The sequence below is a fragment of the Cupressus sempervirens genome, chromosome 8, assembly GCF_028749045.1.
Source record: "Cupressus sempervirens isolate cs-2001-9-10 chromosome 8, ASM2874904v1, whole genome shotgun sequence".
In the NCBI taxonomy this organism is placed as follows: domain Eukaryota; kingdom Viridiplantae; phylum Streptophyta; class Pinopsida; order Cupressales; family Cupressaceae; genus Cupressus; species Cupressus sempervirens.
The window spans coordinates 230022279-230094367 of NC_143125.1; the positions used below are offsets into that span (position 1 = coordinate 230022279).

General features: G+C 32.8%; 1 long non-coding RNA gene across 1 annotated transcript; it reads right to left on the reverse strand.

Moving 5' to 3' along the window:
- Positions 1-35324: 35324 nt before the first annotated feature.
- LOC149542337 (uncharacterized) lies at positions 35325-49403 on the reverse strand. Its single transcript, XR_016355188.1, has 3 exons — positions 49142-49403; positions 46722-46826; positions 35325-35628 (listed from the first exon to the last, which is right to left on the reverse strand). It is a non-coding gene; the product is annotated as an uncharacterized LOC149542337 (long non-coding RNA).
- Positions 49404-72089: the final 22686 nt, after the last annotated feature.

The window sequence follows — 72089 nt, forward strand, 5'->3', positions numbered from 1 at the left end:
TAGTCTTACTAAATATTATAATGTCATCCAAAAAAACAATAAAAAAATTACCCAAAAAATCTCTTGAGAACTTCATTCATGAACCTCATGAAAGTATTAGGTGCATTAGTCAAACCAAAAGACATAACCAACCATTCATACAAACCATCTTTTGTCTTGAAATCAATCTTCCATTGATCACCCTCTCTGATTCTAATATGATGATAACCACTCTTCAAATAAATCTTGGTAAAATAATTTTCTCCACTCAAACAATCCCTTATGCCATCCATTATGTTATCTATCCTTGGCATTAGAAATGTATATTTCATTGTGATCTTTTTAATAGCTCTGGAATCAGTACACATTTGTCATTCTCCATTCTTCTTAGGTGCTAATTTAGCGAGTTCATCACATGGACTCAAAATTTCTCTAATCAAACCTTTCTACAACAACTCATGCACTTGTTTGTCAAGTTCGTCATTCTATGTAGGCTTTAATCTATATGGTGCTTTGTTCAAAAAACTAGTTCTAGGAATCAAATCCATGCAATGATTGTACTTCTCACTAGAGGTAACCAATCATCTTTATCATCTACAACAATGTCTATAAACTTACTCAGAAAATTTACAATTTCTTCTTGTACTCAATCTACGCTAGTATTTTTTATTGTCACTAGGTTACTACTATCTGTCACTTGATCAACATTATTTTCTGTTACTCAATTATTACTGGCATAACTCAGTTTATTAGAAATCATAGTAAAATAGATTTGATTCTTTTTCACTTTCTTTTTAAGTTGCTTTCAATTAACCATGCAAATTCTCATAGTAGTTCAATTGACCTCATCTAGTTTTTCAATCAAAGGAAACAATATGTGTTTCCTCCCATTCATCCAAAGAGTATATCAATTTTTTGGTGTAAATACATATTTACTATTTACACTTTACTTAAGTTTACTTAGGTTAATGCATTATTTTATTATTTTTTAGTTAGTCACCTAGGAGTATGTGTACTCTTGTGAGTTCTCATGTTGACAACATAGGAGTTAACACGCTAATTATACACATGGTGTCTACAACATAGGAGTTGACATTTTATTTGAGCACATAGTGTCTACAACATCTCTACATGTGGGATACCTTGTCATGCTTATTCTCTAATTGATACATGTATATTCCTGCACAATGGAGGATGTGTGCTTAGTTTTCATTCTTATCTCCTAGTTCTTTCTAGAACCATTCTAGACGCATCTTAGAGGCCTTTATATATAAGCTCTCCTAGCATGTGTGTACATGCTTTGAGATATTCATTCTCATTTTTATCATACTCTTTGGTCTACTATTGTGCTTGTGTTTAAGTTCCTTGATCTTGGGTGAATTTTTCCCTAAGGCAAATTCTTACACAGTATTAGAGCTTGGAGAATTTCTCTTCACATAGCCATTCGAGACCATCTTGTTGCTTTAGCACCTCGACCTAGATCTAGAGTATCATAGTCATTGGGAGTGTCTAGAGCTAGAATGAACCTCACCATTGCATCTGAAACATCGATTCGATGAAAATTGGATATAAATTCACCCACCCTAGGCTAAAGTCAATTTTGACACAGTTTTTTTTTTGCAAACTGGCACTTGAAGGCTTGATTTACAACTCTAGTGTGATCTTTTATTAGATTTACAACCTTATTTTTATACTGAATCAATTTTTCTCTACATTTTTTGTTTTATTTTTCATGGAATTTTTTTGTCCTTCGAGCCTATAAAGAAATTTTTTTTGTACAGGCACTAGGTAGTGATAGCTAGACCCTATACCCTATGCAAAATATTTCATTATGTACTATAGAGAATATTCTAACAAGCAATGGTCAAATTCTAGTCGTAACACACAAATCTAGTGCACAAATCTATTTATAGTGAAGTGGACTACAAATCTAGCATTTACCTCATCCAAATGTCTGGCTTCACTTTGCCTTCCAACTATAGCATTTGGTTTATAAACAATGCAAGTGCTTTTATTCCCACCAATGTGGGATTAAACCTTTGTCGAGACTCTCATTCCCAATGCCAGATCTTCTAAAACTTGGCCATTTTTTTGTCCCTAGCATCCCTCTATATTCCAACGACTCCTACTATGTTTCAATCACTGTCACTTTCAACATCGATGCTCACAATGAACAATTTTTCTAGTGGTAATTCTACACTTCAAACACATCGTATCCACAAACATAGTCAGACACTATACTCCATCTAAGACACACAGATCCTAGTCACACATCTAGTCAGTGGGTAGATAGATTAAACATGTGTACTACTGAGTCAGTGTAAGAATAGCTAAGCATCCACATGGATCATACCTTTGCCACATCAGACTAACTATACCAATCTGTACCGTACAGTCATGCCACATCACTAGAAGGGTTATTTTTCCCTAATGTCTACCAGATACTGTCTTAAATTTGACAATTGTCTGATCATCATTTCTTGTCATTTTTCCAACTACTACAATGACCATTTCACCTTCAAATGTAATCTCATAGTTTGTTGCCTAGACCCCTCTCTAGATTCAATTTTAATTTGATAGTCTAACTTTGGGAGGTCATAACTTAATCATCTAGACTCCAAATAAGGTGCAATTTTTTTGATTTTTGGTTCCTAAACTCTTCATTGGTGCTATTCTTTTATAATTTTGGTGCATGGATTTGTTAAAAATTTCATCTTTTGGTGACTGTACCTATCTAATCCTACATTTTTCAACTTGAAATGCTCCATACAGGCTCATCTGGACTTGATAACAGGTTCTATTTTTTTTGAAATTGCTTAATTTTTCACTTACTTTCTAGATCTACAATCATATTATAGGGTTTTATGGGAAAAAATATCACTTTCAGACTTAAGGCCTTTTCTTCATTGTATTTCTCTTATTGCTTTTCAAAATTGTTGTACATATAAGCTACAGTGCTTAGTAATAGATTTGAGCCTCAAAAGGTAGTTGTATATAGAAAAATCAAAAGTTCACTTTGTACATTTTGACAAGTGGGCTATTGTACACACACTATATGTAAAGTGCCAAAAGCATCTTCTTTTTTTTCTGGCAAGGGTTCTTTGATTGAGTGAATAGGGGTGTGTGTATTATGTTTTTGTGTCTCTCTTTTGTGCTCTTTTCATTTTATGGATCATGGGTTCACCTAAAGGTCCACTTCTAACTTCACACAATTATTCTACATGGAAAGATATTGTATGGAGTAGATTAATGGAAAAAGGTTTAAATTTTTATGTTGATGGTATAATTCCCCAACCAACTAATGCTACAACACTCTTTGATTAGAAAATTAAAAACAATCACGCTTTAGGAATTATCAGGAGTTGTTTACATACATACCTCTTCTTCCACATTTCTATTTTCAAGGAGGCCAAACCTACTTGGAAAAAACTTGCAACATTGTATGGTAAGGTGGATGAGGAAAAAGGATTCTAGATTGAGGACAACCTACTTTTATTGGATCCAAAGAACTTTGACACAATTCAAGATTATATCAACATAGTCAATGAGTTTAAGGCACTACTTAAAGATTGTGGTAATCCCATGAAGGATGATTGCTTGATTCATCACATCTTGAAGAGGGTACCTTTAGAGTATGCTTCCTTTGTTTCGAGTTATAACACTCAAAGGTTGACCAGGGGAAGTGCTTTCCAAAAGCCTATTTTTGATGCCTTTGAATTTTTTTTTATTTTTTAACAATCCAAGTTGATAGATATGGGACTCCTCACATCATCAAAGGCCAAAGCATTGGTGGCTAGTGATGAGAACCAATCAAGTTAAGGATGAAAAAGTTCTAACAATAGCAAGAAAAAGAAATGGAAGCAAAAATCATAATCTGAGACACAACAATCCTCCTTTCAAAAAGGTGGTTCTTCTTCCAAGAAGAAGGGAAACAATGAAAAGAAGGATAAAATTTTTTGTGCATATTGCAAGAAGTCAAATCATGATGAGCATCATTGCAAGACTAAAAGAATTGATGAGTTAGAAAACCTACTCAAGAATAACAAAATTCAAGTGCCAAATGCTTCCAAGGATTCCACTCCACCCACTTCAAAGGGAAAAGGGCAAGCACTTATGGTAAATTCTAGTTCTTCATCAGACTAGATTCTTGACTCAGGTACCTCATATCATATGGGTTCTTCAAAGGGAGAGTTTCTTTATTGAAGAAATCATAGGTACCACACATCTTTGTAGGAGATGATACCAAAATGGAAGTTGAAGGGAAAGGACATGTGGAAATAGAAAATGGGGAATTCAAAGATGTTCTCTATGTTCCAAACCTTAGCTCTAATCTCCTCTCAATTTACTAAATCACTCACCCTAGAGATGGCAACAAATTTGAGTTCCTTCTAGATTCAATGATGGTGTGCAATCTTAAAGATGATTCATTGGTTGCAGTGGGGAAAGTCAATCATGACAAGAGGCTTTATTCCTTCTCCCACTTTGTGCCTACATCTCCTTCACAAGCCTTGTTGACTCAATCTAATTCACAAATCAAATTATGGAATGAGTGGTATGGACATCTTGCCTTTCGCTATCTTCAGCAACTTTGTTCAAAAAACATGGTCAAATATCTACCTACAATCAACTTTTCTAAGGGTGAATGTTCAACATGTTCAATGGATATGCACCTCGAGGAGAAGTTAGATAAAGGGAAGTCTTCAAGAGCACCAATTTTTCTTTAGTTGGTTCACATGGTTTTAGCAGGGCCTTTTGTAGTGACATTAGTCAACCAAGGCTACTACATTCTTACTTTCGTTGATGAATTTTCATGCTACACATGAGTCTACTTCCTTCATCACAAGAATGAAGTAGTTGATAAGCTTCAAGCCTTCAAGATTAATGTTAAACAAAAATCAAGTAGAGCCATCAAGGTTCTATAGATGGACAATGAAAGTAGATATGTGAACACAAGCCTTAAAGACTTTAGCAAACTTGAGGGTATTAATCTTCAAAATCCACCAGCATTAAATCCACACAAGATAGATGTTATAGTACTAAGGATTAGGAATCTTAAGTCCATGGCAAGTTGTGTGATTAAAGCCAAGTCTCTTGATCGTACACTTGAAGTCGAAGCTATTAGTAGTGCCAATCACATACTTAATAGGTCTCCTCATAATGACTTAGATGGGAAGACTCCTTTTGAGGTATGGAGTGGTAGAAAACCAGTTTTGAAACACTTCAGAGTCTTTGATTGTCCAGCATGGGAAAACATATCTTCTAGGAGATACAAGGCACCACCACCTAGGCCTTGTACTTTCATCAGATATGAAGATAGTGTTAAGGGATACAAACTTATGGATCTTGAGACTCGTGAGATCTTTGTGGAGAAGGATTTTCACTTTGAGGAAAGTTCACCAAGCTTATCCTCTAATCCTCTCCACACTTCATACATTGTGGAAACTAATAGTGACACCAGCAATAGTGATTCAACAGATTCAAAAATTTGGGATCCTATTCAAAGTTGCAGTGAGAGGTCATAGCATCAGCACTCTCCACATGCATATATTAAGACAGTGATAGGTCTAGCATAATAGGGCACACCTTGTCTTCTAGCTCTAGCATCAGTGGATGACTTCTTGGTAGACATTTTAGGTTTGTTCATGCAGTCCCACATAGCATATTTGGGAGACATCATTGATGATCTATCTCTTCTCTTTGATGAAGCATATACTTCTTCAGTTGTTGTGAGGGCTCACTCAGACCCTCATGTCCATTCGCTACATGATCAATCTTCACAGGTTGTTATGATTGTGGATCATTATGAAAAATAGTTGTAGGAGGTTCCTTTATCATTTGAGGAGATAGATAGTTATTTGGGACAAGTTCTACATTCATCCTTGCTAGATCTACACATGTTCTTTTTAGTAGTGTTGGAAAGAGCGACCATCAGCATTGATATAGGGATAGTTGAGTAGGTTTCAAGGCCACCATACATCTTTGGGATTCTTTTCACATAGAGGGGAAGTATCTCACATGTACCTTTGCCATTGTTTCTTCCAAAGGGGAGGCACATCATTTAACACTCATGGACTAGCTTCTACCTTGGAGTAGCTTTCACTGATCAACACTCTTTAATGGGGTTTTGTCCTTCTCATTCTTTACTATTGTATATACTCAATGTGTTTCATAATTGGGGGGTCTTGATTACTCCATCCATCCATGCATCTTTTCTTTTCATCTCTCTTTTTGTGGGAGGGTTTTTCCCATGAGGTTTTCCCTCTTTCTCTTCTTTATGAGAGATTGCATCTCTTTATGTACATGAGTACCTGACATGGCCTCATCATTAGGACCCATTATGCATTTCATCCTAGTTTTTGTGAGCTTAAGTCCATTCCCCTAAGTCACACTTAAGGTGGGGTATTGGTGTAAATACGTGTTTACTATTTACACTTTACTTAAGTTTACTTAGGTTAATGCATTATTTTATTATTTTTTCATCAGTCACCTAGGAGTATGCATACTCTGACAACACAAGAGTTAGGACTCTAATAATGCACATGGTGTCTACAACATAGGATTTAGCACTTTATTTGAGGACATGGTGTCTATAGCATCTCTACACATGGGACACCTTGTCATGCTTATCCTCTCATTGATGCATGTATATTCATGCACAATGGAGGATGTATGCTTAGTTTTCATGCTTATCTCCTAGTTCTTTCTAGAACCATTCTAGAAGCATCTTAGAGGCCTTTATATACAGGCTCTCCTAGTGTGTATGTACATGCTTTGAGATATTCATTCTCATTTTGATCATACTCTTTGGTCTCTTGTTGTGCTTGTGTTTGAGTTCCTTGATCTAGGATGAATTTTTCTCTAAGGAAAATTCTTACACGATTCAATCTTCCATCATGTATTTCATATCTATCATAGTGCCAAGGACCCAAAAAAATATGATAACAATCCATAGATATAATATCATACAAAACTTCATCAAAGTAATGTCCAATCTTGAACTTCATAATACATTGCTCACTTACCAATATTTTATGCTCATCCTTGATCCATGAAATGTGGTAGGGTTTAGGATGCTTTAGCCTTTACAACTAAAATTTTGTAACCAACTCTTCTGATGCCAAATTTGTTAAACTTCCACTATCAATGATCACTTTGCAACATTTTCTAGCCATCTTAAATCTGGTTTTGAAAAGACATCTTAAAATAGGTTCCTTATCAATTCCCTTATTACACACAATTCTTCTCACCATCTAATTTTCTCTAGCCTTAGGACCACTTGATGAACCCTAATTGTCTCCTTGAATAATAGAATTTATGTTAGCTTACCCATTTTTAGAGGATCTACATTCATAGGATCCATGGCCTTCTTTACCACATATGAAATGATTACCATGAAAACTACCTCTAGAATAATAATTACCTCTTCCTTGGTAAGAACTAGTACCTCTTGGGTAAGAATTACCACCTTTCCATTTGGTCTTATTTTTGTTATCACTTTTCCATTTAGATTTGCCCTTATATTGCATAGAACTGTTAGATCTAGTACCTTATCTATAAGATCTACCTCTGTCTCTCTGGTATCTACTAACTCTACCTCTTTGTCTTTATTCATGCTTCTTTGTCAAGATCTCCTCAACCTTCAAATCATATTGGTATGCTTCTTCCACACTTTCCAATTTCATAAAACCTATCTCATCTTGAATTCTAGATCTCAATCTATTTAGATACCTTGCAATTTTCTCAACATCATCATCCATATATCCAAATCTAATGTCCAATCTATAGAATTTATTAGTATACTCCTTCACAGTCATGTCTCTTTGTTTCAAATTTTGCATCTTCCTCAACAAGCTAACTTGCTAATCAATAGGAAGGAATGTAGTGTCTCTCATATTTGTAGTCTAAACCTTGTTATATTTTGATCCATGAGATACTTGATACTCATGGTATGTTACTTTTGAGATGATTTGAGGGTCAGATGTTATATCTTGATTTTAATATCATAGATGTGTCACTACTATGTTGTTTTGTTTATTATATTTTCATGTTGATGTCATTTTGAGATGACAGTAGGTCTACGATGATATTTGGTTATCTAGTATTCTGGAAATATCTTTGATTTGGTTATATGTAGATTTATGTGATGGTGATTTACTTCATTCTTGTTTCATTATGCTTATGCAAATGTGAGTGATGTAAATGGATAATTTTAGTATAATTGAGTAAATGGTTAGCCCAGGTATATAATGAATTCATTGCTTTGGTTATGATATTATATGTAAGTGCACTTGATCATGTGTTTTAGTGTGCAAAATTTAGATCCCTAGTAGTGGTACGTGGAGTTAGTGATTCAGCTATTCATTTTACCAATGTCATCCCTATATGGTTGACATATCTTATTTAAATTTTTAATTAAACCCTCCAATGATTTGTTAAATTCAAAATCATTTGCATTATATGATTAGACTAGTGAGCATGTTTGTGCATTTAGAGTTTCACATTGTCGTGAAGTTGTTAAGGTTTTTCATGATTTTGGTTTTAGGGTTTTTAGGCTTTATTTAATTGATTTGTAATTTTTGGCATCTTTTCTATAGATGAATTTGTATTACTAGGAATAGCCTATTTTCAGTTGGGTCAATTAGGAGTCTAGCTAGTCTAACTGGCTAATTTCCCTAATCGATTATTCACTTGAAAAGTGAATAAGTATTGAAAGAGGAATTTAATTCCTCACTTCTCACTTTTGCAATTTGCAAAATTGAGAGCTTTTTTCTGAAATCCTTTTTTGAAGGATTGTATTTATGTTTTTTGTGAGAGCTACGAGTGTGGGATCTTCACAAGGATGATCTTGTTGGATCCATCTTAGGGAGACCCTTTTTTTTCATCATTTTGGCCACATCTCCAAATTATTTATTTTACCTAGCTATTTTTTGTTTTAGCCCTTTTAGCTATCAAGTATGGCTCTCCCATTTTCATGTTTTAGCTTTGTTTCTAGTTTTGTTTCTAGTAGCTATTTATTTAGAGGCTGAGAACTAGTGTTCCCCTCCATTTATGTTTTTTGGTTCTACCCATTTGGTTGAGTATGAACATTTTCCTAGTTTTTGGGATGAGGGTTTGAGGTTTCACACTGTTATGCTGGTCATTTTTGCATATGGTGCCCAAATCTAAAGTTTATTGGATTTTTGAGGCTTTTGTGCCCAAAGACCAAATTCATTTTAATTTCAAAGTTTTCCATTTTTTGGGTTTTTACCTTATTTTGGTTGTCACCCTATTTTCTCAACTTTTCTTGGCATTATGTTGATTGTCAACTTGGATCATCCATTTGGATGTCAGCTAGACCATTGTTGCACTTGTATTTTGCATTGGTATGTGTGTCACATCCATCCTCTTGAGCTTATTTTTTTTTGAGTGATATTGTGTTTGTGTTCTCATCCAATCCTTGTGTTATGGTCTTTATGATGGTGGTGTGCCACACATGAGTATGTACACATATTTTTTGGGTGACTTGTGATGCCCAATCTTCCCTAGTACTTTTGAGAGTTATGATCATTTGAGGTTGGGTTGGAAATGTGCATGCCTATGGGCACTCATCATTGGATGAGCATGGGTAGGGTAGGGTAGCATATGGAGTGGGCATCCATCTCATAGCCTAGTGATCACTATTCATAGAGGATTGGTAGAGGAAGCTTTAATCAAGATAATTAAAGAAAACATTGGGTGGTAATAAAACTTAAGATAATGAAAAGTTTTTTGCTAGAGCCTTTGGTTCAAGAGTTGAATTTGCATGATCTGAGCTTGGGCCCTACAATGCCAAGTGACCCTCCATGAAGTCAACCCCTATATAGTAGCCCATTGAGTGTCTAACATGAGTGTTAGCCATGGATGCTTGCTTTATGTGTGTTTTTAGTTGGATCATTATCTCCATCAACATGGCAAGAGTGGACCTACAAGTTTTCATGTGGTTGGGAGGCATAGCTACCTATACCACTATTGGGGACCAGTGTACATAGATGGTCCATTGTCCCAGTGTAGCCATTGTTGGATGTTTTCACTTGGTACTTTAGGTTTCAGAGTATGCTTTCTTGTCATTTATACTTTCATTGTAATTCTTGTATATCATCTTAGATAAAGCTTAATAGGATGAGACATATCTATTGGGTAGCCAATATGGTTCAAATTAAGTCATGTCTTGGTGTCTAAATCTTTTGGGCTTAATTTTTACTTAACATTATAAGAGCTCATTTAGATTGTCTACCTTTCAAAGTATCTCCATATTACTTATGAATATCCTGATATGTTTCTCTCACTCTATGATGATATATTTTCAAATTGCTTACAAATTTCCTATGATTAAGTCTTATACATTTTCAATCTCTTTTCTAGTAAAGACATAAGGTCTATCCTCACACTTTTCCTCACGATCAAACCTAAAACCAAATCATAATTCTGAACAAGATCAATTTAAAAACATGAGAATTTGCAAATAAAATGAACTTTTATTACTCCTTCAATAATCGATCCATATAATATGACTTCCAATTCATACTCTTGTTAGCCCTATGCCTTGACTAAACTATATAGGATGGCAAAAAAATTCCTTGACTGGCACTAGCTAGTTTGAAGGTATTAAAAAATGAGTTTAAGGGGTTAAATTAAATTTCACTCCAAAATTAGCATAACTGTTAGAATTCAAAAAATTGAATTTCTAACTCATATTTTCTTTCTTTAATGAATTGAGAACTTATCCAAACTTCTTCCAAATTTATTCTAGGAGTAGCCTATCTTCTTTCTTGTGATTTATACTTTCATTGTAATGCTTGTATATCATGTTAGATAAAGCTTAATAGGATGAGACATATCTATTGGGTAGCCAACATGGCTCAAATTGGGTCTTGTCTTGGTGTCTAAATCTTTTGGGCTTAATTTTTACTCGACATTATAAGAGCTCATTTAGATTGTCTACCTTCCAAAGTATCTCCATATTACTTATGAATATCTTGATATGTTGCTCTCAATCTATGATGATATATCTTCAAATTTTTAACAAATTTCCTAATATGTCACTCACTCTATGATTAAGTCTTATATATTTTCAATCTCTTTTCTAAAAAAGAAAAAAGGTCTATCCTCACACTTTTCCTCAAGATCAAACCTAAAACCAAATCATAACTCTGAACAAGATCAATTAAAAAACATGAGAATTTGCAAATAAAATGAAGTTTTATTACTCCTTCAATAACCAATCCATATAATATGACTTCCAATTCATAATCTTGTTAGCCCTATGCCTTGACTAGACTATATAGGATGGCAAAAAAATTCCTTGACTAGCCCTAGCAAGTTTGAAAGTATAAAAAATGAGTTTAAGGGGTTAAATTAAATTTCACTCCAAAATTAGCCTAACTGTTAGAATTAAAAAAATTGAATTTCTAACTCATATTTTCTTTCTTTAATGAATTGAGAACTTATCCAAACTTCTTCCAAATTTATTCTAGGAGTAGCCTATCTAAGACCCCCACAACTCATTTTAATACCACGAGAACACTATTGGCCTCCCTTATCAAGTTTCATTGCAAATTTTTTCACTCTCCTCATTGTCATCCTTTACTCATAATTTTTCAAAGCAATGAGAAATGACTTATATCTTATCTATTCACTTTAATTACTTTATCTAATAAATAGGTTCATAAAAGCCTCTTTATCTCCATTAGTGTATTCATCACCTAGTAAAGTAAGGTGGTGAAAGTAATAGTTCATCCCTTAAGACTTTAGTTGGTCTCAAATTCAAATCACTCTTCCTTAACCACAACATGCATATATGTAAGCATGCATCCATACATCCATCATACATTCAGATAATATTTCATCAATAGAACCATGTACAAGTGATGCATCTATAGCTTCATACATTCCTATGTTCATACTTGCAATCATTCATTCATATAGATAGATGTCTTCATAAAAAATATAATAGACTTAGACTATTTAACACTACATTTGGGTGGATATGAGCTGCTCCATAGCCACTGGCCACCTTCGTATATCTATGCACATATCAATATATTCATTCCTAAATATATATTTTATTACATACAATCATCCATGGATGTGTACACTTATACACATGTGCATGCATGTAACCATACATACATATACATGCATACCTATATACATTCTTACATTCATTCATTCACACATGCATGCATGTATGTATGTATGCATGGCACACATCATATGTATTTGTGCCAATCCAAAAATGAGCATACATAAATACAAGCATAGATACATCCATTCATACATATGATTACACATACATTTATTAACTAATTCATATAAATGCAATCATGTGTACACCCATGCATACAAACATCTATACACACATACATTCATTAGCAAATGCATTTAAATGCAATCATGTGTACACCCATGCATAAATTCATGTATCCTACAGTCATACATCCATTCCATTAATATATATACACATCCATATATATATATATATATATATATATATATACACATATATATACATAGATACAAGTATATATAGATGCATCCATACATGTGTACATACACACAATACATAGATACAAGCATATATAGATACATCCATACATGTGTACATACATCTATATATGTATCCATACATACATCCATGCTTACACCATCTATCCTACATTCATACATCCATTCCATTAATACATATACACATCCATATATACATACATACATACATACATACAATACATAGATACAAGTATAAATAGATACATCCATACATGTGTACATACATCTATAAATGTATCCATACATACATCCATGCTTACATGCATGCATCTATGTGCATAATACATACATACATACAATGCATAGATACAAGCATATATAGATACATCCATACATGTGTACATACATCTATAAATGTATCCATAGATACATCCATGCTTACACCATCTATATCCATACACGTGCATCCATATGTACATGCATACATTCATTCATAATCTATACATACAATATATACATGCATTGATACATTCATGCATGCATATACATACATACATACATACATGCATACATACATACATATATATATATATATATATAGCATGCACTCATCCATCCATTAATATGTTCATAGATGCACACATCAATACATTATTACCTATGCTCATACACATATATCATAAAAACATTCATGCATAGATTACTATGTATTATGTTCATATGTGGATACATTCATTCATGCATGACATACATACATAGATATATATACACACATTCATACATGCATGTAGTTACATTAATAGGACGTAATTTCACATATTCCACCAAATTTTACACACTATCCATGTCACATATCATTTGAAACATCACACATAAAATTAATGTCAAACAATCATCCCACAAAGAACAAACATGTCATGCTTGTCATATGAATTTGGCATAGCCTCCAAACAAAAACCATACATGCAATTTCATATATTTCATTAGTACCTCCAAACCAAATCCATCATGTCATTCTATGATACATGTTGCATAAACTTCATTCAGAATCCATTTAATAATGTGGAAGATTGTACTAAGATCACAAAGTTCAACACAACCTTGAACCAAAATATAGCTTAATTTAATGTCACTATAGAATCTTCAATATCACTCAGCCATTATGCATAAATAATTAGCTTCCATAAATAATTCATACAAAATCATCTATATCTATAATCAAAATGTACACAACATATTGACTTCACTAAAAAAATGCATATCACCATACATGGGTAAGAACTCTATGTACACCACAAATGTTGATGAACAATAGTCACAATGTAGCTTTAACATAAAGTTTAAAAAATAAAATGCACTAAGCTATTTCATATATGTTTGTCTACCATGATGTACACCATGTGTATATTCCATTAGAATCATCAAACATAAGAGTTGGTGTCACTTAACCATGAGGCATAATCATATACATTACACATCGTGCAATGATTTAATCAAATCCCCTTTAACCTAAATAAAAATGCACACTAAAATTCATCTTAAAGCTTAATGACACACATGTTCTTGGACCCTTTCAAAAAATATATATAATTAGTCACCATTAGTTAGCATCATCAACCTTAATACTTATAAACACCAAACATTCCATAATGGTTATACATAGATTAGTTACACAAATTTCATATAAATTTGATAAGACTCAAATCCTTCATATGTAGTCACTATTCATAACCACAATAGGCATATTATATGAGATTCCATTGAACATATAAAATTAGTTCACCCTTTAAAAAATACTATATAGTAATAGTTAAAAATGGTGAATATCACTAGCCATGGTGCACAAATAAGCACACCAATAATGGTGTCTAACAAATTTACAACAAATGACTATAGAGTGTTTAATATTCTTGTACACTATAGGAATTTGAGTCAATATAAAAACAAAATTGACATGCATATGATTATCACACATCATTCAACCATGGTGCATGAACAAGAAAAGTAAGAAATTTGATTCGACCTTTAAACAAAACCTCTTAAAGTTAATGAAATACATCATTAGCCCCATCATGGAAAAATCATACACTAAGCATAACTAACATTCAATATCACTCAATTGTGGTGCATGCACAAATACACTTCAAGTAACAATTATTCAAGTTGATGAGATGTATGCCATCAAAACCTTTAAATAGAACCCATAGAACTCAATGACATGTGGCATTACAACCTGGTTGAAAAATTCATATTATTATCATGTATGAGAGTAAATGTCACTCAACCATAATTAATAAACAATTGCACCTGTAATAGAACAAGAGTTTGATGTAACATCCAAACAAACTCATACATATCAATCACATATATGTTAGTAGACTTCGAAACAAATCCATACACTTCACTAAGCACATGTTTCCCATTTTAAGCACTAAAGGAGTTTAATGAACACTACTTCTGATGCAATTCACTCAAAAGCCATGTGAATCATAGCATAAAACTGAATTGCACTATGCTATTTCATATATATTTTTCTACTATAATGCACACCATGCATATATTCTATTAGAATCATCAAACATAAAAGTTGGCATCACTCAACCACGAGTCATAATCTTACACATAAAGCATCATGCAATGATTTAATCAAAACCCTTTTAACCCTAATAAAAATGCCTACTAAAATTCATTGTAAAGCTTAATGACACACATGTCCTTGGACCCTTTTAAAAAATGTATATAATTAGTCATCGTTAGTTAGCATTATCAATGTTAATACATATAAGCACTAAACACTCCATAATGGTTATAAATAGATTAGTTACACAAATTTCATACAAAGTTGATAGGACTCAAATCCTTCATATGTAGGCACTATGCATAAACACAATAGACATATTATAAGAGATTCCATTGAACTTATCAAATTAGTATACCCTTTAAAAACTCTATATAGTAATAGTAAAAAATAGTGAATATCATTAGCCATGGTGTACAAATAAGCACACCAATAATGGTGTCTAGCTAGTTTACAACAAACAATTATAGAGTGTTTAATATTCTTGTACAGTATAGGAATTTGATTCAATCTAAAAACAAACTGTCGTGCATATTTATTTCACACATCATTCAACCATGGTGTATGAACAAGAATAGTAAGAACACTATAGGAATTTGATTCAACTTTTAAACAAAATCTCTTAAAGTTAATGAAATGCATCATTAGACCAATCATGGAAAAATCATTCACTAATCATAGCTAACATTCAATATCACTAAACTATGGTACATGCACAAATACACTTCAAGTAAAAACTATTCAAGTTGACAAGATATCTACCATCAAAGCCTTTAAATAGAACCCATAGAACTCAATGGCATGCATCATTACAACCTTGTTCCAAAAAATTCATATTATTATCATGTATGAGAGTAAATGTCACTCAACCATAATGAATAAACAATTGCACTTAGAATAGAAAAAAAAAATTGATGTAACATCCAAACAAACTCATACAACTCAATGACGTATGTATTATTAGAACTATAAACAAAATCCATACACTTCGCTAAGCACATGTGACCCATTTAAGCACACTATAGGAGTTTGATGCACATTACTCCTAACACACATCACTCAAAAGCCATGCAACTCATAGAATAAAACTAATTAATTCAATATAATGTACACAATAATATGCCATGTTCAATTAGAATTATCACATGCTAGGAGCTGCTCACTCAACCATTATCATTGAACACCATTTTATGCATGCACAAGAATACTACTTACATTAGCTATATAAATAAAGTCATTGCCACAACACACCATAAGACTAATTTACATACATAAACCTTAAAATCAATATAATTAGGTCTAATCCAAAAGAACACCAAGTATTAAATATATATAATATATAATTTAGTTCCACAAGATCACTGGGTATTAAATATATGTGTAATATATAATTTAGTTCCTCTATTATTTACTAATCACTCATTTTTTTACACATTCCATGTTTTTATAAATTTTATATTGAAATAAATGCAAAAAACACCTACTCTTGAAAGAAGAAACACCTCTTGAAAGATGGTTGTGGTCATTCTTAAGAGTGTATGGAAGGTTATTCCTACCTCTTCATATAAAAGTAATATTTTGTAATTACTTATAAGATGAAATAATAATTTTAAGTGACTCACAAGCAATGCCATGTTATCCTACTCTTAAACCTATATATGCACTATAATATCACTAAATTATCCAAAATAAGAATTTTAAATTATTTAAGAGTACCCTAGAATTGTAGCCAATCATGGGAAAGCATAAAACCCTTTATAAATTTAAAACTATTAATATAAATTAAAATCTTGAGAAGAATTATTAGAATTAAAAAAATTATATTAAATAAAACTACAAAAGATAACTTAGACATAAAATATGTTATTTATTGCTATATAAGTATACAAACTATCATGAACAAGGGTTGTGCAGCAAGGGTTGATTACTCAAGATTGGAAAGTGGACTAGCCTAGATCTCAAGATTTTATGATGCTCAAATAAGGTATTGAACATTAAAAGACTAATGTATGAAAGTTATATGTCTTTTAAAGGAATTTTTTTATTCATTTTGATCGCAATTATAGTTACCTAGAGAATAAATTGTAAAGCTATTCAACATAAGTTGATGTTATGTTTCTCTATTGGATTAGTTCAACATGTAAAACTAGATGACTTCAAGTAAAAAAAAAAAGGTTTAGTTCAATAGGATGAGCAATAAAAACTATGTTGCAAGTATGAAAATAATGTGGAAACTATTGTACTACAAATAATATGGTTTCTAGAATGATCTATTTTCATTTCAAGTTTTTTTAGAGCAGTTCAAAGAGAATAAGAGATGCAAAGATTCTAGTTGTATCTGCACAACCAGAATAGAACATAAAGAAGTTAAAGACACTAAGGAAAGAATTGAGGAGGTAGAGAAATTGATTTATCAAATGTTCACAATTCATGTGACTTTTTCCATGGTTCTAAATTTAATTGCGTGAAAGGTTTGTAGCGTCAACATTTTACAAAGTTCAAGCAAGTAAAGTTTAAGGTTTCAAGTTTGAATGAATGAATGAAGAAAATTTAATGTATCAATGAGATCAAGTGTTCTAAAGACATAGAAACTACAACATTTAGGCATTTTTATATTTCTTTCTATGTCTACTCTTCTATTATGAATCTTGACCAAGAAATTTTCTAACTTGTAAAGCTTTGTCTTCTCAAAGATTCCCAATTTTCTCTCCTCAAAAAAGGTAAAGAACAAAAGCTACTCATACAGGGAAACATCAAAAAATCAACTTGGGGTAATGTAGCATGAGGGATCTCATTAGAGTTAAGATAATCAATTTATTGATGTATAATACCAAGAGAGGCCTTGTCCTACACCACTAGATAGTTTGAATTCAAAGGTGTGTAGAGTGACTAGAAAGATAGATATGTGCATTTTGCATTTTTTCCTACTTCATTTGGCACTTTTTTTGCCAAAATAATTCTATGGATGGGTTAGCTCCCCTTACAAGGAGTTCCCCTTACAAGGCCTAGGCAGTCTCTCTATAATGATACAAGGCAGTATTGAAGGGCAAGGCCCTCAAGGAGGTTTTCAGTGGGAGGGACCTAGACAGCTCAAATCACTTTATAATTGTAAAAGGCACTGGGAGCTATATTTTTATTGGTCCAAATATTCTAGCCCTAATTTTATAACCGGCAAAAAACTTGTATAAAATGGTTTGGAGTTAGGAATTTTATTATTGTATGATTAGATAGTGGATGTAACCCAAGGATTGGGTGAACCACATTAAATCTTTCCATCTTGTGTTCTCTTCTATGTGCTTTATGTATTTTTAATATTAGTTATATTTACATGTAATTGCTATTTCTATCTTTTTAATCCTAACAAAACACAACTATACTACTTCATCAACAACAAATATTATCATGACAGAAAACTACCTAGGACTGAAAAGATGCCTTGGAAATTGAAATACCCTCAATAGATACATTTTCAACTAGAAGTAGCATTACTAGAATATACAATGGAAAGAGCTTAAAGAAACTATTATTTCATTATTTATGTTAGGATTGATTACTACATTTAATAGCTTCTATGAAAACTTGTAATGAAAGGTGAGTGGAACAATAAAATATATATACCAAATTTAAAATGTGAGTATATAGTTGTAATGTAGTAATTATGTAAATAGATATCTGATGTATTGAAACTGACCATTATTGTCAGACTGCTTGGGAAAAAAAATTGAAGCATCGGGTGACCTTTAAGAATGTGAGAAAAAATCCAAAAGAAAATGAGGTTATTGTGAAATGGTTGGCAATTGGACTACTCCAAACCCTACTTTAGACTCTACTATGATTCAAATTTAAACCACAAATGGAATTCGAGGCAGAAGAAAAAAACTTTTAATGGAGACATTTATGCGCCTAAAGATTGTGGTAGTTCTCAACCTACAATACTAAGATGTTGACCATGACAAAACTAATGTATGAAAGATATGTCTTAAGAGAATTTGGTTTCTCTTTTTTTATGACAAAACAAATTGTAGTTATTCAACATAAGTTAATGTAATGTTTCTCTATTAAATTGCCTTCACTATAGAAAAGAAACATGTAAAATTATGTGACTTTTAAGTACAAAACAAAATGGTTCAACTGAAGCTGAAATTTCTATATCATTTGAAATCTAAATAGTAAAGAAAAATCAAAATTAAACTTAAAGTAGAATAGAATAATATGTCATACCTCCAAAAATGTCAGCCACTAAGAGTACCGTGACCTTCTATTAAAATCCTTAATTCTAAGAAGCTCTATCTATTGCCACTACACAAGAAGCACACTCCATTCCATACACCTAGAATGTCACCTTGCATTTTTTAGTCTATGTATGTTTCTAAAGATTATAAAAAATGAGTAATAAGCTTATCCTTCAAATCCAATCCCCATTGTAGGTAATAACATTGTAGCTATCAAAAGTAGTTAGTAGTTTCCTAGCTTCATAATGGTTTTATATAAAATATGAAAGTATTTTGGGGATGCCCCCAACTCATTTAAAGTAGACAGATACTAAATAGACAAAATATACTAAATCGTAGGCATCAATACATATACTAATCCATAATTTTATTCATAGTTAGTTCTAATTTACTCTTGGTCAATTTTGAGCAAGAAAATTCTTAACAAGATCCTCCTGCCATATTTGTACTCTTTACATTGGATATGAATTCATTGAGTTTACTATCTAAAATGTATATAGTTTATGTGGTGGGTGCCTTAGTAGAGAGGTTTATCAACTTAGGAAGAAATAAGAGTAGAAGTGGGTTTCTCACTAGATTCATATTCATTATAGCCTAATATTCATATTAGGAAGAAATAAGAGTAGAAGTGAGTTTCTCGATGGATTCATATTCATACTATTTTGGGATAATTAACTCTTACTTTTTTATGCACCTATTTATTTGCATCTTTTATTTTTACAAATTCATTTTTTCTCTCATGCAATCTATTTTCGTGGCATAGTTTTTAAAATATCACTAATCTATTAGGACTAAGGTGTCTCAACCTTGGATAATTCCTATTCTTATTATTTATTTTGTAAAATGTATTTTTTGCAAATAATGTTGATGTGTCGGCATCTTGAATTGTGTATAAGGAGATCATCACTAAAACAGTTATGATAGATTCCTATGACACATAAGAGCTATGTCAGGAAGATTCAATGATAGGTGAAGACATGTAGCAACTGATAAATTTGAGTACTTTACACTCTACCCCAATAGTGGGGTTCAAGGAATGGTAAAACCCTAATACGGTTACCTTTGGGAGTAGCCCTAAAGTGAAGCGCATGTTATAAGCATTTTTAGGGTTGCAAAGAGTAGTGATGGGAGAAAGTGTATTGTTGGTACTGTGAGTTGCTACTGGAGTCTTATGTTGTCACTGTTGAACTTGCATTGCAAGTGTATTGTAACCTTGTGTTGAAGATAATACATTGTGTAGGTTTTGGAGGGGTGGGGTTGTTTTACCGAAAGGTTTTTCCCCACTGGCAAATTTTTGTGTTATGTGTTTCTTTCTCTATCTATTTTCTTTATGCTTGGTTGGCTGAAATATTTTTGTTTACATGATATTGAATCTGTAAGTGTAAAATATTTTAATAGGATTTGCACCATACTTCTCTTAAGAGATTAGTGTAGGAAGTTGTTTCCGCACCAAAGTTTCCTTACATGATCTTGGAATAACTTTAAAAATAAAATATAATTTTAGATATGTATCAAAGGGTTTCTTCATGACATAAAGCTCATGTCCAAGAATTAGAAACATATAGCATGAAGAGCTTCAACATTCGTGCTAGTCCTATCAATATAAAAGCATAAGAAGAAATAGTGAGAGGCAAAAAGAGTAGAATGGGAGGTGAATTAAACATGATGGAGGAAACAATGGCTTCTTTCACTTCTCCTCTCTTTAGGGTATCCCTTCCATTTCACAATATAGAACATTAATACCACATACAAAGATGGTCATCTATACATCAATCATAAAAAATATTTTGGTCATCAGATTACCTTATTATTGTTGAATGGAAATAATTAAAAGAGGCACAGGTGTATGAAGAGAGTTAGAGGAATGTGAGGGAAAGCAAAGGACAGATTTGCACATGAGGGAGAGGGATCAACAAAGGAAGAGCTAGAATCTAGAGATTTAAACAAGTATAGAAAATAGAGAGAAGTGGTTGAATGCATGGAGGACAAGAAAGAAAGAAAGAAATAGAAAAAAATTATAATGGAGAGTCATTTAGAATAGAGATTGAATAGAATAAGTAAATAAATAGTAGATGTATGAAATAAAAATGGGAAGAAGAGGTGTGAATGAGGAGATAGGAGAGTTGGGAGAGCCTAGGACAAAGCTAAATTTTCATATGTATCACTGGAGTTTGCATGATCAAAGCCATGGTTCATACCAAGGCTAATGTGAAAGAAATCTAGTAATCATTAAAGAATAAAAGAAGCTTCTAAAAGATGTAAGGCTAAATTAGTAATGAAGAAACAATAGATTTTAAATTTACATTTCTAAGTGTAGTCTATCCAATTAATAAATTAAAAATCATAATTTCTTCTGGATTTATAGTAAATCTTCAATACAAGACTTTCTAGCAACATATCTATTTATGTAATTAAATATTCACTAATTACACTTACTTAAGCTTACTTTGGATAATGCATTGCATAGTAGTTTGTGATTGAGACACTTGGGAGTTTGCACCACAATTAAACACATGGTGTAGGAGAATTCCACTTTGAGTGGTCATAGTTGTTATCTCATTCCACCTTTAGTGTACTTATCACATTATCATCCTCATCATCACACATGCTTCATTGCATAATGGAGGATGATCCACCTTTGGTGGACATGTGATTCCACCTTGTGTGGGTGATAGCTTATCTTATCCTTATCATTGTCTCTTATCACCTCTCCTATATAAGGAGGCCTATTATGTACATTTTAAATCAATCCATTGGATATCAATCAAGTGCATTATCAATAATAGCATTCTTGTATCTTCATGCAATTGTCTTGCCAATCTCTTATGGAAGTTATCTTGGTCTTTCATTTGATCCTAGGGGTGTTGTAGAGTCATATAAAACTCTAACATGGTATCAGAGGTCTCATGGTGTTAAGAACTCTTCTCAAAAAATGTAATCTTGGCTTGAATCATTATTGGTGTAGCATTGGCAATTTGGACATCACAATTTGAAGGAGATTTTGGGAGTCCTATTTTGTAACCTTCTATTGCAGGTGAAAATTGGAGCTTGTTGATGCAAATTAGAGGTTGTCATCATATAGAGGAGGTCCAAAAACCCATAAATCAAATTTTTTTCATCCAAATTAGACATCTAAGGCCAAATCTAGACCCATTTGATTTTTGAAGGTGTGGCAACGGTGATTCAGAAAAAATAATTTTAGAGGCAATTTTCAAACAGTGATATCTCCCTCATACAGACTCCTTTTTTTCAGCAATTTTTTTTGTTTTGGGGTAGAATTTCACAATCTACACAGTGGTGAAGGTGATTTTGGATCTCTTTATCTGAATTTTTCTAGAAATCACAAATCCTTTTTCTTCAACTTTTAAGGCTCTATTTGGGCACATTTAGTGACAATTTCAGGTGATTTTTTTTTTTTAAGTGCATGATTTTTCCTCTACTTTCTAGATCTATAATCAGATTTTAGTGATTTGGAGTGGGCATATTACTTTAAAAAATAGGTCTTTCTTGGCTATATTTACACTTATTGAATACTTGGATTTCAATTTTCTTAATTGAATCAGTAATTTCAAGTAGTCATCATTTGATTTCATTATGGATTTTTCAAAAGTTCCATTACTCACTCCATATAACTATCATGAACGAAAACAAGCAGTTTCTAATTAGCTCATGAGTATTGGATTGCTCAGAATGATTCTTGGACAGGATCTAGAACTAGCTACATGTGTTGCAAAAAGAAGGAAATGGTTTGATAGAAGGGATAAAGAACTTGGCTCTCTTAGATCTATCATCTCCAATGATTTTCTAAATCATATTGCATCCTGCATACATCCTCATGATGCCTACACTACATTGGAAGGAATCTTTGGTAAACCTAATAGAATAAGAAAAATCAAATTGGAGAATGAGCTTATAGGTCTAAGTCTATGTGATTTTGATAATATTCAAGACTTTTTCTTTAAGTTCAATTCTATTAGATTGGAGCTTTCTAATTGTGGCATTACTAAAGATGATGAGCAATTGATATTATCTATTCTTTCCAAGCTAGGTCTTGAATATTCAATCTTTGTTTCCACATTCTATGCTACTGTGGATGCTCCTAGTAGTGCATACAAAATGCCTTCTCTTGATGAATTTGTAGCTCAGGTCACAAGGGAACAAGCAAAATTAGCACACATGGGCCAATTGAAGCCTTCAAAACATCAAGCATTGGTTGCAAATAAATCCTCTCCAAAGGCTCCCAAAGGAAAGGAAAATAAACAACACAAGGATCCTAAGCAACATGAAAAAGGTGATGACTCTCCTTCACAACTTAATATTGAATCCAAGTCCTCTTCAAGAGGGGAACCATCTAGAACAAAGAGAGATAAATGAGCTTATTGCAAAAAGTTAGGACATGATGAGCATAAATGTTTCCATAAGAAGATTGATGAGCTTACTCACATTCTTCAAAAGAACAATATCTAGTTGCCCTCATCAATATCTTCTCCCTCTTCTCAATATCAGGTAGCTACTACATCTACATCAATATCTAGAGGCAAAGGACAAGCACTCATTGCTTCCACACATCCTGAGAAAGGTAAATGGCTTCTTGATTTAGGTGCATCACATCATATGGCATCTTCTATGGATATGTTTTCTTCTATTCAACCTTGTAATTCTCCACCTATATTGATGGATGACAGTACATACATGAAGGTCTGTGGGAAAGGTTCTATTCCTATAGGAGAGGGTACATTTAATTATGATCTTTGTGTACCATCCTTGACCACTAATATCCTTTCCATTTACCAAATTACTCATGGGGTACAAAGTAAAATTGTTGAGTTCACTCCTGATTATGTCTATATTAGGGACATGGAGACTAGAGATGTCATAGTTATGGGAGTTGTTGATCATATATCACGCTTGTATTATTTTGCACATTTTGTTGATAATGATGATGATATTCATGATGTACCTACCCCTTTATCAATGGTGAATAATTCATGTGAGGAGAACATTGGAAACTTGAATCATTTTTTTCTTGAGACAAGTATTGAACTTCCTACTCCTCCACCTCTTGCTTCTTGAGACATTAGTTCTACTATTCAACAAGATGATGTTTATGCTTCAAATCTTATAATGTGGGATGAATTCCTAGATGCTCTTTTAGAGGAATCTCATAATGCAGATTTGGTTAATACATCTGACGATGTTTCTCTACAAGATACTTCTTCACCTTCTTTGGAGATTGAATTTCTCAAATCCTCATGTTCCCTTAATTTTTCACATCTCATAGGTTAGCTTGATGGTGTGACAGAATATTTGAGCTTGGAGACACCCATTCAATCTTAAAGATGAATACATGGAGACATTCTTCCTCCTTCCTCACTTTTTACATGGAGTGGCTTCTTCATCATTTGATGTATTTATCTCTTCATAAGGGGAGACATGTTTCTTGTAGGCATTGGATTATATTTTTCTTGTAGGTACTCTTCATCTACATTAGAGCTTCTTCATTATGGGGTAGCTATCATGTCTCCTTATTTGCTTCCTATGGGGGGATCGTTCTCTGTATGTACATGATGTATGAAATTTTTGGGGGGTCTTGAGTACTCCATCCATCCATGCATCTTGTTTTCATTTCACTTTTTGGAGGAGGATTTTTCCCATGAGGCTCTCTCTCTCTCTCTCTCTCTCTCTCTCTCTCTCTCTCTCTCTCTCTCTCTCTCTCTCTCTCTCTCTCTCTCCACTTTATGAGAGATTAAATTTCATGTATTGCATTGCATATTGTACATAGGTACCTAAAATGGCCTAGTAGCTAGGACCCATCTTTCATTGTGAGTTTAAGTGCATTCCCCTAAGTTGCACTTAAGGCAGGGTGTTAGTGTAATTAAATATTCACTAATTACATTTACTTAAGCTTACTTTGGATAATGCATTGCATAGTAGTTTGTGATTGAGGCACTTGGGAGTTTGCACCACAATTAAACACATCGTGTAGGAGAACTCCACTCTGCGTGGTCATACTTTTTATCTCATTCCACCTTTAGTGTACTTATCACATTATCATCCTCATCATCATGCATACTTCATTGCATAATGGAGGATGATCCACCTTTGGTGGATATGTGATTCTACCTTGTGTGGGTGATAGCTTATCTTCTCCTTATCATTGTCTCTTATTGCCTCTCTTATATAAGGAGGCCTATTATGTACATTTTAAATCAATCCATTGGATATCAATCAAGTCCATTATCAATAATAACATTCTTGCATCTTCATGCAATTTTCTTGCCAATTTCTTGTGGAAGTTATCTTGGTCTTTCAATTGATCTTAGGGGTTTTGTAGAGTCACCTAAAATTCTAACAATACCTATTTGATATTTGTAGAAACATTCAATCTAGTGAAGGGAATGTTGACTCATTCTATGTTGTAGCATATTTTAAATCTACCATATTATAAATCTAGCTATGAAGGATATCTTCTAATCATCCATCAAGGAGTGGTGGAACTCTGTAGACTCTCTCTATGATAAATCTAAATTCTAAACTATATAGACATTTCATTGATGTAGTATATGCATAATCTAGCCATGTTGGTTCTTATATAATTAATCACTCTGTAAACTCCAAAATAAATGCTATGAAATATTTTAGCCTAAATTGAGGAGTTTTTGACGGTTGATTACTTCCATATATCTAGTTTACTGCGAATAAAAAACACCAGATTGCTTTCTCACATAGTTTAGCATCCTATTTCTATTACAATGAGCAGTAATACCTTAATAGTTTGGAATTTATGGTAGAGATATATACAGTGCAATAGTCTAGAAGGCCCTTATGTTATAGAATTTTTAGTCAAGCAATAACAAACATAATTGAAATATAAGAGGTAAATGTTATTTATCTATTTTGGCCCTTCCAATAACAATGAGAAGAAAAAGGTTTGACAAATGATTCAAAGAAAAAAATAGTTGTCTACAATTGTGGAATAACATTAGAGTGAACCTTGGAGTACAAATATAATCAACAAGATTGAACCTTAAGGACCAACTTGGGCATGATACCACATAAGCATCTAGATTAACACTTGTGAGGAGCCACCTTAGAGGAGATACCTCAAATATTATCTTGTAATAATAGTTTTGGGATTGCATTGAGTTGGTCTCTCTATTAGTGTTCTTAATATTATTATGTACAAATGGGTGTCCCTCCATTAATGTTCCTAATATTATTATGTAAAAATGGGTCTCTAAAATGGAAATGTCTCTGATTGAAGAATTCATTTGACCTTGTCCAAAAATAAAGATAGTTTGATTTTGCATTTCAAATAAATGCTAGCTCTTGCCCTTCATAATTAGACATGTAGAATTAGCAATTAGCTCCTCAATAATTTCAAAGGAAACCCCATTAATGCTCACCCAACAAATTTTTTGTGAGTCCATAAATTACCAAGTAACTTTTTATTATGTCCTTTAATGCTTTCCATAAAAGGGATGAACCCACCTTCTTTTAGGTAGATCCATGTCATCTTGTCCTTCCTAACCTTTTCTTTAATTTTCATTGGCTCAATCCTAGCATTGGCATTCTCCATGTCCTCTTCCTCATAGAGATCTACAACCAGATCCTCCTCTCCCTCTTTGAGCTCTGCAACCATATCACTCACTCCATGTGACAACTTGCTCAAACAAACCAGAGCCAAGCCCTTTCTCGCTTTCCTATTTCAATCACAACAATGAAGGATCTTGGTATTTGAAAGATACTTTTACATCCCACTTGATTAAAATCACAATTACTCTCCAGCTGCTAGGTCATCATATTTATGTATCCTACCCTCAAAAGCCATCAAAATTAGAGAATCCATGTCCTTTGGACATTCCAAAAATTGTTCCAAATCTTGCCTGGGGTAGTAGACCTACAATTTGCATGAATTGTCATAATTATAATACTTAATATACCCTTTCCAACTAAGTCATCATTTTCCCAATCCACCCCTAAATTTAGCATAATGTGAACAAGGTCCTCCAAATCATTTAGCAAGAAAGCTTTCAAATCGAAACTTTCCATTGTCATAATACCCATTAAATAATGTATACTAATGACAAGGAAAAATGCAACTTAATTCATTAAAATTGTCATAATTATTTCAAAAGGGTTTCTTGTTGAGTGAGAGATCTAGTGGCTGTTGACAAAACATATTCACTTTCCTAGAATTGTCAACTCATAATTTTGTGTATGAATCCCTACCAAGTTGTCCACCTTTTGATTCCATTCTCTATTCACATGTTGTATTTTAAATTCTTGAATTCTAGTTAATATATTTTATAGATCTCTTATGATTGATGTGGTATGCCAGCTCATTCTATTCACACCTTTAATGGCCTCAATAGTTATTAAGGAGTCCCCTTCACTTATTATGTTCAAAATTATTTTATTAAGGGAAATTTCCAGAACCCATAGGAGATAAATCACTTCTACTTCATTATTGGATACTTTTCCACACTTCTCTAAATATCTCTTTCTATATATATGCCTTGTTCATCCCTAAGAATCCCTCCAATGGTCACACTCTCACTTCTTCTTGAGCCATCAAAGTTTAATTTCTATCGATTTGGTTAGGGTTCCTTCCATTTGGTTATTTATCTTTTTTCAATCTTTGAACTATACACTGTCTCCATAACATGTGATGTGTCTCATATTTGTGCCCAACACCTATCAAGACATGTGGGGAGTGGGGAGGCAATTTCTAGGTCCATGTCTAGGCACCCTCCCTTATAAGATCCATCAATTTTTGGAAAACCACGGGATTGGATTTCTCTCTAAATATGTAGTTGTTGCTTTCCTTCCATATATTCCAGCAAATATAGGGGGGAGTGGCTTTCTAGATCAACTGAATGATAGGGTGACGGGAGGGGCTTTTTCAACCTAATATAAACTGATGAGCATCCTTATTCATTACCCAAGTAATCCCCAACTAGAAAAATAAATCTTGTCATATCTGGTTAGAATAGGAACAATGGATTAAAAGATGGGGGATATTCTCCTCATCCCTACCATGTAACACACACCTATTCCCCATCTAGAATTCATGCCTTTTGAGATTGTTAATAGTGTGAATTCTATTATGCATGATATTCTACCAAAAAAATTTATTTTCGAGAGGACATGAGATTGCCAAACCATTCTCCACTTCAGGTCTCCAACTGCCCCAATTATGCTATTGTATGTCGATCTAACTTTTAATTCTCCACTTGGGTTCCAATCCCATATTAGTTTATCTCTATCTATGAAGGATGGAATACCAACTTCTGCTAGGAGGGAAACAAGTTTTGTAGACATAGCTTTTTCATTTAGGTTAAAATTGTTCATATTAAAGGCCTTCTACACATTATTGTCAATATATTTGGAAACCTTAGTAATAAAAATGTTACCTCCTTGTTCCCATGGGCCCATCAATCTTTGTGAGTTTCAAAGGGGCATCTCCAGTCCATTTATCATCGCAAAATAGAACTAGATTCCCATCACCAATATTCTACCTCATTTCCTCTTTTAGGTATTTTTTGGTTTTAATAATGTTGATCCAAATTATTGAACCAATAGGGAATCTATTATTGCGAAGGGCTTGATTATAAGACCTCCCTCCTAAGTATTTGGCACACATAATTCTACACTAGCCTCCAACTAGTCTTAGTAATTAGGGCCTTATTTAAGTCCCCTATTCTTCTTAGATTTAACCCATTGAGACTTACATCTGCAAACTTTCTCCTATCTAATAAGTCTTAGTTTTGATTTCTCCTTTGTTCCTAACCATAAAAGAGTTCCTCTATAATTTTTCTAGGATGTCTCTAGTATGACTAGATATCTTAAATAAAATAGAAAATAAACATGAATTCTATATTTCTAACCCACATGACTGGGCACCTTACCTTTCTAGCCTACAAGCTTCTTGTGTATTCTTTTTACCATAGTATTCAAAAATTGAGGGGTAACCTCCTTCACAATAAGAGGTAGTCCTAAGTAGGTGTTAGGGACGCTCGCTACCCTATAATTTATCTCCTTGGTAATTCTTTATTGTAGCACCAAGTTCATGTTGAAGAAGTAGATTTTACTTTTCTAGTAATTTATATCTTGTCTGGAGACATTGGAATACTTGTTTAGAATTTTCTTCTAGGCCTTAGCTTCTCTAATGGAGGATAAACCATAGAGAAGGGTGTCACAAACAAATTGTCGTAACATCTCTGGTAGGAGAGTTGTAGCTAGTTTGACCCCCATAAATTCCCTTCTAGCCACCATAACTAGGAAATTTCTTCCTAGAATCTCAATCACCATGATGAAAAGATATGGTGACAAGGGGTCCCCTTGTCTTAGCCCCATGCCTGCATGGAATATTTCTCTTGGAGATTTTTTGGCCAACATTAAGCAATAGACAGTGTCTATCATCTCCCTAATTATAGAAATGAACTTTTCTCCAAAACTAAACTTCCTTAGGATTTTGTGAAAAAATCTCTCCTCACTTTATTATAGGCCTTTCAAATATCTTGTTTCGGTGCCATACCTAGGTTAACATTTTTTTTCCATAGAGTAAAGAATCTCATGGGAGGTTATCACAACATCCAACATCTACCTTCCTAGGAGAATGCCATTTTATGTGGAGCTAATAGCTCTATTCAAAATAGGCTTCATTAGGTTGACGACCACCTTGGATAAAATCTTGTATATGGTATTACATAATGAATAAGGTAAAAATGGATATTTAACAATGTGTAGTACATTCACCACTATTCATTTATTTTCTTAGAGTTGATATGAAATAAGTAATAGAAATGCTTGAAATTTGATAGGATAAGATACATACCTTAAAATGAAACCACTTTGAAAATACCTATGCACAGTTTTTCAAAAATCTGCAATCCATTCCACACTGACAATGTCAAAATAGAGAAAACCCAAAAATCTTTTATCTTTTTGAAGGGAGGTCAACCTTGACCCTATTGGTGGGGTACAATTGTGCCCTAAAAAGTTGATCTTGACCTTTTCTACTCTAATGAAAACTTCATTTGTAGATCTTAGAAGTTTGTCAAAAAGGGTATCAAAATCTGCACTCTAATCTTCAAAACAAGACCTGCATATACCCGAATATAGAGTTTTTAGGGTGGCTATATAGGTTTTTACCTTAGTCCAACCCCTATTTTGGTAATTTCCACCTCCATGAATAGTCAAATATGATAAAATGTGTGTCTATTGAATGTGTAATGCCAAGATCTAATCTATTAGATTAAAACCCTAGCATGAATATATATCTGTGTGTGTGTGTGAGAGAGAAAGGAACACATAGACTTGAATAAGATAAGAAATTATATCAAGCCTCCCAAGGCTAAAGTACTCCTACCCAACTCATAATCCATAATTGCTACCCGATGATTGTATCTTTGAAAGATTGGATATTGATAATGGCATATCAAGGAAGATTGGATCCCTCTTGATCCAAATAGATGCTCACAATGGTATAAAAATGGTTAATATCAATAATAGCTTGATCCTTTATATCATTCTCTTGCAATTTTGCATCTTCATAGTATCATCTCTTGATTATAACTAGTTATCTTCTTATTCCCATCTAGTTGTAGAACAATACAAATGATAGTCTTTATATAGAGGCTTCAAGGTGAGGCTCCTAGAGTAATGCAAGGACCCATAATTCATATTTTTCCTTGAATTATGGTCCAATCACAATAATCAACTAAGGAGGAAAAATAAATAAATAAATCTCAAATTAACCTCTTCTATATTTGAATTTGAAAGCCCAACACTAATTTTGGAGCCCTTCGGAACCAAAACTAAAAAAGGGGATCAAACTCTTAAAGAGGTCAAGGACAACCTCAACCTTAACTTAGGTCAAGTTCAACCTCGATCTTGTCCTAGGTTAAGGTCAACCTTGTCAACCTTTCCCTAGGTTAGGTTTGACCTAGGTATCATCATTAGGTAGAGTAGAAAAAGGGGGATTCTGAAGATACCTGAAAACTTAGAATTAAATGCATGGAATAGACACCAATTCCTATAATGAATTTGATAAATGCTAGAAGGACCTATTATTAAGTCCTACCCAAAAAAAAGAGCCATAGAGGAGGGAAATTAAGGAGAATCATTGACATCCTAACCCTAGTTTCACCTAAAATGAAGGTATCAAGTGTAGAATGCATCATAAATACAAATATATCATGATAAATGTACTAAAGGAGGGTGCTAAACCTACAAAGACGGGAATGCTTCCATTTTAAGATGATACATATAAGCTATTTGGTCTATACTCTTCCAAGTGAGTGGGATCAACAACTTGGGGACCAGAACAATAAACATCTAGTTTAGCTCTTTAAGAATTTGATTGGTTCTAACAAAGTCTTTAGCCACATGAATAATATCATATTTGATGATTTCCCACAACTTCTGAAAGAAAGTTGGGGGAAACTCATATGGTCCTAGGGCATTAAACCCACCTATAGAAAAGATCGCTTGTCTTCACTCTTTATTAACATTACTTATGAAATCATCATTCATCCTTTCATCTGCAACTGGCTTTATGATTTCTAGTAGGTCATTCTCTGCCCTCAGGTCCACCTACATGTGTGGCAAGTTGTACATATCCTAGAAATAAGTGGTGGTCTATTTTCCTATCTATTCCTCCTCCTCTAGTTGTTGCCCATTATTATCAACAAGTTTGATGATAGTGTTCCTTCTCTTGTGTTTGTAATTTGACCAACGAAAGAAAGCCATGTTCCTATCCCCTTTAGTGAGCCACTCAATTTTGGATCTTTGTTTCCAAAACACCTCATCTCTTTCAACCACCTTTTTCTATTTCCTCCTCTAATTCATCTCCTCCTCTTATGTCACCTCTAAAAGATACCTAGTTTTGCCCTCTGCCAATCTTTCCTAGATGATATCCAATTTTTCATCAATTTATTTCTTATGTTTGGATATGCCTCCAAATGAGACTTTTTCCAAGCCATAGCTTCCTTCTTGATATTTTCCATCTTCTTAGCTATGTAAACATAGTCATACCCTAGACCCTCACATTCCACCACCTTTCAATACAATCACAAAATTGGGGGTGGGAATGCCACATTATCTCATATCTGAAAGGTTTTCTTTTGCTAGTGTTAAGAGACATTCCTGGGATATCCCTGCAGGGAGGTGTAAGGCAGTATATCCCATTCGATTGAAATAAGCCCTCTTTCTATCCTAACTTGAATGAGGTTTTGTCCCAACCTATTCTTGGACCAAGTAAACTACACACGTTTAAGTTCCATATCTATGAAGTCAGTCCTCCTCATAAACCTATCCAGGTCATGCATGCTTTTAAAAACATCATCAAGTCCTCCAAGCTTTTCTAAGGGGTATAATAGAATATTAAAATCCCATGTGCCTATGAGCTTAGTATCTTTAAGGTTATCCATGTAAGCCAAGGCTTCCTCCCATGCTTTCTATATCCCTCCCCTAGTATTAGGAGCATAGAAGTTGAAGAGGACCCAATCACCACCAACATCAATGAGCCTCACAACCAAGAAGTGAAAGTGGTAATGGATTTGAACCCCATTAATCTTACTAGGGTAGAAATGGAGTTGAACCATATTCTTTAGAGAAAATTTCTTACTTGGGCTCTTTATGCCCTTAATATTCCAAGTTAGAAACTTCATTGCTTACCTCTTTAGATGTCCTCTAATGTTTGTTTCTTCCCATGAGAAATGTCTTGGAAAGTCACCCTAGTTCTTTCTATTGTTGATGTTAGTCTTCCATATCTTGTTTTAGAGCCTACATTCACCCTTGGTTGTCCCTAAGTTTTGTTCTTATGTTCTTGCCAACCTTCATCTTCAATAGAAGGTGTAACCATAACAAGATCTAAAAGAGTGTCCTCATCATATGGTAGTATGACCATGAGAGTTTCCTTTAGAGAAGGGTACTCCACTCACTTAGTTGATCTACTTGCTATATTATTGGGAGGGTGAATGTGGCCCTCTATCTACCTAAGTTTTCTCTAGTTTAGGAGGGGGAGGAATAACATCCATGTTCCCTTTACCTTCTACCAAAACCTAGGTCTAGGCCATCTCCTCCTCCACCACTCTTTCCAGTTTCTCTCCACCAAGAAAATTTATAAGGGCATCCACTTGCCCTCCCATATTAGTCAGTATCTCACCTTCCTCAAGTAGAGCCATAGGCCCACCCTCCATATTTGTGGTGATTGGGTTTTCTTTATCCTTAGTCCTTCATCTTTTCCTCCTCCTTTGAACAGGACATAAGAGGATTTTGGTCCATATCTAGGGAGCATCCTAACTCAATATCTATTCTACCTTCATCATTCACAGCCTCTTTTCCTTTGTCAGTCTTCCCACTTTTCCTATCCATTCTATAATTGGTTACAATATGGCCACATTTCTTGCACTTTTGGTAGTAAATAATAGTGTTCTCATAATTGATGACTTATTTCCATGTTCCCCATTTTGACTTTAGGGCTATACAACTTGGTAGAGTTTTATCAACCATCACAATCACATAAAATCTAGCAAACCCTAGGCAAGACATGTATAGGTTGACCATATCAACCTTTATAAAATGTCCAAAGGAGTCTCCAATCTACTTAAATATCCTTTCATCCCAAAATTCTAGAGGTAGAACTGGAACCCTAACACAAACTAAGGCCATTCGTTGCAGATCAATACTAGGTTCGAAACTAGACTTCCATTTAGCTAGTCTTAGGAGATGCTTACCAAATCTCCACATTTCTACCAAGATCTATTTCCAGTCTTCCTCAATAGAAAATTTAAATAGGAAGAGAGCACTCACCATGGCTGCAACCTTAATAGATCCTTTGAGTTTCCACTTAGTGGATACCCATTTCCTAACTATAACAATGGTATGCCTATAAGATAAGAACCTATCCATGAAACTTGGTGAAAGCCACCTAGAAATATTATCTAGCATAGAATCTAGAAGAATACTCTCCAAACTTGCATCCCCTTGAGTGATAGTTGGGAGATCCCCAGATGGGTCCACAGATGGTTGACCCACAAACACCCCCTTCTAACTTTGTTTTGGGATCTTTGAAACCTCAAGATCTTATGAGCACACATTGGGGCTAGTACCATACAGGAAAGCCAGGTCATCCAACAACCATAAAACCATTCCTAAAGTTAATTACCTATCTCTAAAGGTGACACCCATATCCTAAGAGGCCCTATCGAAAATGACAAGACAGAGGTCTAGACAGAACTTTGGATCAAGGGGGACCATATGTTCAAGGGAAGGTTCCACCATTGATGTAGGACCAAGTTGTCGAGCATAAATTTATCTTTAGAACTTCTTTTTATCAAATGTGTTATATGTTTGCATCAAGGAAGAGTGTTTTCCATTCAAACAAATTTGAATCTCCCAAAACTAAGAGAGATTATTATATACTTTGATAACATGGTCCTATAGAATTTTATAGTTCTTTGATTTCCCTCTCAAGCTTTGAGTTATGGCCCTCTAAAGAATTCTACTCAATAGTGCTTAGAGTGCCTTGGGGACACTTTGGTCTAGGCTAGTGGAGAATGTTCTAGCAACTCTATTACTAAAATGGAGTTATCATTAGGGTTCACCTACCTATCTAGATATGATGATACAATAAAATTGATGCCATGATTTTTTATTAGAAATACATAGTGGTGCACCAATAAACTAAGCTTTATTACAATTTTTGGCATCAAGGGAGATTGTTGTACCAAATTCAAATGAATTTGAATCTCCTAGAACTGAAAGAGATTATTATATTCTTTGACAATATGGTCCTATAGTATCTAACAATTTATTTATACCTCCTATGATCTATGATGTATGGTTCTCTTAAGATTGCTACTTAATATTGCTTAGTGCACCTTAGGGACAATTCAGTGCATGGTGGTTGCAAATGTTTCAACAACTTTGTGGAGAAAATAGGGGCTTCACTAGGGTTTAATTATGTATTTGGATATAATGGTGCATAAGAATCATTTCCATGATGAATGGTTGGAAAGATATGTAGTGGTGAACCAACGAACTTAGCTTAAGTACAAGTTTTGGGGGTACAAGAGATTGCTTTTTCAAATTCAAATGAATTCAAATCTCCTAGAGATCATAGAGGTAATTGTAGAATTTTACAATATAATCTTGTAACATATAATAGTTTAGTGGCATCTTTCATGAGCTCAAGATATGGACCACTGATGATCACAAACCAATATTGATTAGGATACCTTGGGGATACATCAATTTGGGGTGATTGTAAACATTCTAGCAAGTTAGAGGTGATAATGGGGTTGTCACTAGGGTTTTCCCTGCCATCTAGACAAAAAAATTCATGTTAGGACAAATAGTTTAGGGTTAGTTGAAATGTTTTTAAATAATTACAAATTGTGACACTATTATATCAATGACACATTTAACTTTCACTAGTTATAAAATAGCAATATGTGACTAAAAAAAGAGTAAAATTATAGATAAGTGACCAAACTTAGTCAAGTAACTAATCATAGTTAATATCTAGTCATTTATAACACTCCTAAATTTACTGCTAAATTTTTTTATTCATTTATATACATTTGTGAACTTGAGGAGTTGTAGACTTGTAGACCTCCATGTGGCCAAAATTGCGAAATTTCTTCTATGTTTGAAATCTTAATTTCCAGCATTTGGGGTTTTTCCCATTTGACTAAAATGATATCTAGATATGTTTCTTTGAATTTTTCTATAGAATTTTTTATCTATAAGGGATCTAGTAGATATAGGACCTCATATTTAGCCCTTACTTTGCCATAATAAATGTGGCCTTCTTGGCTTATTTCATCAAAATTGAGCATCCTTCTATTTAATTCTTTGAGTGTCTTCTCAGCTTTGAAAATTCTTCTTAGGTTGACTTTAGATGAGGATACCTCAAAGGTGGCCTAGAATTACTGTATCACTACCTTTGAAGAACACAAAGTCTTCCTAGAGTCATAATCAAAAAGTTCCAAACTGGCCCTAAGGTAGAATTTATCCACTTCCAAAATTTTGGCTTATATCTTATTGCACATAATCCTAGATACAATTGAAGATTGTAATCATAACTTTATTATTGGCTTCAACCTTCTGTATCCAATCATCAATTTTATCTAGCTCTTCAGAAGTAAAAATGGGCAATAACATCTTAAGTATTTTCCCTTTGATCTTTTGCACTTTCTCTAGATCCTCTAACCATGTCTTAGTCTCATTAGTTGGACCAAACTCTTGATTAATTATGCCTCCTAATTTTTGTGTATTCTCTTGAATACCATGTAATAGGCTCATAATTACTTCTATATAATTTGGAGGATTTCATTGGGCTCAAGGAATTTTCACTATGTATAAGGATTTTTTTTTTAAAATAACAAATGAGGCTCAAATATCTTTTAATATTTGGTCTTTAAGAGGTTATTGAGATCATTGATAGGTTCTATGTCGAACACTCATGTAACCTAAGGTCAAAAACCCATAAGTCACAATTTAATTTTTGATTTTTCACACATTTGACAACTCCAAAGCTTCAACAACTCTAAAAACCTTGAAAATTGATCAACACTTGAGGAATTTTGTACCTAGAATTTTAGAGTTAGAGTCGAGCACTGACAATTTCAATCAATAACACTACTTCACATTTTTTTGATGCTAGTTCTAATTTTGAATAAATTTTATGTGATTCTTTAGATAAGACTATGTTCCTTGTCATTATTTACTAGTTGCATATTATGAAGGGCTTCCATGGACAAAAAATCAAGAATAAAAATAGAAGAGGAGATCAGGGTCGAGCTAAAGGTCAAGTTTGTTGCAGTTGATTTTCTTTATTTTTTTAGATATTTCTTGAGATGTATTGACTACATGCATAATAAAAATAGATTAAAATACATGGATAGTAGTTAGCAACAAGTTTAGGTATCGTTGTGCATATAAACCATTATTTTTACGCTATAATATTAATCTTTTACACAATCTAAACACTGGCTACCAGTTTCTTAGTAAAAGTAACATTGTATAATGTAATTATTAGGGTTGATGATTTTGATAATAAAGCTTATCCAACATGTGCTTCACTCATGGTGTGATATTTCCACTATTTGTGAAAAATTTGTGACTTATGTATTATTGATTTATGAATTCAAAGAGCGAAGTGTTTTTTAAGTATAATAGGTTTTATTGGGTACCTAAAACCCAACAGTAAACAAAAGAAACTAGCATTATGTCCTGAGTATGAAACAATTCAACAAGAAACAACATGCCATAGAAGGCCACAAGAACTTGACAAAATAAAACACAAACTCTAAAGGAGTAGCTAAGCCTAACAAACAAAAAACCAAAGGGGAAATAGAAAGGTCGGGGGAACTAATCAAGACACCATATTTTTGACCAACTTTGTAGCACTTAGCTCTGAAATTTCCATGGTCTATGTTGCTTCACTCATCAACTGTATGTCTTTAGGAGAGTCATCTCTATCCTTCTTCTTCTTGTTCGATCTCAATTTACTGCTTGGGCTCTCAACAAGGGGGTTGACATCCTCTTTTGTTACCTTATTGTCCTAATTTTCCATGTCATCTTTCACCCCTATGCTAACCACCATCATAGTATGAAGTTGTTTGATATTATCATTTAAGCATTTGATAATATTGAAGCTCTAGAAAGCAGTGCTGTGGAGAGAGCTCTTTGTCCTTTACATTCTTTTTTCCACCTCAATAATCTTGATATCCAGTCTGTTGATTCTATCAATCTTGTCTTCCCTTTCCTTCCTTTCCAAACCCTACAACCTACTCTTTATCTCCTCTATTTTATGAAAAATCCACTTGATAGATCAGAAGTTGTCCACCATACTATTCCGAGCTTCCTTGGTATTATCACTTAGAATCACAATGGTCAGATCAATATGTTCCTCAAATGAATTCTACCATCATTAGCCTCCAAGACCTTGGGCTAGATAGTTTCTCTCATATGCCCATTTTCACAGTTTGAGTTTTAAAGTTTCTCCAGACCATTTTCCTGTCCCTAGAGCCAAATGTAGAGGTATTTTTTTTATGCCATAATCCTCATTTCTCTCCTCCTTGGCATGGAGAGGGGTCTCCTTTTCCTTACCAAAATCTTGATTTGTATCCATTTCAGTGTCCCTTCTCCTCTTGATTGGGCTTTCTACCTTCATACAAATTGAGACCTTGTAAGCACCCTCATCTTGCACATTATTCTCCTCCTTTGTTTCCATTCCATCATCCTCTTCATTATAGTCCTTAGACTTAATAACTTTACTCATTGATTATATTCTTTTTGGGTTCACTTTTCTTCTTGTTTTTACCCAAATCCTTTATATTTAGCCACTTCCTCTTCATCATTTGAATGAAGCCCATCATTGTCCTCAGTGCTAGATAGGAGATATGAGCTTTTTGTGTTCTCCCAAGACTCCACTTTATGGGCTATGGATCTACCATGGGTTTGAGCCTTAAAGTGCTTATAAATAAGTAACAACATGCCCTCATGGAAAGCTGAGTTGGCATAGGATTTCTTCTTATATACCATGATACTTTTATTTATAGAGAAGAAGAGGTAGTAGGTGATGGAGATTTTAGTTCCATAGTTGAAGTGGTTTAGGATGAAATAGTTATGGGTACAGACTCCATCATACCTTGTATCTAGCATAATGTAAGAGATGATCACCATAAGAATGAACCTCCATAGTTTTTTGATTGAATCTGATTCATAGTATGCCAAGTGTTTTGTTATGATTACAATGTAATTATTAACTTTCTTAGAGTTAGTTATTTTTGCAATTTACATGTTGTGATAAATCATAGCGAAGATTTTTGTTGGTGTGTTTAAGATAAAATTGTCTTGTGTGTGTATCTTTAATGACCTCATGATTTGGTGAATTTTGACAAATCATATGTGTATACAATTTTCCTATGTGATTACATTTGTGAAGTTTTGATTGAGTTCTTCCTTCCCACATGGTTCCTCCTCATTTCTCAATAATTTAATTTGTAAGGCAATTTAGTGATAACTTATGCTTGTATAGATTTACATTTTCTTTTGCTTCCACTCTTTTCCATTTATTTGATATTGGTTAATTTTGGAACTCATATCAAAAGTTAGATTTAGTTGTATTCATAAATTTTCATTTTCATCATAAAGAAAAAAAATAGAAAAAAAACATGTTATTATTGTTATCACATTTGGCTCTTGTTGATTATTCTTGCCTTCACTAGCTTTATTTCATTGTGTTGAATGGGAATTATCTACACTTTTGCTTTATGTCATTGGTAACATATCACATATTGTCTATCTACTACTTGCAATGTTATTTATTTAATTATCCATATGATTACCTATCACCATTTTTATTGGTGTTTATTCAGCTACTGTGTAATAATATTTGGTTAATGTATTTGATACCAATTAGTTTAGTTTACCTATTACTTTAGCATTTTTTAAATCACTTATGTTTTGATTCATCCTCTCTATTATTTTGTAAAAGAAAAATGTGCATTGTGAATTTGTTCACTGTCCTCATTGTCATCCTTTACTTAGAGTATTTCAAAGCAACGAGATCATAAGTTTCAACATTTTGTATAGATAAGATAAGATAAGCTAAGTTTATTAATGTCTAATGAGAGATCACAAAGGTCTAAGGGACTAAAAAGATTACAAGATAAAAGACTACTAGCAGCTAGGGAACTAAATGGTGCCAAGGAAAGAAAGGAAAGCAAATAGGAAAAATAAGAGAACTAGAAGAAGCCAAGAGCACATGAATGAGGCAAGGACTAAGGGTCCTTACTCAAAAGAAAGAAGCCAAGCACCGAAGGGTATGGAATAGGGTGAGTAGGAGCCCTAAACCACTGCCAAGAAGAGATGGAAGGGTGTCGCTAATGAGTATGACCACTATGAGGTCTCACAGATCTAGAGTGACTAGTGGTGGTGGCACTGGAAAGTCACTTTGTCCCATGTGCTAGAGACAAGAAAGAGAAAAAATTGATGATGAGTTGAATCAGAGTCACTCTATAAGGGAATAAAAGTTTTAAGGTGTGGTCACAGAGATGCAGTCTCTCTAAGGTATAGTGCAAGACATCACCTTTAGGGTTCATTTGGTAGTGAGAATATCAGTGGAATAGGCATATCTAAATTCTTAAAATTTCATATTCTCTATTTGGGTGGACCAAATCACAATTGTGAATAGGAATACATATTCCTATTTTGGCCCAAAAATGAGTATTTTCAATTCTACCTAAATAGTTGGAATTGGAAAATGTATTCCTATCCCAGTTTTATTTATTTCAAAAAACATAAATTTTTCGGTCTGTGAATACCCCATCAAATTCTGATTGAACCAAAAAATAATGAGAAAACATATTCTTCTTTTTTATTCTAGAATAACAATTTTAGAATATGCATTCCTAATCCTATATTCTTATTCCTGCAACCAAATCGGGCCTTAGTTATTTGCACTTAATATTTTAGGTAGCTCAACATCTTATCTATTCAATTTAATTACTTTAATTTTGATCATATTAGGTCTTCATCCCCTAGATCAACAAATTCAATGCACTTTTCCTTATATGCATGCATGCATCTGTACATCCACCATACATTCAAATATTATTTCATTCAAATTCACAAGTGATACATCTATAGATGCATAAATTCATATGTGCATACTTGCAATCATTCATTCATATATATATATATATATATATATAAATAGAAACCTTCATGGGAACCATCTATGGTGCAACTTATATGCACATTTTTGCAATATAGGTGCATATAAGTTGCCCCACAACCAATATGCGCATATGCATACATACATTCACACATGCATGCATTTGTACATTCATACGCATGTGCATGCATGCAACCATACATACATATACACATGCATCTATAGATGCATAGATCCCTATATGCATTCTTACATTCATCCATTCACACATGCATGTATGTATGCATGACATGTGTACATACCTTTTTGTGTTCATCAAATAGTGGGCATATATCCATACAAGCATAGACACATCCATTCATACATAAGATTATACATACATTCATTAAAATTCATATAAATGCAATCATGTGTACACCCATGCATGCGTACATCTATACATTCATACATAGGTGCATACATCCATGTATCTTACATTCATACATCCATTCCATGTATACACACACATCCATATATATATACAAATACATACACATGCATGTGTACTCTCATACACATGTGCATGCATACAACCATACAACCATACATATATATAGATGCATCTATAGATGCATACATTCTAATATGCATTCTTACATTCATCCATTCAAACATGCATGTATTTATGCATGACATACATACATACCTATTTGTGTACATCCAACAATGGGCATACATCCATTTATGCATATGATTGATTATCATACATTCATTAAAAATTCATACAAATGCAATCATGTGTACACCCATGCATAAATACATCTATATGTTCATATATAGGTCCACGCATCCATGTATCCTACATTCATACATATCAATTATACACATGTATACATATAGATATGTATGCATATACACATGAGTGAATCTATGTGCATAATACATACCTACATACAAGCCTACATAGATACATCCACACATATATATCCATGCTTACATCCATCCATTTCCATACATATACATTCATATGTGCATCTATACACAGATATATCCATGCATCATCCATCTATATCCATACATGTAGATTCATACATATATGCATGTATACACTCATACATTCATTCACACATTCAATTATGTATATACACATACATTCATTCATAATCTATACACACAATATATGCATGTATCGATGCATTCATCCATATACATATATGCATACCTGCACACATACATCCATGCCATAGATACACCACACATATATGTATCTATAAATACATATGCATGCATGCATGCATATCTACATATATACATGCATGCATCTATCCATATATCCATCCATCCATTAATACATGTTACATACATTCATACATAGATGCCTATGTGAATTATGTTCATATGTGGGTACATTCATTCATGCATGAAAAACACACATGGATATATATACATACATTCATACATGCAAGCACTAGGTTGTGATGCATGCTTCGCACATAATGACTTACATTAGTAGGATGAAATTTCACATTTTTCGTCAAACTTTACACCATCCATGTCACATATCATTTGAAATGCCACACATAAATTTAATATTAAACAATTATCCCACAAAGATCAAATGTGTCATGCTTGTCAAATGAATTTGACATAGCCCCCACACAAAAATCATACATGCAATGTCATTTATGTCATTAGTACCTCCAAACCAAATCCATGATGTCATTCTATGATACATGTTGCTTGTACTTTATTTAGAATCCATACACTAATGTGGAAGAATCAATATTAATAAACTATGATGCATACCAAGATTATGGAGTGTGACACAATATTCAAACAAAATACAACTCAATTTAATCTCACTATTACTTACAAATGAAACCCATCATACAATAGTCATTTATAATTAGCATTAATAATTAGCTTCCATAATGAATTCATACAAAATCATGTAAATTTTCAATCAAAATTCCTATCAAATCTCTTCAATCAAACTACATACAACTCATTGACATCACTAAAAAAACCTATTACCATACATGGATAAGAATGCTACATGAACCATAAATTTTGATGAACATTAGTCACAATGTAGCTTGAACATAAATTTAAAAAAATTGCACGATGTTATTTCATATATGTTTTTCTACCACGATACACACCATGCATAATATATTCCATAAGAATCATCAAACCATTAGGCATAATCAACCATAAGAGTTAGTGTCAGTCAACCATGAGGCATAATCATACATATTAAGCATCACACAATGATTTAATCAAATCCCCTTAAACCCTAATACACATACACACTAGAATTAATGACACACATGTCCTTGAACTCTTAAAAAAAACTATATAATTAATCACCATTAGTTAACATCATTGACTATGGTGCAGGATGGTTATAAATAGATTAGTTACACAAATTTCATACAAAGTTGATAATACTCAAATCCTTCACAATAGTCACTATTTGAATAATCACAATAGGCATATTATAGGAGACTCCATTGAGCTTATGAAATTAGTAATAGTAATAGTAATAGTAAAAATTATATAGTAATAGTAAAAATTAGTGCACAAATGGTGTCTAGCTAATTTATAATAAATGACTATAGTGTTTAATGTTCTTGTATGCTAGGAATTTGATTCAACCTAAAAACAAAGCCAATATGCATTTGATTATCACACTTCATTCAACCATGGTGCATGAACAAGTAAAATAAGAACACTATAGGAATTTGATTCAACCTTTAAACAAAACCTCTAAAAGTTAATGAAAAAATTAGACCCAACATGGAAAATTATACCCTATTCAATATTAGTCAACTATGGTGCATGCATAAATACACTTGAAGTAACAATCATTTAAGTTGATGATATATATGTCATCAAAACCTTTAAACAAAATGATAGAACTCAATGACAAGTGGCATTACAACCTTCATGGAAAGTCATATTATTATCACGTGTAAGAGTAAATGTCACTCAACCATAATGAATTAACAATAGAACTTAGAATAGAATAGAAGTTTGATGTAACATCCAAACCATCCCATACAACTTAATGACATATGCATTATTAGAACTAGAAAAATAATCTATACATAACATGTGATATATAATTTCACTAAGCACATATTACCCATTTAGGCATACTATAGGAGTTTGATGCACATTACTTTCAATGCACTTCATTCAAAAGCCACGTAACTCATAACATAAAACTAAGTTATATTCAACCCTTATGTACACAATCATATACCATATTTAATTAGAATTATCATATGCTAGAGTTGGTCACTCAACCATTATCATTGAAAACTATTTTATGCATGCACAAGAATACTACTGAACTAGCTATATAAATAGTGTCATTGACACAACACACCACAAGACTAATTTACATGCATGTACCTTAATAAAAAAGCCTTAAGTTCTAATCCACAAGAATACCAAATATTAAACATACATAATATACAATTTAGTTCCTCTATTATTTACTAATTACTCATTTTTTCAAGCTATACTAATCATATACACTTTTATATAATCATATTCCATATTTTCACTGATCATATCTAAATATTTATATAATTTTTTAATTAACAAAAAATAATTAATTAACTTTTAAAACATTAATGTGATTAAATGGCAGAAAAAAAGAACTTGAAACATATCATTCTTAAGATGTTTATGGAGAGGCATTCTTACAAAAACTATTTCCAACCAAATCACTTAAAATTATAGTATTCTAAACAGAAAGTTGCACAATGCTCATTTCACTCCAAACATAAAAATTATCAAATGATTTGTACATTTACAAGAAATAAAAGATAAAGTTTAAGTGACCTCATATCTATAATGCTTTGTTCTGCCACTCTTGACTCTTGCACTTTATCTATGCACTTTAAAAACATTAAATTATACAAAATAAAAAGTTTGGGTTATTTAAGAATACTTTAATAATTTAACATAAAATCTTTTATAAATTAAAAACCATTACTTATACATTAGAATCTTCATCTAGAACTATATATTAAAATAAGAAGATTGTTCAAGCATCATTAGAATTAAAAAGCTATATAGAAGATGGTATCTTAGATAGAAAATAATATCTTAAATAAAATAAAATAAAATAATAAAAGATAGACATAATTTGAACTTTTCATTGCCATCTATTGCTATCTAAGCATCATTATAATTAAATAGCTATACACAAGATGTTAAATAAATAAATAAAATTATAGAAGTGAGTTGAACTTTTCATTAAAAACTATGCCATCTATTGCTATCTAAGCATACAAACTATCATGAACAAGGGCTGTGCAGCAAGAGTCCCCACGCCAAATGTTAGAAATGATTGAAACAGCGATTCGGCAATGATTGTATCAGTTTTCTGTGGCGATCCGGTCCATTTAATAAAAACCCAGGAGAAACTAGTGATAATCAGTTAATTTGGATCTTGACTACTTAAAAATATTATGAGGCAATTTGAATACTGTGTGCAGAACATGCTTTTTTCGGGAGTTTTGGAAGGAAGATGAATGAATAAGAAAATTTAATGATGTCAACAAGACCAAGCGGTCTAAGGGACCAAAATCTCCAAAATCTTCTATAATGAATCCTAATGATCCTTGTAAAGCTTCATCTCCTCAAAGGAATCGTTTAGATTGTCCACCTTCAAAGTATAGCGATTATTCAGCCTCATTTGTGTGTCGAACCCTGCCTTCTCTTACCAAGAGCCTCTCACAGAACTAACCCTAAATGAGAATGATTCAGAGGACATGGTTTTGTATGAAGCTTTAAGAAGAGGAAAACATGTTGTTATGTGAAGTCTAATGAGACAGATTTTTTCCTCCATATTTCCCCTACTTCATTTGGTGTGGGTGTGGGTTTGTCCCAGACAAAAAGGGATCCTAATCACTGGATAATAAGAATATTAGACTAGCACTCTGGTAGATGTAGTAAAGAGATTGGGTGGAGCACGTTAAATCTTTATTTCTTGTGTTTTCTTCTGTATGTTTTATTTATTTCTAATATTAATTATATTTACATGTAATTGTATTTATATTTCTCTTTAATCCTAAGAAAATACAACTAGACTTGAAACTTCATCAGCAACAAATATTGTCACAATGGGAAACTGCCTGAACTGAAAAGATGCTTTGTAAATTGAAGGTTGGAGACACATTTTCAATTAGGATACCGTAGGTAAAAGAAATATTACCAGAATATACAATGGAAAGAGCAAAAATTTTTTTATATTAATGTTAGGGTTGATCACTACATAAGTACTCTAAAAAATTGAAATGAAAAGTTGAGTGGGACACTAAAATGTATATACCAAATTTAAAATGTGAGCATATGGTTGTAATGTAACAATTTTGGAAATAGATATTTGATGTACTGAAACTAACTGCCTGGAAAACATTTGAAGCATTGGGTATCTTTTAAGAATTTGAGAGAAAATGCAGAGAGATAGAGGCATAAAAGCATGTCTTTACAATCATTCAGATTTATTCCCAATATTGTGCAACGGTTGGCAAGTGGATTAGTCGTTACTTTGATTCAAATTCAAACCACAAATGGAATTTGAGGTAGAAGAAAGAATCGGAATAAATGTATATATATCCTAGTACAAAACAAAATAGTCTAGCTGAAGTTGAACTTACTATATCATTTGAAATTTGAATACTAACGAAAAATCAAAGCTGAAGTTGAAGTAGAACAGAATAATATGTCATACCTCCAAAAAGGTCAGCCAGTTTGAAGAAGAGCAACGGTAAAATCCATAATTCCCAGAAGTTCTCTCTATTGCCTCTACACAAGAAGCACACTCCATTCCATACACCTAGAACATCACCTTACATTTGTTAGTCTATATATGTTTCTAAAGATTATAGCAAATTTTTTTCTACAGGTTATAGCAAATGGGTGACAAGCTCATCCTTGAAATCCAATCCCATTGTAGCTACTAACTTTGTAGCTATGAAAAGAAAGTTATTAGTAGTTTCCTAGCTTCATAATGGTTCCAGTATTCTAGGGATGCCCCCAAATCATTAAAAGCAGACAGATACTAAATAGACAAATACTAAATCATTGGCATCAAGTCAGATACTGATGAACACATAGCTAAATCTACTTTATTCTTAGGCAATTCTGAGCTTAATAGGATTGATGAACACATAGCTAAACCTACTTTATTCTTAGTCAATTCTAAGCTTGATAGGACTCATTGCAAGAAAATTCTGCTTTAACAAGACCCTCCTGGCATAACTGTACTCTCTTCTGTATTGGATATAAATTCATCGAGTTTACTATCTAAAAGTTTTATAGTTTATTATAATGAATAGCATGAGAGGATGGAGAGCCTCAATAGTATGGTGTATTGGCTCAGGAAGAAATAAAAGTAAGAGTGGATTTCCCATTGGATTCATATTCGGCACAACCACATCTTCAAACTGTTTTGGCTTCGTATTAGTATGAAGAAGCTGCCAATGAAGTAGAAAGACCCCTAAGCATCTGGAATACTTATTCCCATAACCCCAGGTTGACTTTTACTTTTCTATACATCTATTTATCTGCATCTTCCATTTTTATCAATTGATTTTTTCTCTCGTGCAGTGTATTTCAGTAGCATAGTGAAAAAAGCATCAATATTATAATAATCTTAAAAATTAACTATAATCTTATATATCTATCAAGGGGTTTTCTTCATGACAGAAAACTCATGTCAAAGACAAAGAAACATACAACATGAAGAGCTTCAACATTCATGGTGCCAATTAGGGAAATGGCTGATCTCAAACCTGAGGCTCCAAAAGACAACATTTTCAAGATCCAACATTAAAGGCTTTTGTGGCTTTGGTCAGCATATTGTATCTGCATCTGCTTTGCTAAGCATATGAGATAATGGCTTTAAGTGATGGGGAGAAAGGAAAGTTTTGTTTCCATTTTATGTTCCTTATCTCATTCAGTTTCTTTTAAAATCTACTTTTTGAATCTTTGCAGTGTCTTCTCCTATGGCTATAAACAATTTCATAATCTATTGCTGGAGGTTGCAGGACAAAAGAGACGGTTCATACCAAGGTCAATGCAAGCAATCGAGTAATCTTTAAAGAACACGAAAGAAGCTTTTGAAAGAGAAAAGCATGCAAGCCTAAATTGGTAATCAAGGAACAATAGATTTTGAGTTTTCATTTCCAATGGTTCTAATCTAATTGATAAACTGAAAATCATAATTTCTTCCATTGAAGGTAATATTGACTCGTTCTGTGATGTAGTATATTTCTGCACTAGATCTACCATATTATAAACATGCAGGCTGTGAAGGACATCCTCTGCTCATCCATCAAAGAGTAATGCAACTCTATAGACTCTCTCTATGATAAATCAAATGGCATAAAATCAATTTTAAACTGGAAAATCATACATTGTAGTTTACATAATTTCAAAACATTGTCATTGGATCCTTTCAAATTTGCAGCATACTTGCAACAGTCTTAATGATTGATACAATTTAAAAGCTACAGTCAATAAAGAAGCATATGATCTTTTTCTCGTGGGAGGCTCTACTTGAATATATGGGTACAGAGTACACGTCAAACCAACTCATAATGTGAACCCAGGCTCTAAATTAAGACACCAATGAACAAGGAATTCTTCAAGGAAAAAGGGCATCCATTAACAGACCAATAAATGAAATCATAATGTGATCACGAACATACAAACAGGAATGAACATGGAATTCTTTAAGGAAAAAGAGAATTCATTAACAGACAAACAGCAGCATTAAGCACCAGTGCACAGAGTAAACTCAAGAAGGGACCCGTGAATGCCCCTGTTACAGAAAATGCATTGAAAGAAAATTGAATTAAAGTATAAAATACCTTCCAATCTTCTTTATTATCGATATTGAGGACACAAACCAAGCAAGGAAGGATGCACAACTTGAATAAACCAAGACCTCTTATGTACACTGCTAAGAATGCAGACGCACTGCAATCTTAAAAATACCATTAGTTTTTAACTACCTATGTAAATTATGCAAGAAATTTCTATGCTCTGAACATTCTGCACAAAATAATTACGTTGTAGATTGCTCAAAATTAGATTCAGAAGACTTATTATAATTTGAAATCAAGTGGAGAATAATGATGTACTTACAGTATTTTCCTTGCTACATCTTCAATCAGTCACTCGCTAGGCTGTATAATTCTCCTTAACGCTGCCTTCCTCAATGTTACCATCCACACGCAAAACATACACAGTACTCTAAAAACTGAACGAAAAAAATCCACAAACAGGAACAAATAAAAAGATAAAATTATAAGAATACAAAGAAAAATGGATGACAAAAAATTATAACTCAAAACTCAGACGACGAGAAAGGAAAAAGGACGCATGGCCATGTCAAAGGGAAACAAAATCAAAATGAAAACAGCGAGGTGTCTGCTGGCTTCTCAATCAAACTGTCCATATATAGAAGAGTGTGAAATTTGAATTTTTTTTTTTGCAACGGTCAAATGTGGATTCTCCTTTTTGAAATTTGAAGTCTGCTTTTAACCAACGGTCAAATTAGAATTCTGCCTTTTTCAAATTAACATCTCCTTTTTCTAAATTGAGATCTATTTTGACAAACAATTAATACGCCTCGGGGAACGCTCCGCTCAATTAGATCATGATTTGTTAAATTTGTTAAAACATTTTGATTTTTTTTTATGGGCAAGGGTTTCATATACTATTCTTCTATATGTGGTAATGAAAAAAACTTTTTTTTAATGGGTTGAGGATTTTATATAATATTCTTCTTCTATATGCCGTAATGAAATAAATTTTATCTTTTTAATGATGTAGGGGTATAATGTCTAACAATTCGATTGGGTAAAACTATTTTTCTAAAAATGCAAGAGCACACCTACAATACAGGCCCATGACCTCATATTCAAACTGAAGACCTTGGGGAGCATACCTAAGACTCAAGCATCATTTGTTGAATAACTTCTTTTATATGTGTAAAATACTTTTGAACTATAATTAATAAGTCATTAATTATCTTTGTAATTAGAAAAAATATAATCTATGTTTGTAATTTATATTTAAAATATATATTAATTTTTTTTTTTTTTTTTTTTGTAATGGACAAAATTGGTTACAATCCTTCAAATCTTTGAACACTTAGGTCCCAATTATTTTTAGCATTATTTCTTACATATTGTCATAAACTATAATATTTGACCATTCAAATTCTCCAACCTATTCAAAGGTGGTCTATGAAAAGTGTTCAAACCTATCAGAAATTTTTTTTGCTATAGAAAAAATTGGTTACAAGCTTTCAAATCTTCACTTAAGACATATTCAATAGTAAAATCCTCACTTATTTTGAACAATATTTCTTACATAATCAACTAGGAAGAAAATGACTGTGTGGGAAGAGGAGTGGGGGTGGGTTTTCAAATTCTAAGCTCTTTGAGGAGGAAGATGTAGATGATGATTTGGGAAGGATTTTGTGTAGTGGGGAACTTGTTCTACCCCTTGTTTGTTGCATTTGGAGGTTTTAGGTATAGTTTTTGTTTTTGAGGCCTTTTTGGCCTCTAAGGCTTCCTACAAGTGTATCATTAATCTTGTGGCATTTTTGGGGTACTTTCATCCTTGTCTAAATGTTTGGTCTCTTGTCTGCTAGAGTTCTCTAGTCGTGTGCCCTTCTTTATAGGTTCTCCTTTTGTTTGGTTGTGTGCTCATGATGGAGAAGGTCTAGCTTGGACCCATATGGAGACTTCCTCCAAGTGACGGGACTTGTTTTCAGAAGGGTTTGGCACCTCTATTATGTCTCCTTTCAATGATATTATGGGAGCATCAAGTCATTGGTGGCTCCCTGGGATTTTTAGTGGTTGGGGCTCCATTCAAGTGGGTTTTTCTACTTCCCACATATGGTTTCCACAAATATATTTGATAGGATCGTGGTGAGAAACATGCAAGGTTCATGATGAGAGTTTTAGAGGAATCTCTCGTTCTCCTCTTGTCATGACCTTGATATATTTTGAATACTACAGTGTGCAAGTGCTCACAATTGATGCTAACTATTGTCCTCCCTTATAGTTGTGGCTATTGTGGAGTGTTTCTATTGGGGGGTGTGCATAGGTTTTATGTGCTCACAACCTTTGCTAGTGCTTTTTTGTTTTCTTATGGATGCTATCAACAATTGTAACTATGACATTTTTTTGTAGTAGTTCATTGTCAATAATATCTTCTCTTGTTGTGTGTCTTAGAGATTTGTCCCAAAATACTACCTATGGCTCTTTTTGGCCCCAGGGTAATGTTTACTTGCAATGAGTTATCAAGAGTGTTATGCTAAGTAACCTAGTGGCTATGTCAGGTGGAAATTTGGGGTCTTAGATTCGAGCACCCCAATGATCAATGCTCAAGCTATGATGTTTGACTATTTGCTCTTTGGAACTAGGTGGTTCCTGGCCTTATTTATTAAATCATTTTGATTTAATTATTAAGTCACTTATTATCTCTAGTTTACTTAAGCCAAACTTTGGACATATAATAATTAATTCTTTTATTAATTATTATCATGCAACCTAGGTTAGTTACCTGTTAGGGTTTTGATTTCCTTTATAAGGATGATCTCTTATTGTAAATATTCATTTACTTTTGATAATTGAAAATTCTTTTTTGCACATCAAGAATGTCTCATCTATGGATCTGGGAATTCTAGCCTCAATAGCTTTTACTTCTTTCTTTTTGTGATAGGTGTTTGCATGATGCTTAGGTGTTGTGGGGTTGATCTTTCATCAACTTTAACATGATATTAGAGCTTTATATCTTCATGTCCCTATTCCCTTCATGAGAGGTTTGGCTTTAGTTTTTCCTATCTATTGTTTTTCAAGGTTTTTTTGTATCAGATCTTTTGGGGGGGGGGGGGGGGGGGTGGGTGGATCACTTTTTTTTGTTGCACTTTTAGCCAAAATGGACATCACCATTGGATTCATAGCACCCAAAAACTCCCATTTCCATATAAAATATGTCCAATTTGGATGTTGTTGGAATCAGTGGAAAATTTTTTTTGGCACAAGCCGTACAACCTGAGCACAAATCCCAAGGCTTGCACAACTTAAGGTTAAAGTCAATGTACACTATGAATAAAGTACAAATTAGAAAAGGTATGAACAAAACCCCTTATGAATTATGGTTTGGTCATTCACCATCAGTTATGTATTTCATAATATTTAGAAGCAAGTGTTACATTAAGAGAGATGACGATAATGGTAACTTTGATCCAAGAAGTGATGAAGGTACATTTCTTGGTTATTCATTGAAAAAAAACATACCAACATTTTAATCAAAGAACCAAGACAATAGTTGAATGCACAAATGTAAAGACCGATGAAAAGTTTGGAACTAAGGAAAATATATTAGATTAAAATTTTGATGAAGAAGAAGATAATTCTAGAATTATTAGAAAGAATGTTGAAGTTTTATTTGAGACTAACATGATCTATAGAATGGAGTACAAATTGTTGAGCAAAGAGGAGAATAGAGATCTGAACCAAGAGGTGAGATGAGAGTTGAGATAGCGACTCCTACTTCTAATAGGAACATGACAAAGAATCACCCACTAGAGTAGATGATTGGAAGTAAAGACAAAGGTGTGATGATAAGAAACAAAGTTAATGAGGAATTATGTCTGATTTCTCAAGTTGAACTTAAGAGTGTGGATGAAGAATGTAAGGATGGCCATTGGATACAAACAATGAAGGAACAATTGGATCAGATTGTGAAGAATGAAACATGAGAATTAATTCCTAGACCTCTAGACAAGAATGTCATAAGAACCAAATGGGTATTCAAAAACAAGATGAATGAATAGAGTGGCTAGAATCGTGTGCAAAGGATATTCACAATTAGAAGGAATAGAATATGAGGAGACATATGCCCCTCTAACTAGAATGGAAGTAGTGTGAATGTTCTTAGCTTATGCAATGAATAAGAAGTTCAATGTGTATCAAATGGATGTTAGATCAGCCTTCCTAAATGGATAACTTGAAGAAGAGGTATACATTAAGTAGCCTAAAGGTTTCCCTTTGACACAAGACAAAGATATGGTATGTAAACTAAAGAATGATCTATAGGTATGGTCTAAAGCAAGCACCTAGAGCTTGGTACACAAGGTTGGATAAGTATTTGGAAAAGCTTAGATTTTCTAAAGGTACGATAGATAGAAACTTATATTTGAGAGATTGAGAATGGTTTGTTGATAATAGTAATATTTGTTGATGACATAATATTTGGAGGTAATGATGAAGCAAGTGATAAATCTACTAAATGAATGAAGAATGAGTTTGAAATGAATATGAAAGGAGAAATGAAGTTCTTCCTAGGTTTGCAGATTGTGCAAAACAATGATGGCATTTTTATTTCACAAGCTAAGTACTTGAAAGATTTGTTGAAAAGGTTTGGATTGGAAATTTGTAAGCCTATTAGTACACCAATGATAACTTGGCACAAGTTATCTAGCAAATATGAGACACCTACATTTGAGCAGAAGAAGTATAGATCCATGGTTGGAGGTTTGCAATGTCTGACTCACACTAGATTAGATATAGAAAATGTTGTTGGAATTGTAGCTAAATTTCAAGCTGATCCTAAGGAGTGTCATTATGCAATAGTAAAAAGGATATTCAGATATTTCAAGAGAGCATATGACTATGGATTATGGTATGATAGATTAATTAATCTCACTATATGTGTTTATACTGATGTGGAATGAGCATGTAGTACATGGATGATAGAAAGAGCACCAGTGGTGGAGCATTTTTTCTAGGAGGAAAATTGGTTTCTTGGCTAAGCAAGAAACAATATTGTATTTCATAGAGTATAGCTGAGGGAAAGTATGTAGTAGTAGCAAATAAATGTAAATGAGTTATGTGGATGAAAAAAATGTTAAAGGATATTGGGATTGAGTTTGTAAAACTTATTATTTATATACCATGATAAGACAAGTATAGTAAGTATGTCTAGTAATCCTATATTGCATTCTAAGACTCAACATATATCTATTAAGTATCATGTCTTGAGAGAGAAGGTAGCAGAAAAAGAGATCAGATTGGAATATGTGAGTACTAAAGATCAAATTGTAGATATATTTACAAAGCCCTTACCTAAAGATACATTTGAGTACTTGAGAGGTATTCTTGGGGTCATGCCCCTACTTACTTCTAAGTAGACAATGCAAAGATTACATCAGTCCAGTGATACAAAGCACTATTGTTAGAATGGATTGAATGTTGATGCTTCCCACATGGGGGAGTATCTACGATGAGATGAGTCATTGAGGACCCTTGGTATTTGGTATTGAATAGTGTCTTTGGACACTTGAACTGGTTGAAGACTTGGAAAAAATAATTGACATAATGAGGCCTTTATCATTGATGTCAATGGGGGAGATGTGTACATGAAAAACATCCTCTAAGGTTTAGAAAAATTCATATAAGAAAGAAGAAGGAATACACCATGAAGAGTCTTGATGTATAGGGGAGCAATAGAGCCAATAGGTGAACCCTCCCATAATGCTAAATAGGGAGAGGGGTGACAGGAACACTGAAATGCAATGCCAAAAACATCTGCAAGAAGAAGAATCAGGAACACCAATAGTGCAATAGAAGTACAAGCATAGGATAAAGGGTGGTGTCACCGACACACTACATGGGCTAATGTCGTGGAAGGAACACTCACTTGACAAAGGTGGATGAGCACAAAATGGCAAAACATCATGACCCCCCATGGCACTTTATAACTGAGTGCGAGTACAAACAAACACAAGGTGTACAAGATCCCAAATATGCAAAAGCAGACACTTTATCTCAGTGTGTTTATAGAAAAAAGAATGCAACAGAAGAGAAGCATACAATGCTCAGAAGTCAAAAATAATAGTGAGCCAAAAGAATAGAAGAAGAGATCACAAGACCTGTAGAATCCAAGTAATCCACCAGAGTGTGAAAGTGCAAAACTCAGAGAAGAAAGAACCTAGAGTAGAATCTGGATAAAAGACCCCTACAACTGAATAACTCACAGAACCAGCTTTCCAATGATATAAAGCGAGCCCAAAAAAGAGTCCAGATGAGCGAGATATGGCTCCTGGAAGGAAAAATAGAACATCTGGCTTTAACTGCCAAAACAGGCAACCAAACTGCAACAAAAACCAAAAAAAATCTCTCATAAATTGAATAGGGGCATGAAGATCTGGAGCTCTGATACCATGTTAGATTAGGTGAAAAACTAATCTCCCAAGAACACTTTCATGCATAACCCTGTCACATGGATGAAGCAAAGAACATAAGCAAGAAAAAAATTATGGAGGCCAAAAAGCCAGAGACATCTTATGGACATGCAAAGATAAATCTCTATTATGATCCAATAAGTGAATGAAAAAATACAAAGAGGTGAATTCTTATAAAAGGAATCACGAAACCCTAACTAGGTTTGCACATTATAATTAATAAAATATTAATTATATGTACCTAAAAGCAAGCTTAAGAACTAGAGTAATAAACCACTTAATTGATTAAATCAAGATGATCTAATTAATAAGCAAAACAAAATAATTACTCTAACATAGGGGAGAAGTTGAGAGTTGATTAGCATGTAAACAACTAATGCCAATCCTAAGAAGATACACAACAAAGTATTGTTCAAGAGGATTTAATATGTTATTGATGAAGAGGATATGAAAAGATGAGAATTGTAGCAACATTAGTAGAGTATTGTTTGGTATTCTTGGAACCTAGATGTTTTTCATCTATGTTGCCATCAATGCCAAAGGAGGAGATTTTTACAATGAATGATATTGGTATTCCTTTGGGGGAGTATCCTAAGTACTGGAGAGCATGTGGTAGAATTAAGATGTTGCATTCATGATCGTGTTGTTCATTGATGCCAACATAACAGTAATTCTATGAAGATTGGCAGAATAATAGATAGAGATCGTGATCGTATAGATAGAGGTTTGACAATTAGGTGATGTAAAGTTAAAGATGTGTTCCCCATAGTATTTTATGATGAGGTTAAGTTCACATAGCCTAAGTCAAATAGATATGGAAGATATACATGATTTATAGAGTGGTGAGAAATAAAGTACCTGAGAAGCAACTTCTAATGATTATGATTTATTTATTTATAAAGATATAATTAGGATATGTGAAGTTATACAATGATAAAATACAATATGATGATGATGTCTATAAGTGAACAAGCCCTAATGTCGCACATGTGAGAAGTTGTAGAGACTGTGAGCCGAAAGTGCTATTGTAATTGTGAAATAATTAATTATTTTATTGTGGTCCTATTATAATTATTTGTTAAAGCTTCAAGGCCAACTAAGGAATTATTTTGAGGACTTGGTATAAAGAAAAGAATTTTCCTTATTTGAAATGTGTAAGTGTGAGATGCAAAGGAGCATGAGTAGAGTATTTAGTAAATGTAAGTGATCCAAGGGATTATTGGATGTAAATTTTGTCATTTGGTATCAAGATCAGAAGGAGTAGGAGTCTAGTTGATAGGACATAGAAAGAGGAAGGAGAAGTACAATTCAATTCTATTATTCTACAAGAAATAATATAGAGATCATTTGGACAATGGGTTCATTGGTCTTTCCCTTGAAGTAGTTTGGATAATGGGTCCATCTAGCTTCTACAACTACTAACAGGGTTGGCACGACTTCTAACAAGGTTGGAATCTCCTAACATGGATTGAAAGTTGTTTAATAGTGACCAATATGTATTGAATATTTTTACAGACTCCTAATAGGGTTCATCCTCTAACAAGGAATATTTATATTATTACATCATCTTGTGGGTACCATCTCCACCAAGGGTTTCCCTCTTTCCTAGTTAATATATCTAGTCTTACTGTGCATGAGTATCTTGTTGTGGTTTCTAATTATATTTCTTATACATTTAAGATTTAATAAGGTTGATAATTGTGATAATAGCTAGATAACTGATTCACGCCCCCCCCCGCCCCCTCTCAATTATATTGGTGGACTATATATTCTAATAGGACACAACTATAACTTGTTGAGTATCTCATAGTTGAACAAATAAGGATATAGAGTTAAATTTCATCATAGAAAGGTCAAGATATTTTATGCTACTAGTGAACTAATTGGAAGTGGAGATGCAGACAAGAGGTAACTTGTTCTATCTAAATTTATCTAATGAGACATGCTTGTTTGCACACAATGAAGATATATGGTTATGACATAAGAGGTTATGTCATGTGAACATTGATAATTTGGTAAGTATCAATAAGAAACTTGATAATTCTATGTGTGTACAATGTCTATTGGGAAAAATGACTATGCCTAGTTTCAAGAGCAAGACATACTCATTGAATGATATTTTTGAATTGGTTGATACTAACCTTTTTGGACCTATTAGAGTGCAAATCTACCATGGAGATAAATATTTCATTATATTTACTAAAGACTATTCTACAATGATGACTATAATGTCTCTTAAAGAAAAATATGACACTTTTTAGTTGTTTAAGTGGTATTTGGCTAGTGTTGAAAAGAAAATAGGTAAGAGTTTGGAGTTCTTGAGATTTGATAGAGGAGGAGAGATAATCTCTAACAAATTCAACATATTCTGCAATGATATAGGAAACAAAAGGCAAGTGTTAGCACCTAAAACCCCTCCAAAAAATAAAATAAATGAAAGGAGGAATAGATCAATCATGGAGAATACTAGAACACTAATGATGGAGAAGAATGTGTCACAAAAATATAGGAGATAAGCTGTAAGTATGATAGTCTATATTTTAAACCGAGTACAAGTCAAGGAAGGTACAAATGTTACACTTTGTGAGTAATGGTATGGATTGTACCTAATGTGAAGTATTTTAAAGTCTTTGGAAGAAAATGTTATATACTAAAGAATAATAGAAATGGAAAAATTTATGCTAAAAGTGATGAAGGAATATGCCTATGATATTCCACTAAGAGTGAAGCTTATAAGTGTTTGAACTCTAACACTAACAAAGTTGTGGAAAGTGAAAATATGAAAATTGATGATTATGTAGAAAAAATGAAGTTGAATACAAGACAAAACCTGAAGATTACAACACTTTTATATATGTAAATGAAGGTGTTCCCTACACCTTACCTGAAATAGAGAATAAAGATATCAAACAATAACAAAATGTAAATGTTGAGTTGTAGAAGTAGGTTGTTGAGAAATAGATTGTAGGTGCTAAGCATTACTAGAAGATTCTAAACATCAGGAAGATTCCATAATCTTTTCCTTCTTAGTTGCATGCTTAGTTATAAGAGATTGTAAAGGTGGAAAGGAGTTATAAGATAAAAGGCCATCAACTCAATGTGGGAATAATGTTATAGTGACCATCAAAACATTATAAGGTCAATGAAATGAAGTATAAAAATATGGTCACTCAAGTTGAACAATAAAACTATTCTGAAAGAATAAAATTAACTCATGCTAAGATCTCAATATAATAATATCATACCATACCTACCTATACTTTTTTATGGATGTATGCACAAAGTTGTAGTACCAATAAGGTGCAAGTTTTTTTCTTATCTAAGCTATAGCGTGATTGCACAATAGTTGTATCGTAATATAGTGTGATCACACTATTGTTTGGGTGGCATGAGGCTTAAGCTCATGAAATTCAAAAAGTAGTATGATCACACTATTGATTTTTTTAAAAAATCAAATGACTCGAGGGTTGAGGGTTTTCCCTAATTTCTCTTTGTTTCTTTCATTTTTGGCATCTTCCTTCTTGGGTAAAGATTGTGATTGCACTATTTGCAAGCAATTTTCAACACAAAATTGTACCAAAAATAGCTTATCATTGAAAATCACAAACTAGTGGAATGGCATGAAATTTAACCCTTTCTTTGCTAAATTTTGTATTTTAAAATATTTTTTAATGTTTTTTCTATCAATTTTGATTTAGGTTTTTTTTTTTTAAATACTTTTTTTATTTGTCATGTAATGTAGAAAATATGCCACCTAATCCTCATGTAAATAATCCACCACCAAACCGCCCATAAAATAAATATAAAAACTCTCAAAAAAATAACAACCACTTCCATGACCTCCACCAATTTAAACACCTCCTTCAGGGACCTAAGAAAATTTATTGATGAAATTGAAAGAGGGAAAATAAATTAGAAGTAATTATTAGGAAAGATTAGGAATTCAATTCAAAATAACTCTTGTAGGGCACAATTAACACAATCCCTTGAGACCATTATGAGTTAGGTAGCATCTATTAGTGGGCAATTAAATCTATGGGTAATAAGAGAGAAGAACAAAAAAATATATTATGTTGATAAATTATACTATGAAAATGTTAAAAAGAAGAAAATAAAAAAAGATGACATATGAGTTTTATTTAGAAATCTTGGAGAACAATACACCCTAAGAAGTAGACATAAAAGGTTCCCTATTCATAGGTGAGGTAATGAAGATATTGAATATAAATTTTGGAATAGATGGATGATGGTGTTTGATGCCCCTCCATGAAGTAATCACAAGGTTTCAAACTATTTCTTGAGTAATTTGTATTGTGAGTTTATCCTTGGGGAGATCCCCAATTATTTTGATATGATAGAAACTTTGGGTAGAGGCCAGGGGCCATCATTTGAGAGTTTAGGGACACTTCATGAATTAATGTAGTTAGGGAGCCTATTGGCAAGTCATAGTTGGAGCATGTTATTGTTCCTTCTTTTGTGAAGGAATATCTAGAGGATGACATACTAGGCACTATTAGCTCTTTGACTTAGAGCCTCATTTATCGTGTCACTAATTTTCTTGTGGATGAGCCTCATCACTCTAGTGGAGGTCACATATACATGTCATGTGGATTTGTGTGCACATTTGGCACATTTAGCAAAGAGGATGATGATAATGGGATGATGATAGATGAATTCCAATGCCACATTTGGCATTGATACACAAATAAATATTAATAATTATATTTTAAGCTATTTTTATTGCATCTCATATGTACATGAATGACTAATAAATTAGTATGTCCTAGTGATGTTCAAAATTTAGGGTCAGAGTGTTGCTAGCACTAGTATTGATCCCCTTGCCCCATTTTATGCTAGGTCAAAAACTCCAAAGGTATGTATCAATTTATTCTTTTAAATTAAGACATCTATTTATAATGTAATCATATGAAAGGTTTACTCAAAACTTTTATCCATGTGCATTAGTTCTATGGTGGACCATCGACATTTACATTGGACTATAAGTGTGGGCATGATACCACTCATGTAGAGGTATATATATATTTTCTTATGTATTTGACTCAATTAAATATGTTCATTAAAAAAATTAATGAATAATTAACTAATTTGGCTTATTACATGATCATATGTAGAGTTAAAGTGGTCATGGTGATGTTGACTTAGGGACAATTGGCTTTTAGATGCTCTCATTTTCCCCACAAGTATATACATGTACTAATGAATTCTAATTGGTATGTCAACAATACAATATTTTGAACATGAATATGATGTCTAATAGATTTACATACATGTGCAATAGGTAAATGTTTCACCTTCAACATCGACACCACACATTGAAGGATGCAGTGTTACATTCATAGAGGTACCCAAATTTTTTAATTGATGGTATGTTATAAAAAAATATGTATTCTTTGTAATTGCATCTGATTCTCATGTTGTATCATTTTCATTTGTTGGAATGAGAGACTCCTCCAGATCTTTGTTAGTCTATTGATCAAGGAGTCACTACTATAGTTTCTAGTTCTGAGTCATTCAGTGATATATGAAAGAGTTTGCATAATTTTATTTTTTATTTATAAATTAGTTGGTATTGCAATTAGATATTATATTCATAAGTATTGTTGAGTTATTGTTTTGATTATTGTTGTAGGGTATTATTACTCTTAATCATTGATGTACTATTGTGGTGGATGTCGAGAGTGATTATCAGCTAGCAGCAAGAAAATATTTTATTTTTGATGTATATTATTTATTGATTCACATATACCTTTCATTGTAATAGGCCAAGTTACAAAAGATTCTAGATCAATGGACTAATGACCATATTAGGAAGACCCCCTCATCCACAACATCTCCCTCTATGTGACAATTAAAGATGTCTAGAGATTTATTTTCCTCACCTACAAAAACGAGTATATATCTAGAGTCTCACATTTTACATCTATATAGTGTTATTGGACATACATTTGTATATTATTTTTGATGTATGCCATTTTTTACATATATTGGACATACATAACTTGATTTATATTTGATCTCTTATTTGTATATTATATTTGATGTATGAAGTATTTTACATATAGTTTATGTATGATATTATGAGACATATAGTTGATGTTTTAATAACTAGACATTATTGGATATTGTTGGTATGCATTATCTGATATTATTAACCTTAAATATATGGATGGTTAGATGTATTGGCACATGCCTTGGATGTTGATCTCAATCATTTAAATCTTTTACATTATGGAAAAAAAACTTTGAGTTTTTGTTATCACATTGCATTGGATGCTTGCATTCTTGGACTAGTGCATCTTCATCTTGGCTTGTCCCTTTCTTGCAAAGGTGGTATGTTGGAGGATAAGAGAAGTTTTTTCTTGTAATAGTGGTCACTTGGTTTTATTATAGGCATCTTGATGTAGCATAGAAACATGTTATAGATTCATGTGATTTTATGCATCACCATGATGATATATTTAATTTATTGACCCTTATACAATGTATACACAATTTGAGAAACATTAATAATGTACAAACTTAGTACACTATATTCAATAAGATGTCAATGATATTTTACTTACATGTTTTTCCTTTAAAATATTTTGTATTTGAGTGAACTAATGTCTATCTAAGGAAGTGCATGTTTGGCAGTTAAGGTTGACTAGGTGAATAAGTTGTCATTATATTGAGGATTTTTTAGGAGTGCATATGTGAAACATGGCACAAGATGTATGAATTCATGCTTAGACACATGGATGATCCATTAGAGATATTTCTATTTAAGTAGTATTCATTATAACTATATGAGTATAGGTATTGTTATTTATTGAACAATAGATATATATTTGGATGCTTTTAGAGGTTGATTTTTTTCCCTTATAAAGATTTTCCCAAGGCTTATCATGTGTTATCTTGTGCCTTATCTATTTTTCCTTGGCATAATATTTTTTTTTTCAAGTTTATCGGCACACTTTCTCTAATAGGTTGTATAAGAAATTTATTAAATTAACATGGTACTAATTCATTATTTTCTAAAAACAAGCTCCACCACTTTGGTTCTTAGGATAATAAGACTCTATATTAGGCCTAGAAACTCTCCAAAATGGTAAACTCGTTGATTTTAAGGCCTTAATTAGGCCACCTTTCCAAAGGAAGTGTATGAAATATTTCCCCCAAAACAATGAAGCCTTCAAAAAAATATCAAAACATACCTCTAATTAGAAAAATCCAAAGTCATCTTGAGAATAGATGTCCATCTACTATGAAATCCCAAAACTAGGCTTCAAACCCTCACCAAAACATGGAAAAACTAGGGTGTCTTTAATCGATTGATCTCCAAAGGTTCTAGGACTCAAAAAAGTTCCAATAGAATCTAATAGGTTTGAAATAACTATTAAAAGCATCAAAATGGGGTCTCCTTCAATCATATCTCCTCTTTCTATAGCATACCCATCAAATTCATGTGTTGATCAACACTAAAATTAGTCATTAGCAATGCATTTCAATTTATCTCTGCATGAACTTGTTAGTATAAGCTATTATACACTCAAGGATAATCATCCCATAGGAATCAATGATTTCATCTATAAAATTTTCATCAAACCCATTAGATCAACACAAACACATCTTACTCTTTATGACATTAACTTAAAACATCCAATAACTTGTAATGATCAAGAAAATACTCACAAAATAATATGAGTCATCAAGAAACCTTCAATGGAGTGTATAAACCAATGATTATGTTAGCATGAATGTTGATGGTATTCCTTTGGGGGAGTATCCTAAGCATTGGTGAGCATGTGACATGATTGAAATGTTGCATTCATGACTATGTTTGTTATTGATGGCAATATATTATGGTTTCTATAAAGACTCACAAAGTAACAAGAAAAGATCATGGTTATACATATAGAGAGTTGATGTTTAGGTGAATCATGGTCAAGGACATATTCTACATTGTGTCGTGATGACGAGGTTAAGTGCACACAAAGTAAGTCAAATTCATGTAGAAGATATGCAATATTTACATAGAGAAGTAAGAAGATAGAGTACCTAAAAAAAGTAGTTTATGATGAATGGATTTTATCTCCTAAAAAAGATAGAATTAAATTATGTGAAGTTAGATAGTGATAGAGGGTTGTTTGATGATGACATCAATGAGTGCACAAGATCTAGAGTCACATGTGTGAGAAGTTGTAAAGATTGTGAGTTCACAATGTTTTTGGTAAGAAAAATAGGTTTTAAGGGATCTTGAAACCCATAAGTTTTACATAAACAAGGCTGATAATAAGCCAAAGAAGCCTAGCCAAAATAGAGGTCCAACAGCTGAAAAAAGACCCGAAGGCCCAGCCCAAAACAAAGGCCCATAGAAAGGCCAGAAAATAAACAAACTAAAATAGACTACATAAAACCTGTCAAAAAGCTAAAAGCCAGGAAGATAAAAAGACAAAAGACAAGAAAACTAGTCTTTAGTTATCTTCTCCATTTCCTACATAGTCTGAGATGCCTCGATTATCTTTTGCTGCTCCTTTGCCATTTGATCCTGGACCTTCTCAATGCCCTAATCCATACTAGTGAGAGTAGTGATTGTGGCCTTGTCATCATCCAACCTGGCCTTATCCCTGTTCTGTCCTCCCTCCTCCACCAGCAAGCCCTTGTCCTTAAGTTTACCAGCAAGGGATTGGATGTTGTCATTCATCAAACTCAGGAGAGAAATCATCTGACTTACCAAGTTGTGGTTGTAGTTTTCAAGATTTCTTAATCTCCTTTCATTTAAGCTTAATATAAGTAAGTGTGAAATAATTAATTATGTTAATATGGTCATTTTGGCTGACTCAAGGAATTATTTTGAGGACATGGTATAAAGTAAAGTATTTTCCTTGATTCTAAGTATGGAATAAAGTATGAAGAAGTGTGAACAAGAGAAAAGTGTTTGGTAAATATAAGTAAGTTATCCAAGGCATTATTAGATGTGAATTTGATGATCTGGTATTAAGATCAAAAGAAGTAGAGAAATCTAGTTGAAACGACAATAGAAGAGGAAGTTCAAGTACAGTTAAATTCTATTATTCTACAAGGAATAATACAAAGACCATTTGGATAGTGGGTTCATTGATCTTTCCCTTGAAGTTTGTTTGACAGTGGGTCTATATACCTTCTACAACTCCTAATAGGGTCCATCCTCTAATAAGAAATATTTATATTTGTACATCATTTTGTGGGTACCATCCCCATTGAGGTTTTCTAGCCAGTCAAGGGTTTCCCTAATTCACATATTTGGTGTTATTGTGTACGAGTCTCTTTCTATGGTTACTGATTATATTACTCATATGGATAAGGATTAATAAGGTTGATAATTGTGACAATAGTTGGATAACTAATTGACCCTCTCCTCTCAGTTATATTGGTGGACTATATATTCTAATATATTATAAAAAAAGATTGCAAAGAAGATTTATATTTACCATAATCATCTTACAAATGCTCCTCCCTGCCACTTCATACATTATTATTTTCTTTCATAGGGTTAGTTATATACAATTTAATTACTTCAACCAATTCCAACAGGTGTTAGTGATTATGAAGGCTAAACAAGGCTTAAAACTTGTTCATTCAACCCTTCTCCAAGCATAACCCCTCATATAATTCTTGAGTATATATATATCAAACAGATAATGGTTGTTTATATAAAGGAAAATGTGTTATGGCTGGCTGAAATAAGATTTGGTTAGTTGAGATAAGAAAAGCTTAAAATTGTTATTTTTTCCATTATTTTGTGTTGTTCCCAATTGTGACACATGCATGTATGGCTTGGGTAAGGTCCAAAACTTACATTTTTGGAAAGGGAATCAATTTATATTTTTAATGAATCTAATTTGAGGTTCTAACTTGACTGTATATGAGAAAAAATCAAAAAGTTCTACAAGGAGGTTAGAATTTTCTTAGAATTGAGCCTTTGGAAAATAAATCCATTTTCTCCACTTGTAACTAGCCAAATACAATAGACCATTGGATTAGAGAAGTTTAGAGGGCCTATTTGAAGATTTTCAAATTCATTTTTGTGTACATGTTGAATATATTTGACATTATGTTTAATTTTTAAAGTATTCTTGATGCTCTATGACTGAAATAAGATGTCCAATAATGTGTACCCAACCAACTAGACCTAAAAGATTTGACATATTGGTCCCACAATGAACAAATTGAAAGATGATCCATTTACCAACTTTTTACTATGCAACAATGCAAGATTTTGTGTCAAGTGAAATGTTCTAACCAAGACTAAATTGTGTGGAGCATCAAAAAATGGAGCTACATTTATTTAGACCATGGGAATTCCTTACTTGCAAACTTCATGGAGCTTTGATACTCATCATGATGTCCAAAATATCTTCCTTCGAAAAATGTTGTTTGTCTTAACTTAGTGCACCTTAGGGACACCTAGGTCCAACATGCAAGGATGCATTCTTGATGCTCACTAAGAAAAACAAGATGTCCCTTAGTATTTACCCTACTAACTAGACCGAACAGAGATCACAAAATGGTCCCACGATGAACAGATTAAAATATGATCTATTTAGAAACTTCCACTATGCAATAATCCAAGATTTTGTGTCAAGAGAAATGTGCATGCCAAAACCAAATTGTGTGGAGCATCAAAAATTGGATCTACATGCACTTAAACCTTTATAAAACCTTCCTTTTGCACTTCAAGAAAATTTTATACCCATCACGAGGTCCAAGACATCACCCTCAAAAACTTGTTTTTGGATTGACTTAGTGCACCTTGGGGATACCTATGTTTGGCATGCACAAAAGAATTCTTAATGCTCAAGAAGTGAAATGAGATATCTCCTAGCATTTTCCCTACCGACTGGACCTAATGGAGCTGATAGAATGGTCCCATGATGAAAAAATTGAAAGATGCTCCATTTAGCAACTTTATACTACATAATAATGTAAGATTTTATGTCAAGTGAAATGTGCTCGCCAAAACCAAACCTTGTGGAGCATAAAAAATGGAGCTACACTCGCTTATAAATTGGTAACACCTTCCTTGCACACTTCACAAAACTTCAATACCCATCACAAAGTCCACAATATCACCCTCTAATATTCATTGCTTGGATTGACTCAGTGCACCTTGGGGACACCTAGGTTTGTCATGTGCAGAAGCATTCTCGATGCTTGGTTTCCATAACTCTTTTTTTCCTTGAGATGGATCTCATTAGAGTACATCTACTAATTTACATTGTTTTTCTTTTGTTTCTAATGACCTAATGTTTCTTCATTTGGGTGCTTACTATTGCTGATGTAAGTATACATCTTGTGATATTACTATCTTTGGTGTGTGACTTACAACCCACTTTTTCATATGCACTCATTAGATTTTTTACAATATTTTTTTCATTTGACTCATCCATTGTTCTTAGCCTAAGGGTCTTCATGATGACAATTAATTCAAAATTCCTCATCATTTCAACAAATAATTGCATCTTCTTATACAATTTAATTCTTCATAGAATAATCTTAATATGCAATTAATTTTTATTTGACAACTACATGTTGGAAACTTATCAGGCAACAATTACAAATATTAGTATCAATATCAATCAAATATCTTGGATTTCTGAAATAAATTGTAGAAGGTGTTCTAATCTCTTTAATGGGCTCAACATTTTGAAAATCAACATAATTGTGGTGAATTACATACCTTCAACTGAAGATGATGTGCTTTGGAAATAAGATGTGAAAGACAAAATAACACCTACTTGGTATGTTGATGTTGTTCCTTCAATATAACATGATGGAGTGCACACACCATCCAACACAAAATGTGGTGTCTTTTCAACATGAGATAACAATCTGACTCCAATATTGGAAGATGAAATACCATCATAATTTAATTGTCTTGTTAAATATATGAGTCTCATTTGTTCTCTTTTTCTTTCCAAATTTAAATGTTTGTTTCTTTCTCTCAATGGTTCTTGTTCCTCTTCCAAAGCACATATTTTTATTAATTGATTGTAATTTTTTTTGACATAATATTCCCATTTTATCCCTTTTAATTGCCAAATCCCTCTCCTTATCTTCTAGTGTTTGAACTTTTACTTTCTTCCTTGGCATGGTGGTGATTTATACATGTAAAATCATTCAAACATCCAAAATTAGAATTATTTCTAAATATCAAATTATGTAAACATTTGAATTACAATGATATATATGAGAAAAATAAATTAGAACTTGTCAAATTAGAATAAGATTTGTCTCTATTGTCACAATATACATTTCAAGAGTACTCCAATAACCTCAAATTTGGTGTAATGTTGATTAACACTTGGAATAGTGTAGAAAATAGTTGAATTTGGTACTTACAACACCAAGAAAAGTTATTTGTGACTTCCAAAGATTTGAAACCCATGTCTCTATCATAAAAGTAGAACCTAATAGACTACAAAGTAGAGAATGTGGACCTATCTCAATAGTTATATTCCTATTTAACCATTTTTTTTGTATTCACATAGTGTGATCACTCAATTGTGTGATACAAAATTATCTCCCTTCCTATGTATCCTACCCCCTATAGATTTTCCTACTCCATTCTCTCAATCATATATCATTCTCTCTCTCTCTCTCTTCCTATCCCCTACTATATTTCTCTCTATCCTACTCCCTTCTCTACATTCTATCCCCTACTCTCAATCTCACTTTCTCAATCATACTCTCTCTCTCTCTCTCTCTCTCTCTCAACCCCCCCCCCCCCCCCCCTTATAGATATTCCTACCCACTTTTCTCTCCATCTTGTATCATTTTTTCACTCTCTCTCTCCATCTTATCCCCTCTGTCTCTTCCTATCCTCTACTATATTTCTCTCCATACTATCTCCCCTCTCTTTCTACCCCCTTCTCTACATCCTAGTACTTGTTCTCTCTCTCTCTCTCTCTCTCTCTATATATATATATATATATATATATATATATATATATCAACTAGTCTCTCACTCTATGTCACTCTATCTTTCTTTCCATCTCATTCCCTCTCTCCTCCTAACCCCTTCTTTTTATCATATCATCTCTCTCTCTAGCATATCTAGCATATATATCATTTTTCAAGTGGGCATATACATATGTCTTATTCTAATAAATACATACATATACATGAATATGTAAATATTATGATATTATTGTATTAAGGCATGCCAAAATCACATGAAGTTTTATGATCATCCAATTCATAAGGTAACACATTTTAGTTTAATGTCCACTGATCTTATTTTTAATAATGAATATTTATTGATCAAATAGTTGATGGTAGTCCCTAGTATACTCTTTCCTTCATATCCATTTACCCCTTAGCATTAGTGGTTATAATTCATACTGATTGACTCATAGGTGTGTTAGGATTAATGAGACAAAAATAATAGTTAGATTCAAATTTAACCAACAGGAAAAAATAATAAATTGTATAAAAGAGAACACAAGACACAAGACACAAAGATCTTTGTACAACACTTTTTCATTGAAGATGATATCATTGCTTTTTACAATTTTGTGATTTTAAAAAACAAATCCTAAAACTAGATTCATTAATGTCATATCCAACCAATGCACATTCAATGATTTAGCTTCTAGCTTGGTTCTATTTTCATAATCTATTTGTGCAATTTTTTTTCACAACTAAAAGTTCTAAGAAAAGAATAACTCACCTTCTTACCAATCCATGCTTCCACTAGAATCACAAATCCAAAGGAGTAGAGGGACCTCTACTAATCAAATATATAGTAGCATTGATATCCTATGTCCACATTTTTAAGGGCTCATTGCACACCTCATTGTTGTCATGTTGATGCGTTCAGTCACTCTATTTTGTTGTGGAGTCCTTATGATAGTTTTTTGCCTAAAAATACCATTAGTAGAATAATAATCTTCAAACTCATTTCTTCAATACCTAGCACCATAATTAGATTTGAGACATTTTAGCCTTGTACTTGTCTCATTTTCAACCAAGCATTTTCATTTCTTACAAGTTACAAATACATCAAATTTTTGTCTAAGAAAATAAACTCATCCTTTTCTAGTTGCATCATCAATAAATGTAACATAATAATGAGATCCAACAAAGGAAGATACTTGTTCTGGTCCCCACACATCTATATGCAGAATCCCTAATTTCTCAATTTTCATTTCCATTCCACTCTTCACAAAACCAACTCTCTTTTGTTTTCCATACACACAACTTTTACATAAATCTATATTAAAAAATTTTCGGTGGGGTAAAAATTTATTTGAATGAATTAATTTCATGCATTTCAAACTCATGTTCCTACTTCTATTGTATTCTAGTGTTGTATCATAATCTACATCATCTATTTGTTCTCCCTATTCAATTGCAACAACTATTCCTGAACATTTATTTTTCTTAGAAACAATTAAAGTACAAAGAAATGCATGACATTTACAAAGATATAAGGAGCCTACTTTCACATATTTTTCTACGAAAAGGGAACCTTACCTTCAAATTTGTATCATTAAAGGTAATTGTACAATCCTCATCATCCAGTTAGCCTCTTGAAATTAAACTCATACTTAGCTTTGAAACATGTCTCACCTCTTGTAGTAGCCAATGATTCCCATTCTTCATCTTAATCTTAATTTCTCCCTTTCCAACAATCGAAAAGGGTTCATTATCTCCCAAATAAACAAGCATAAAATCCCCTTGGACATAATCAAGAAAATAACCTCTATCAGGAGTAGCATAAAATGAATCCCTTACATCTAAAATCCATGAATCATCAATAATTTCTAAAGAAACAAGAAGAAAAACCTCTTTGAATTTATTACTTACCACATTTACCTCCTTATTCCCCTCTTTTTTTCTTCGTCATTGTTCTTTTGAATCTAGCAATATTTCTTCTTATGCCTTAGTTTTGCACAATACCAACAATATATTAGTCATCTTGATTGAGACCTCTTCCCTTTTATTTTCCTCTTGACTTCTCATGTTTTCCAAAATTTATTCCTCTTTTATTCATTTTGCATCTTCTTTGTGCATTCAAAATACGAACTAAAGATTTCAGACAAAGAACACAAAATTAAGAAAGTCTTAATTTCTTCATCAAAATTAAAATTTACACAAGATAATTGATTGGTAGCCATATTGAATTCATTTAAATGTTCTAAAATATATCTAACATCTTCTATCCTCATATTAAATAAATGCTTCATGAGAAATATCTTGTTTGAAGTAGAGGGCTTTTCATATAAATTTTCTAGGGTTTGTAGCAACTCTCCCATCATCTTAGATTTCATAATAATAAATTGAAGAGATTATGGCAAGCATAAAAAATGCTTCCAAGTGCCTTTCTATAAAAATATCTCAGTCCTCATATGTCATCATTTTTTGTATTTTCCTTGTGATGGCCACCATAAATCTTTCTAATAAAGATAGTCCTCCATTTTCATTTTTCATAAGTGAAACTTTTTCCCATTAAACTATTGGAAGTTATGGTTTGGGGGGGGGGGGGGAGGAGTAAATCAAAATCTATAAATCCTTACTGTTTTAACAATACTTTAAATTATTCACCACATTTACCACCTCATATCTAATGTCTAATGTATGCATAATATAAATTGTAAAATTAAATTTTAATATGTAGATCTAATCTATCAATCACATGCATGATATGTAAGAGCATAACATAAATATTTGGTTATCTAGAAACCCTCTAAGGTGAAGGTAAAATTTGGATGGGGATGACACCCACAAATATTCATTACTACAATAATAAAGTTAACCAATTAGGGTTATAATATTTGACCATATTTGATGTTCTATCCTATAAGGGGTCTTAAGACTATTAGGTCTTACCCTGTGAGAAGATTTCACACTTACAACAAAGTAAGAAATTAATTAAGAGATTTAAAAAGATCTATTTAGACCACTTTGTTAAGAGATTATTCTTGACTCAATTTGTTAAAGCTAATTCAATATCTAACTGTCGGTCTTCTCTAAAAGTAGGTTTTGGATCTCCTCTCTTCAATATGATCTAATATATCTTTACTATCCTTTACTACCTAATAAGTTTACTTCCTCTATTATGCAATAACTAAATTCTTTTTTCCTCTTCTATAATGTTTGCATGATCAAACTTGATCTTCTCTATGATGGCACAAACATCTTATTGCATCATATCCTTATCATGTCTCTAATAGGGTTTGGATTTCTCTATTTAATGACTTCCAAGAGATTTTTCTAGATGCTTCCCTTTTTCATCTCTTCATTTGATTGGTTGAACAATTCTCATAAAGATGTGTATTCCATGTCATAAAACATGTAATAAACTCTATAACAACTTGTACAAATATTAAATGTCTTCTCCATGTTAGCCTAAAATGGTTTACTTCAAAGTTTGCATCATTCCTAAATTGAATGTCAATTTTGTGTTTCTTGATACTTAATGTCTCTAATACTTGACATTTACTGTACATATTTTTGTTCCTTAGTCTCTATTGTGCTTGGCACCTTCTATATAACTCAACTTCAACATGTTCAAACTACTTAACAATAATTATGATTAGATTATAATGAAAATACTTGATACTTGGCTCCTATAGAGATCGACATGTACATGTTATATTTACAAGTCTTTCTCATGACTCAGTGTATTAGAGTAGCTCAGTCAAGGTGATGACTATTTGACTCTATCTAATATATGACTAGTGTTTGACACTAATGGACAACAATAGTTAGAGATATGAACATTCTCCCCCTTTGACATTAGTGACCAGAACACTTTTTCATGATTACATAATTATAATTATAATA